Genomic DNA, 72,089 nt, shown 5'->3' with positions numbered 1-72,089 from the left:
AGTAATGTTGTGGTGTTTACTGTGATCAAAGAGCACTGGATTTCTAAGATACCCATGCAAGTGACTCACCATCTCAATCAAGACTCTGGATCACAGTCCTACCTTGGGAATACCACAGTGCCTCCTGCCTACACCAGAACATAATTGTTAAGGCAAAATTATGTGACAGTGTGAATAGAACTTCTACTAAGGTAAGGGTTTTTAGAACTTTATTTTTTATGCATCAAGAATATAAAACATTTTCAGGTGAATGTGGAGACTCTCATGCTAAGTGAAATTAGCCAAACTCAGAAACTCAAAGGTCAAATGTCTTCTCTCATATGCAGAAGCCAGAATAAAATAAAGGAAAGGGGGAGGGAAGAATAGGATAACATAAAGAACCAATCAAATGTAAATTAATAGATGAGCAAAAAGAAGTCAGAGGAGAGAAAAGAGAATAGAGGGGACAGAATACTTGAAGGAAAAGAGGGAGGGAAAAGGGGGATCATGAAGTGAAATCGATTTTCATGTATGTATGAATATGTTGTGATGAACTCAACTACTATGTATAACTATTAAGGCTTAATAAAAAAAGAATATGACACATTTTCAAATTTTACCACAGTGAATACTTTTTAAAATTTGGTCTTCCTCCAATCTCTGATGCCAAAAATACAATCTCCTCTTGAACTCTGAGACTATGAACACTTTGTAATCGCCTGATGTGAACAAAAATCTTACCATCTAAAGCATACACATCTATTTCTTTTCTTTTTATATTTATGATCATATCAAAAGTTTATTTAATGATTGTATTACAATGTCTCATTGGAAATGCATATTTGGAACACAATATATGGGTTTTAATATTTTTAAAAACTTGGAGTCTTATCATATGCTGTCTTTGCCTGTGGTACAACTACAGAAATAACATTTTTAGTGAATGTGCCTTATAAGCAAATCCTTCTGATGTTGAAAAAGTCAACCTCCTTCCCCAGAACTGCTCTAGATTTTGTAAATATTAATTTAGAATATATTTTAAAGGCCCGTGTGTGTATGTGTGTATGTGTGTGTATAATTTTTTAATGTTTGCATAAAAATACCATTCCTGATTCATTCAATCTCACGGAGGCTGATATGGGCACTAAATTGTTATCTATCTTTCACCTCCAGGGAAAGGGCTGTTAGGAAGCTCTTTGTGACCATGAGTGGCTATATAGTTCTATAAGAAATATATTTTAGTATTTATTATAAATACTATTATTTATGAATGTAGAAAATTACCCCCTAAGAGATTGTGCCCATTTAAATACCTACCAAGAATATTTAGAGTTACTGTTTTCCACATCTTTCTCATTAACTATTTATTAAAAGATATTTATTTAAAAAACCACAGTTTTAGTTCGAGAACTGAAAAGATATTTCTTTGGAATTTTAATTTGAACTTACTTTTCAATAAAAATCAAACCTCTTTATGATTCTTTCTAATAAGAAAAGGGTGTCTTTTAAAATTGGCACTTTGTCAATTCTGTATGTGTTCTTTTTTTTTAAGTTGACCTGTGAAATCCACTTAAATTTGAAGCAAATATGCTTTCTTAAGTCAAGAGATTTTTACACATATTTTATTCACTTCATAGTTAACTTTTGTTTTTGACTGTGCCATTATTTGGAGAACATATGTGACAAGGTTCATAGAAAAATTTAATCCTGTATTTTGTACAGTCAAAACAAACAAATGATCACTTTATTTCTATATTTTCTCCCTTGAAGTCAGGAAATGGAATACCTGATAATATCAGTTGTAATTCTATTGCAAGTTTCAGCTGTAACTTGGAGCATTTACTGCTAACATTTCTGAAAATCCTTAGTCATGAACCTGAAATTTGGAAAAATACTCTTATTGATGTATGTTTTCCTCTTTTTCCTTTATTTTAATGTGTCTCCTAGGGTCTAAAAAATATATTTAAATATTCAGAAACATAAAGAATAAAAAAAGAATTTAAGTATATATAACATAATGTTATAAAAAATTGTAGATGCTGAATTTGGACATAAGACATTTCAAGAGGTAAAGAGAGATTGACTTAGTTAAACAACAGATTTAACTAACTCTTGTTGGACTGGATCAACTCTCTTGTTCATTCACAAAATTTTGCTTAATATTTTTATTATTTTCATTTCTCTTTTCTCCTCTTCTATTCTCTCCTCTTCTTTTCTCTTCATGAAGGCAATCTCAAAAGTTTAGGAAGTTATTTATTAATGTTCAGAATATTTTAACAATAAATATACTAAACTGCATTGACAGATTCAAGAAGGTTAAAAGCATAGTGAAGTAAATTCATTATTTCTGTTTCTCTCTTTCCCTCTCTCTCACTCATTGAATATGTGTGTTTGTGTGAAAGAAGTGATCTCAAATGTTTAAACAATCATTACTGAAATGTTCAACATGCTTATTTTATAACTACATTTTAATAGAAGCACCAGCTTCAAATTATGTGAATGTCTATTGAGATAAATCAAGCTTAAGCATTCTTGAGATTTTCAGTGCATCAACCTACTGTTGATAGCTCCTTCCTGAGGACTGATGGAACATATTCATCAGTTTGGAAAGCTATCTACTCACACACCAAGTACCCTAAAGTAATGTGTAATTTGCTTGATGAAGCATTTGCATTTTTATTATATTTTCTAAGTCTTATTTAATCATTGTCATATCCAATCTGGTAAATGCAGTAAGATAGTTTCTAGAAAATTCATGTTATCCAGAAAAAAAATACCCAGAATGAAAAGTGATTGGAACCTATTGGGAGTTCTCACTGAAAGCCCCTCTTGTAAAGTTGTAGTTTAGTGACAAAGAATATGTGTTCTACTTCAAATTTAGTATTTATTTTATAATTTTTCTTTTCTTCTTTGCAGATTGTTTCAAACCTGAGATATCCCCACACCAAATGAAACCATGTGGCAAAATAGTAATGTAACTGAGTTCATAATGCTAGGATTGACCCAGGATCCTTTGAGGAAGAAAATGGTGTTTTTAATCTTCTTAATTTTTTATGTGGGAACTGTAGTGGGGAATACACTTGTTATTGTGACCATCAAATCCAGCAGGACACTTGAAAGCCCCATGTATTATTTCTTATTTTATCTGTCCTTTGCTGATTCCTGCTATTCAACATCCACAGCCCCTAAACTCATTGTGGATGCTCTCTCTACAAAGAAAGTCATATCCTACAATGAGTGCATGACACAAATCTTTGCACTACACTTATTTGGCTGCATGGAGATCTTTGTCCTCATCCTCATGGCCGCTGATCGCTATGTGGCCATCTGTAAGCCTTTGCATTACCCAAGGATCATGAGGAGGCAGGTCTGTCTCATCTTGATTGTCCTTGCATGGATAGGGTCCTTTATGCATTCCATTGCTCAGATTATCCTGGCCTTGAGATTGCCCTTCTGTGGACCCAACTTGATTGACCATTACTGCTGTGATCTGCAGCCCTTGTTTAAAATCGCCTGCACGGACACTTACTTGCTGAATCTGCTGTTGGTGACTAACAGTGGGGTAATTTGCTTAGTCAGTTTAACAATTTTAACCATCTTATACATTGTCATCCTGCATTCTCTGAGAAATCACAGTGCAGAAGGGAGGAAAAAAGCACTATCCACTTGCACGTCTCACATCATTGTTGTTGTATTGTTCTTTGGTCCCTGTATATTCATATATACACGCCCCCCAACCACGTTCCCCATGGACAAGATGGTGACAGTCTTTTATACCATAGGCTCACCCTTCCTCAACCCACTCATCTACACACTGAGGAATGCAGAGATGAAAAACGCCATGAGAAATCTGTGGCATTTTAAAACTACATCAGAAAGCAGGGGATGAGCTGAGAGTCCAACCTCATGTTTATACACTTATGATATGACTGAATCTCTATAAATATTAAATGTGATAATTTGTGATAATTGTGAGAGTAATATGTACTTATATATAAGTTTGTGGGTTCTGAATATTGTTTAGATGATAAGCAGTATGAATTCCATAGTATCTTTTTTACAGAGCTGTTGTGAAATTTAAGTCAGGTAGTTATAGAAAATATTCTGTCTCAACAGGTTATCATCCTTTCCAGCCACTATGGTTCTAGGGCCTGGCCACTTCTATACATTTTAAACTCATGTGCCGGCTTTCTTAGAGTTTTCTGTGTTTTGACCTCCGACTGTTAATGTCCCTGACATCTTTATTCCAACTCTTTCTTTCCCTGAGATTCCATTCTGGTACTTGTGAACATGACCTACAAGTCCGTCAATCTTCACTATGATCTGATGAGAAAATATTTATACCATCAGAGCAGCTGAAATTTATAAGTACACATAAATAAAGTGCAGCCATTTTATTGTGATTATCTCCTCCCTCTGTAAGGGATTCGCAATAGGTAGCAAGTGTCTTCTTGAACATTCACAGACAAAGGAATCTTTGTCTGGTATCTAAAGTGCCCTTGTCATTTATGACTGGATTATCTTTGGAAAGTTCCATATTTTCAAATAAGAGGCTCTTTTCATATAAAGTTATTCTAACCTATATATTTCTAACCAAAACATTGTGAGTTTTTTTTTAAAGCTAATGCTGAAAAGCCTTAATATATTCAGGTTTTCTTACAAAATTAATGTTTACCATTTGTAGCAAAAGACCCTCTAAATCTAAGTTAAATAAAAGTACAATAGTGGGCATTATGAAAGCTAAATAAAACTAGAGATAGAGAGATACAACATGTTTTCTCAGACTGAAGAGCAGAAAGGTAGAAACTGATGTGAACCCCAAAGTGATAGGACCTCTTTTCTTTGAAGTGAATGATGTTGATGAAATTACCATGGACATTCAGAAATACAGCACTTGTGTCTAGAGAGTAGGCTCAGGGAGAACTCACTACTATTGTGCAAAGCCCCTTTCTCTCTCCATTTATACTGCTATGTCCCCTTTCTTTATTTGTTATTTTTCTATGCCTTTGTGTTGTGTGTATAGCTTCACAAATTAAAATTTCCATTGTTTTTCATGCCAAGAATGGGAAAAGGACAGGTGAACAGTTGTACCTTAGAGGTCTAGACTTCGGATTATACCCTGAAATTTAAAAATTCTTTGACTTCAGTGTAGAGAATTGTACCACATTTTTAGTAATGCTTACCAAATTCCATATTATTTTTAATACTGTGCCTTATAATTTATTTATTTATTAATTAAACAATAATCATTTAGTATTTGTAGCCTTTCAATAATTCTTGTTACAGAATCTTCAATTACAGATTTTTCATGCTCTGACCTTAACATACTTTTTGACTTACCCTGAACTTTATTTGCTTTGCTGCTCCTATAGCCAAAATGAATTCCTTATTATTCCTTGAATGTTCTTTTCTTATTTGAATTTGACACAGTTATTCTCCTCCTTAGTTTATACCTAAAGGATTTAAAATTCACACACTACAGTGACAAAGCCACATAACTGTTTACAGCAGCACAATTCACAAAAGCCAAGTTATGAAAGCAACCTAAGTACCCTACAACAGATGAACAGAAAATGAAAAATGTGCTATATATACACAGTGGGATATTACTAAGGAATAAAGAAGAATGAAATTATGGCATTTGCTGGTAAATGGATGGATCTGGAGACTATCATGCTAAATGTATAAACCAGTTCCAAAACATCAAAGGCAGAATGTTCTCTCTGATATTTGGATGCTAACCCATAACAAGGGAGGGGAATAATATAAGTTCATTGGATTAGAAAAAGAGGAACAAAGGGAAGAGTGGGGAGATGGGAACAGGAAAGACAGAAGAATGAATAAAACAACTTTCCTATCCTTATATGTGAATATACCACCAGTGTGACTCCACATTATGTACAACCACAATAGTGGGACCCTAATTGGAACAAGTTATTCTATGTGTGTATAATATATAAAAATGTGGTCTACTGACATGTGTGTCTAGCAAGAACAAAAACTAAAAATAGTACTCTGCCTTATAATTTAATTGAAAATTCTTACCACTATTCACCATATCTTACTGCCACAACTGGTTGTTTTAAAGTTAATTCATGCATAAAGGGAGTAATACACTTTATACTTTATAGACCCTGAAATGAATTGATTCTGTGATAGACTTATCTAATTTACTCATATATAACACAAGCCACACACACACACACACACAAACACACACACCAGAGGATTCATAGAGCTTTGCATTTTAGAAAAATAAATCAAGATCAGAGGTAGATAAAAAAATGAAATATTCTTAAAATGTAGAGGAAAATGAATAGATTATACAACAAGAAATACCTCTATAAGAAAAGAAAATTTAAATAGTTCTATGTGATTCTAAGCACCATAAATATGTATGATTATTATTTTTCATTTAAAAAATAAAAAACAAAAAATCTCTGATAAAATGAAGGAAAATTAACATAATAAATCTAGGATACCATAAACATCCAATGAATAAGTTCACAGTGACCAGTTCACTCATACTAATACACCTAAAACTATGATTTCAAACTATCCTTTCACTTGAAGAATAAGGAGAGGGTCTAATATGTATCAGATTTTTTTTTGTTATTGTTGTTACCACATAATTATGTCACCAAAAATATACAAAGTTATCTATATCTATTAAGGAATTAAAAATGAAAATATAAAGTTTAGAGAAATGAATAAATTTCCTGAGAATTGTCAGAATAATGTTTTATTTTATTAATTTCTTAATTATATTTATGATTGGTTGTTATAATTATGTTTATTATTATTTATATTTTTTTGGATTGAACCCAGGGACACTTACCACTGAGCTACATCCCTACTACTTTTCCTTTTTAATTTTGAGACAAGGTTTCATCAAGTTGCTGAGCATCTTGCTAAGTTGCTGAGACTGACCTCAAACTTGCTAACCACTGGCCTCAGCCTCCCAAGTTGCTGGAATTACAAGTATGCACCACAGTGCCTGGCAGAAGTAGTTTTGACCCTGTTCTTTTAGTCTCACATGTCAGGAATAACTTCCTCTCCCTACTTTATCCCAAAATTGAAACATTGCTGCAAAAGTCCTAAAAAATCTAAAAACTTTATATGAGCTGTGCAATGGTCATAATTTGCATATTTTAACTTCAAGAAGGGAGGGAGAATTCAATGTAAGTCTACAAGTTTTGAAGTTAGACTGCATGAACCCAAATTCTATGCTTTTGTATCTGTGGTGAGAAACTTAATATTGATGTTCTTTTTTTTATTTTTTTAGGGTTTTTTTTTAGGTTTTTATTGATTGATTGTTTAATGAGTACATTATAGTTTTACATATTAGTGGGGACCATTATAACCTAATCATATATACAATGCTCCCCCACTTCCCTCCCCTCTTCCATCTCCCTCATTCCTCTACATCTATACTAACTGTTATTCCTTCTATTCACTTAGTATTTTTTATTTTTTTTTTGTTTTATAGGTATACATAAGGGTGGAATTCACTGGTGCATTCATATATGCTCATAGCATCATTTAGTCAATTTCATTCTACAGTTGCTTTTTTTTTCAATCCTTCCTCCTAACTCCTCAATCCATTGATTACATTACTCATTGATCTTTTTCCTTTTCCATGGGGTTTCCTCTTTATTCATCTTATTTTGCTTATATGAGGGAAATATTTGATCCTTGACTTTTTTCAGTCTAGCTTATTTCACTTAGCATAATGTTCTCCACCCATTTACCTGCAAAAGCCATAATTATAATTCCACACTTCTTTATGACTGAGTAAAACTCCATTATATAGATCTACTTATTTACTTTATCTGTAAACATCTGGAAATAAACAGATTCCTAAATAAATAATATTTAAACAAAAAATAAAATCTCAAGAAAAAAATTTTAATAAACTTAATAAAAATAATAATATAAGAGATCAATATTTGCAGAGCATTGCTAAAACACTGCTGACTAGGAAATTAATGGCAATAAACACGTGCATGAGAAAAGATAAAGTCTGAAATGTATGATTTTTGAATATTATTGAGAAGAATTAGAAAATGAAGCAGAAAGGATCAGTACATTTGAAGAAAAGTCAGTAGAAAATATACAAACTAAATACCAAAGACAAAAGGTTTTTAAAACTGACCCAAGATCCAAAGTAGTAAATGTAAGAATCAAAGATCTAACCTCTATAAAAATGGAGTGTCAGAAAAAATGGAGAGAGAGAGAGAATATGAGGCAAAATTTTTGAGGAGATATATGTAAAATTTCATATTAAATAAAGAACATATAGACACAGAGAGAGAAATATATATGGAAATATGTGTATATACTTCATAAATCCATGAATATATATGGAAATATATAGAAAGAGAGAGATAGAGTAGGCCAGATATTAAAAGTCATTCTACATTATATAAAAATGAAAAATATGAGCAATAATATAATATTATTATTATTATTATTATTATTATTATTATTGCTATTTCTTCCTATTAGAAACTGGGAAGGCTATGATGAAAAAAGAAAGCACCTAAAAGACAAGAGAAAAAAAGAACAACAAAAAAAATCAATGCAAGTGTACCTTTTCCCCCACATCCTTGCGAATGTGTATTGTTGCCTGTATTCTTGATAATTACCATTCTGACAGGAGTGAGATGAAATCTTAGAGAAGTTTTGATTTGCAGAAGAGTAAAATTATGACATTTGCCTTAAATGATAGGAGTTGGACAATATCATGCTAAGCAAAATAAGCCAATCCCACAAAACCAAAGGCCAAATGTTTTCTCTAATATGTGGATACTAATTCACAATAAGGTGGGGGGCACTACGGAAGACTAGCATTACCTTGGATTAGGTAGAGGGAAGTGATGAGTGGGAAGGAGAGGGAATGTGGGGCTAGAAAAGACAGTAGAATGAAACAGACATTATTGCTGTATGTATATATGTGACTATATGACCACTATGATTCTGCAACATGTACACTCAGAAAAATGAGAAATTATATCCCATCTATGTATGATATATCAAAGTGCATAAATGCATCCTACTGTCATGTATAACTAATTAAAACATTATAAAAAAAGAGATCCACAAAAATATATATTAAGTGAATATAGTCTTTTAAAATGTAAGCAACATTATAATATTTTCAGATAATCAAAAGTCAAAATACAAGGCTAAGGTATCATGTTAAAAGGAATATATACCTTGTGGAAATCCAATGTCCAAGGAAGAAACATGACATATGTCACTAAATAAACAATTATGTATAAAGAACAGTTTTTTGTATTTTTTTTAAATTAAGTATAGTCAACATAATAATTACTGAATTATTACTTCTAAAAGACATGTTACCAAAAAATTTATGATGGTAGCACATAGCACAAGAAAGGGGTAACTGGAATCCCACTATCATGAGTCTTACATCACACACAAAGTAGTTTATTCACTTTAAAGTAAAATGCGGTGACTTTATGTAACTACCACATTTAATTATATGATGTTTATTCATTACAATATCTTATTGTAATACCTAACCAAAGAACAATAAGAACAGGTAAAGCTTTCAAGCCAGTAGGAAAGGTAGAATTAAACTTGAAACAAAAACAATCACTCAATTGTTCAAAAGAAAGAAAAGAACAGATGGGAAATAAAGAAAGAAAGAAAGGAAGGGAGGGAGGAAGAAAATTACAATAATGGTAAACTTAGATTAAAATATAATTAAAATTAAATTTAAATAAAATAATAATGTTAACAGCAAACATTGTACATTTTAAAGGCAGAAGATGTGACATTCAACAAAACATTTTTCAGCAAAGAAAGTAATGGATTACTTCTACACACAGCAAACTGATGAGTCTTAAGGGCTAGGCACAGAAGACTCAACACTGTGGTTTAATATACATGAAGTTCTACATGAGGTAAAATGAATATAAGGTGATAAAACTCAGAATTGTAAGTGGTAAGGGTAGTTTTTAACTGAAAAAGAAAAAGCAACAAAGAACACTTTGAGTTACTGGAAACATTTTACATCCTAAATTTGTTAATAGTTACTTGAAAATATTAATTTATCAAAATACCAAATCATATGAGGTCTGCATTTTATTGTATATAAATTTAATTTTAATAAAAATGTATTTTTAAAACTCACCATATATAAATTCAATGGGAAAATGTTTGGCAAATATATTAATAGGCTGCCTTTTCAAAAAAAAAAATGAATGAGTGTTAGTACATGAGTATTAACTGAGATTCATGCTTTATTCAGATCTCCTTATTTTTTAACTCTTGCCCTTTTTCTCTTCAGAATCCTATCAAGATAACACATTGATTTAGTCATCACCTTTTTTTCAGTACATCTTGACAGGGAAAATTTGTTGGGGACTTGTAACTTTTCAGGAATGCAAGTCAGAGTGTTTGAACTAAATCCTGTAACTGTCTGATTGACCTGAGATCATGGATCTGAGGGAGAAATATTGAAGATATAAACTCGTTTTCTTCATACCACTTCAATGGGTATGTGCTACCAGTATGACTTCACCTTTGCTGGGAACTTGCCCACTTAGCTGAGGCAGCCATGGTCACATTCCTTTCTGTAGTTGCTCAGCCCCTATCCCATACTGACTTGTTTGGAAGGGGTCACTAGGCACAGCCCACAAGAAGAGGCATGGGTGTCCTCTAAAACTTTCAGGACACTTTATCTATGTAAATATTTTGAATTTATATTCTTAGAAATTTCTCTACTCTCCTTTAAATTTAGTTATTTGGATTCTTGGATGCATGTGTTATAGTGCAGGTTATATTTCAGTAGGTTTCTTTATGTAGCTGCAACATTTTTCACAGCTTTCACCCCTGTAGGCTCTTTCAGTTGACCCAGTATTCCTGTTCCACATTCCCATCACTGTGAGTGAATGTGTGTTTTACCACACCCTTACTCTCTACCACTGAAAGATGCTCCAATTTCTCTGTTAGCACAGATCTGGAAGCAGATATTCTTTCAAGAAGGAATAATCATTTTCTTGAACAACAGTATTGGAAAGAAAGATCCACATCTTGCAGTTTTGTTTTGTTTTCTAGCCAAAAGTGCTACTTATCACCCTAATTAGTACTTTTTTTTAATTTTTTATTGTTGGCTGTTCAAAACATTACATAGTTCTTGATATATCATATTAGTACTTTTAATTATAAGAATAATTTACCCCTTTATCCCATAATCTGAGATAAATTGAGGATTAAGTTCTTTATCACATTTAACTCATTTTTCTCCTCTTAGGAAGGGACACTTGAGGGAATTTCTTCCCAGGACTCCCATGATTTTCATCATTCATATAAAATGCACCTCCAGGGAAGGCAAGAGGAGAGGAAAGTCCCAGTGAAACTCCTGTGTGTGGGTAGATTTCAGAAAGTGCTGAATGAGTCTGGAGCCATTTAGTTTGCCTTACAGCATACAGGTTAGAGCATAAACTTGTTGGTGAGACCAAAGACATCCTGATTCCAAAATAATCAGGCATTGATTTAGGAAAACTTTTAAAATTCTTATTTGAGTAAGTGGCCTCTATATTACTTTGAAAAGAGGGCAAATGAACATTCTAACCTTGCATTATTTTGTCAAAGTTGGTACGATTGATATTAACTTATTTGTATTTATACTTCCAGAAAATGAATCAGATTAAGGTCACAGTCTGTTTCTAGCACACTCCAGGAATTTGATCATTCCATGCTTGTATTTCCCTATCAAATTTGCAGATGAAATTGTAAAACTACATGGAAAGAAAAAGTAATTATATGTCAAAAAAAATCTAGAGTACATTATTAAAATTCTAATTGAATCAGGAAGCTCTGAGTACCCATTACATAAATGTTCCAGATATGAACTTAATTATTGACCTCAAAATTGCAAGCTTGAATAAATTTTTTCAGGAACAACTCAATATCTGAAGCACCTTGTGTTTAAACTGTTTCATTCATATATGTAACCTACTACTAGCACTCTCAAATACACACACACACTTACAACTCTCTCTTTCATTTAATGTTGCCAATACTTATAACCTCTGGGGGAAAAAATAGCTCCTCCATAAAGATTCCACAGTACATTTTTGTTTTGATGTTTTATTTTTAACATCCCATCTCAACACTTTAAAAGAAACTTTCTATGGTTATTTTTAACCATCTACTCATTTTCTTCTGTCACTGGCTATAGGTCAAGTGTCACTTGTAGAAATTTTTGAAATATTAGAATTATTAAAAGACAGTCTTTCAGTAATGCCCTGAAACTAAAAAAAAAAAAAAAATAACTTGGAAAACTTACTATTTATCGAATTTTACATTTCATCTTTGCCACTTTATTAACAATATCATATACTATATAATTTCCCAAGAGCTTAATACTGCAAGACAGTATTAAGTATATATTAAGTATATACTTTTCTTTCAGAGCCCCAATTTTGAAAAGCTGGGAGCCATTTAGATAGGTTTCTAAATTTTTTTATTTGAAAAAAATAATTTGTTTCTCTCTTTATGTTTGTCTCTTCCTCATTTTCCTAACTAATTATATTTTATGAATTGTTGAAGAATAGGACCTGTAGGGTCTTTTCTAGGAATGTTTTCCAATCAAAAGTGAGAACATGGATTAAAAGCAACAACAATCAAAAAATGGGCACTGTAGTTCCTAATGGAAATGGACACTACTAGGGATGGTTGTTGATAAATGGAGCTTTAGTGGATATATGCAAACAACATCTATTTTGGATGTTCTAGATAATTCTGTTGGTGATGATGTTCCCACTGATATAATTGGAATCCCTTTCCCCTAATTGCAACTAAGTATACACTAGTGTGGAATTCTATTGATTTGCATCCATAAGAAATCTCTTAGTTCTATGGTACTGCTTCATGCAAATGTACACCATACTTACATCTACAAAAAATTATATAAAAACCTATACAATTTTATAGGACACCTACAAATTTGCTCCAAGTTATCATAGGGAAAACCTACAAAAAAAACTAAAAATACATACTATCAAATGCCAGAAATTCAAAGAAATGTCTTCTGTCCTATAGATCAAGGCCAGATTGAAAGACTTAACCTCAAATTGAGTCATGACTCAGTCCAAGAATAAATGCATCTTCTAGGAGAAGAGGTTGACAGACCTCCATACAAACACAGCAAAACACTTAGCAATTTATTGACACAACCTTGTCCTTTTTTCATTATGATGCCTAATCTGTGAATATCTATCTAGTCCTGAGTTCTCAAGTAGGAAGTCAATAGACATTGTTACCTGATCTGCAAAAGAGAGGCAGGGATGTCAATTAAGGACTTCGACCAAGGGGCTGGGTTAAAAGTAATTTCTAGTTGCAACTACTTACTGTGGCATAACCTGCTCCCAAACATTTCAGTTTTTATTGAAGCAGTCTGGTCCCCCTCTTTCCCCTTCATAGATGTATCTTTCAGACCTTTGTTGTCCTTTCATTTTACTAAACCTTGATGAGAAATAGATAAGCCGATAGTCCAGGCATTGCTGACTTGGAGTAGCCAGATGGGAGTGAGCATACCTGAACAATTCATGCAAACTAGTCCAGTCCCACACTTGGGTTCTACAAAGCAAAGTGTTTTGGCCTTTCTCAGTCCAACAGAAGGTCAACTGTGCAAAGACACCCACTTCCAGGGAAAGGACCTTTAAGGCCTTTTTGTGGATTCATTATCTACAACACTTTAGTCTGATGTTCAGCCATATCAACAATTAAATATAATGAATGTCCATTTTCTGCATATGTGTATGAAAAAAACCAGACCACTAGAAAGATCCTTTGCAATGCTTATCCTTTAATTCACTCCTATTCTCTTGTATGTTTTCTGCTTTTCTCTGTTTGTTTGTTTTTGTCTCCACTTATACAGATATTCTGCTAGCAATCTACATTATATAGACTTCCAAATATTCTACAATCAAAATACTGTGATGGCAAAACCAGACCTGGTTGTGAAATGAAATTATAAAAAGCATTATGGTAAAAACCTATGCCCAGAGAAAGGGTAAGGTCTCCTTTGCTCATAGTCTTTTTTCGGGAAGTCTAATTAACCATGGGTCCCTACCTTTTGGATTATAAATAAGTGTCCTAGAATTCTGATTACTACATTTATTTATTTATTTATTGCCAGGTTTTGTTTGTGACTAAAATGCTTAGGGGTCACTCCAGGTAAAATGAGCTAATTGGGCTGCACAAAATAACCACACAAGAGACAGAAATACCTTTTTCTTTTGAGGTCGCTGTGACGGCTCCTCTGGCCTTAAGGGTCCACAGGAAGAGAGAGAGAAAGAGAGCCCACGCATGCTGACCCCTTTTATTGAGGAGAAGCTGTTCAAATGAGACAAGGGGTCAGGTCTAGCTTCATGATGTCTGCTGTCAGCAGGTTGACTGACATCTAGGTAGGCCACACCCAAGAGCACAGTAAGAGAAGGGGACACACAAAAGGTGTTTCCATGGAACATTCTATCCCAAACAGGGAAAGGGTTAATATTACAAAGGAATAGGTGAGCATAGCTCCACCCATGGGGCTGTAGCAAGACACGCCCATGCATGAAGACACATCTTTCAACCCAAGAAGGGTGGGGAAAGTTCTGCCACATTTCTGCAACTGGATGCCTCAGCACTGAGTCGGGGAGTGTGACTCAGTCATGTGCAAGGTTGGTCTCTCACTATTAATTCTAGTTAGGTACATATGACAGCATATTACATTTTGACTCATTGCACACAACTGCAGCACAATTTTAATTACTATAGCTGTACACAATGTAGCGTCACACCATATGTACAGTCATCATACATGTTCCTGGGGTGATTATGTCCATCTCATTCCACCATCTTTCCTGCCCCGTGTCTTCTTCCCTTCCCTTTTTCCCCTTTACCAATCACAGTTCCTCCACTTTTCCCATGCTTCTACCATTATGGATCAACATACACTTGTCAGTGAGAACATTCAGCCTTTGGTTTTTTGAGACTGGCTTACTTCACCTATCATGATATTCTCCAATCCATCCATTTACTTGAAAATGCCACAAATTTATTCTCTTTTAATATTTAGTAATATTGCACTGTGTATATATACCACAGTTTTTTTATCCATTTATCTATTGAAGGGCATATAGGTTGGTCCCACAGTTTAGATATTGTGAATTGAGCTGCTATAAAATTTGATGTGGCTGTGTCACTATAGTCGGCTGATTTTAAATCCTTTGGATATAACCAAGGAGTGGGATATCTGGGTCAAATAGTGGTTCCATTCAAAGTTTTCTAAGGAAGCTCCATACTGCTTTCCAGATTGGTTGTGCCAATTTGCAGTCCCACTAGAAATGTTTGAGGGTGCCTTTTTCCCCACATGTTGAACAGGAGTGGTGAGAGAGAGCATCCCTGTCTTGTTTCAATTTTTAGAGGGAATATTTCTAATTTTTCTTCATTTCGAATGATGTTACCCTTGGGTGTAGCATAGATATCTTGTACAATGTTGAGTTATGTTCCTACTTTCCCTAGTTTTTCTAGTGTTTTGAAAATGAAAATGTGCTATATTTTATCAAATGCTTTCTCTGCATCTATTAATGTAATCATATGATTCTTATACTTAAGTCTATTGATGTGATGAATTACATTTATTTCTGTATGTTAAACCTTGTATCCCTGGAATGAACCTCAATTGATCATGGTGCAGTATTTTTTAAATATGTTTTTGTATATGATTTGCCAGAATTTTTTTTTTTTTGAGAATTTTTGCATCTATGTTCACCATGGATATTGGTCTGAAATTTTTTTTCCTTGATGTGTCTCTGGTTTTGCTATCAGGATAATAGCTTCATAGAATGATTCCATAGAATGGAAGGGTCCCTTCCTTTTCAATTTCATGGAATAATTTGAGGAGTATTGGTATTACTTCTTCTTTGTAGGTCTTGTAGAACTCACCTATGAATCCATCTGATCCTGGGCTTTTCTTGTTTGGTAAGCTTTCAATGGTGTTTTCTATTTCTTTGCTTGAAATTGATGTATTTAATTTGTGTATGTCCTTTTGACTCAGTTTGGTTTGATCATATGCCTCTAGAAATTTGTCAGTGTCTCCAAAGACTTCTATTTTATTGGAGTATAAATTTTCAAAATAGTTTCTAATTGTCTTCTATATTTCAATAATGTCTGTTGTGGTATTTCCTTTTTCATCATGAATTTTAGTAAGTTGAGTTTAACCTCTCCTACTTTTCATCAGGGTGGCTAGGTGTTTTCCTGAGAAGAAAACGGAGCGGGGGGTGGCGGGGAGCGGTACCAGGGATTAAACTTTAAACTAAGGGACACTCAACCACTGAGCCACATCCCCATCCCTATTTTGTAGGGGTTTAGAGACAGGGTCTCACTGAGTTTCTTAGTGCCTCACTATTGCTGAGGCTAGCTTTCAACTCTCAATAAATCCTGCCTCAGCCTCCCTCCTGAGGCTCTTGGAAGCAGGTTTGTGCCCCTGAGCCCAGCCCCCATCGAAATTTTGAATTACAATTTACAATGTGTTCTTGATAGTAATCAGTATTTACTTAATAGTATCATCATTGATTTTTTCATTAGCATTTTTATCTTAAAGGTTGCTTCTTTCATTTATTTATTTATTTATTTTTTGCTAAGGATTGAACTCAGAGGGCATTGAACCCAGGGCCTTGTGCATGGGAGGCAAGCACTCTACCATCTGAGCTATATCCCCAGCCCTCCCTTTGTTTTTTCTTTTTAACTACCACTGAAAGGGCTGCAGTATTAGGCTTGTTACCTCTGCTTTGTTGGATTTGCTTATCAGCTCTAAAATGATTCTTTGTGCCTGACTGGCTGTGTCTAAGGGAAAGGAATCTCTGGATCAATGTCTTTGTACGGTTGTGAGACTACAAGCTTTGAGATCACTAGGAGCTTGCAAGCCCTTGAACCCACCAAAGATAGGTGTAACTGTCTATTTCTCACAAATTTCTACATATCTTTTGTTTAAAAGACAGTTATCAAAGTACTGCTTTATTTATTTGATATAGGTGCAAAGGATATCCAACTGGAATTTTAATTTGAATGTATGAACTCTGAATGAAATGGAGCATTTGTTCATATGCTTAATCTTTTTAATAAAGATGAGATTCTGTTTGGTAATATATTCTTTGCCCTCTGTTAAATTTTTAAGACAGATCTATGATCCACTTGTATTTGAAAAATTATGGTTTTATATACTAAATGTGATATACACACACACACACATAAACACACATTTGCTTGAGGAAGCTCTTGCTTTTTATTAGTTTGCTATTTCCTTATTTTCAAATATAATTGGTAAATGCATTAAATAAATTGTAAATGCATTAAAAAATTATAGACATTCAATTTTATTCAGAAAAATATATAAAAATGTAAATGATAATCCCTTTGAAAGTTTCAACTTCATGTTTGATAATTAATATTTAAAGCCATGTTTAGTATTCATTTTACATTTTCTTCTTTTCTTCTTTGCAGATAGGGGGTTTCCAAATTGTGATGCCCCCATATCAACTGAGATGATTCAGCAAAAGAACAATGTGACTGAGTTTGTATTGCTAGGATTGACCCAGGATCCTCTGAGGCAGAAAATGGTGTTTTTAATCTTCTTAATTTTCTATATGGGGACTGTAGTGGGGAATATGCTCATTATTGTGACCATCAAGTGCAGCCGGGCGCTTGGAAGCCCCATGTACTTCTTCCTGTTTTATCTGTCCTTTGCTGATTATTGCTTTTCCACTTCCACAGCCCCTAGATTAATTGTGGATGCTCTGTCTGCAAAGAAAGTCATATCCTACAATGAGTGCATGACACAGGTCTTTGCACTGCATTTATTTGGCTGCATGGAGATCTTTGTCCTCATCCTCATGGCTGCTGATCGCTATGTGGCCATCTGTAAGCCTTTGCATTACCCAAGGATCATGAGGAGGCAGGTCTGTCACATCTTGATTGTCCTTGCCTGGATAGGGTCCTTTATACATTCCATTGCTCAGATTATCCTGTCCTTGAGATTGCCCTTCTATGGACCCAACTTGATTGACCATTACTGCTATGATCTGCAGCCCTTGTTAAAACTTGCCTGCATGGACACATATATGACCAATCTGCTGTTGGTTACTAACAGTGGGGCAATTTGTTCCAGCAGCTTTGTTATTTTGATGATCTCATATGTTGTCATCTTGCATTCTCTGAGAAACCACAGTGCAGAAGGGAGGAAAAAAGTACTGTCCACTTGCACATCTCACATAATTGTTGTTGTCTTGTTCTTTGGTCCCTGTATATTCATATATACACGCCCCCCAACCACGTTCCCCATGGACAAGATGGTGGCAGTGTTTTATACCATTGGAACACCCTTCCTCAACCCACTGATCTACACGCTGAGGAATGCAGAGGTGAAAAATGCCATGAGAAAGCTTTGGCATGTTAAAACTGCATCAGAAAACAAGGCGTGAACTGAGGGCCACGTCTTATACTTATTCAGTTATCATTTGATGAATAAGTACAGACACTGAATTCAATCATGTCTGAATATTGTGGATGTATCTTACTTTCATTGCATATGTTGTGGGGTTCTTAGTTTTTTTAGTTAGTTGACCATATTAAGTCATTTTTGTGTGTGTCAGTGCTAGATAGAGTATTCAAATTATCATGTTCCAATAGACTTTTTAAAAGTCTTTTGTTTTCCACCTTCCTGACTACCCCTTTGAACTCTAATATCATTACATTTGATTTCCTTGCTGATGAATTGTTCTCCTGACCAACAGACAGGAGCTTCCCCAAAATACCAATTCTGGCTCATAATTTTTCTGAGAGCTCAATTCTGGCTGCCTGTGAGCTACATCTCACAACACTGTCTGCATACAGGTTTGGTAAGAAGGAAGACATTTATAAAACTCCCACCTGTTCAAACTTGTGAACATCTACCAACAATGTACAGTTATTTGTATTTAATTTCTTTTATAACAGATTTACAACAAAATATTGGGCTTCCTCATGAACATTTTAAGGCAAAGGAATGGATTCAGTGTATAAGGACTTCACATTTCATTTCATGGCTAGTTTCTATTTGAAAAGTTATGTTCTTTTTAATCAGAGGCTTTCCTTTTACATTTTCGTTTATTTTAATTTTTTATTTCCTTTCACTATTAAGATAAAACACTATTTGTGAGATTCCTAAATGTGCTAGTGAAAATCCTTGAGATATTCAGCTACTTAACTCATTAGGGCATTGAAGGTATAATAACAAAACTGAGTGACTCAAGAAATAGGAAAATAAAATAATAGATGTTGCAAACTAAAAGTTCTTTTTTTAACTACACTGAAGATACAATGTATTTTTAGAGACTGAAGACAAAGATATAGAATACAGTTTGAAGATAAAAATGATATGATCTGCAAAGTTGATAATGTCAAAGAAACAAGTGAAAAGACTATAGGCATTCAGAAAATCCTCATACTGCTTGTCTCTCTTCAGTGAGATTGGGGCGAGCACACCACTGCTCTGAACTCAGGGGTGCTTCACTTCTGAGTCATATCCCCAGCCCTCTTTAGTTTTTCTTTTGACAGGGTCTTTCTAAGTTGCTTAGGGCCTTTCTAATTTGCTGAGGCTGTCTGTGAACCAGCAATCCTCCTGCCTGGGACTCTCAAACTGCTGGGATTATAAGTATGTACCACCAGTTTATTTGTGCTGTCTACAAAGGGCTTGTATAGATTATTCACAAGTTATAATTGTTAATGGAATTGTCATGCCCAAGTATGAGGAGCATATTAACAGCTCCATGGTAGTTTTGCAAGCCCTGGGCTGTATTATGAAGGGTCAATACTCCTTAGCTTCAGTGTATTATAATGACCCCAGCCTCAGGATTATTAAATGAGAAAATATGGTCATTTCAGACCATGTCTTCTGTAAGAGATGATTATTTAACCCATTCAGTTCCTTAAATGCAGAGATAATTAAAATTCATAGTTTCCCTTTAGATCAATCATGTTTGAGAGTGGGTAGTCACTCTGAAATTGTGATTTAGATGGATATGGTGTAACAGAACTTTAAAAAATTATTTTCCTTCACTTCCACAGTTTTGGTTTGTTTGTGTGTTTTTTCATTTTTTATTTGTTTAAATTAGTTATACATGATAGTAGAATGCACTTTGACATATTTATACATAAATGGAGTATAACTTCCCATTCTGGTTGTACATGATGTAGAATCACACTAGTCATTTAATTATATATGCACATAAGTTAATAATGTCCAATTCATTCTACTATCCTCCCTACCCCTATAACCCCCTACTCCCCTCTGCCTAATCCAAAGTAACAATTCTTCCCTAGACCCTGCCTCCTTCTTATGCATTAACATCAACATATCAGTGAAAACATTCAGCTTTTAGTTTGGGGGATTAGCTTATTTTGCTTAGCATTATATTCTCCTGCTCCATCCATTGGTCAGCAAATGCCATCATTTCATTCTTCTTTATTGAAGAGTAGTATTCCATTGTGTATATACCATGTTTGCTTTCTCCATTCATCTGTTGAAGGACATCTAAGTTGGTTCCCTAGTTCAGCTATTGTGTGTTGAGCTGCTATAAATATTGATGTGGCTGTGTCACTGTAGTATTCTGTTTGTTTATTTTTTTAAGACAGGGTCTTTCTGTGTTGCCCAAGCTGGCCTGGAACTCCTGATCCAAGTAGTTATTTCATTTCATCTTCAGATGACCATGGCCTGAATCAAATGACACTATGCCTGGCTTATTTCTTCAGTTTTAATTTGACTACTAATGTTTTTGATATATAAAAGCATCTTCCATTTTTCCCTATGTAGCTTCTTCATATTCTGTTTTTATATCCATTTTTTTTTTGTTATTTGTTTCCTGAAACCTAATAAAACCCAGTGCTCACATTGGTGTCCCACAATTGACAAATCAGGCATAATGAGGGTCTTATAATTAATCGACCGTGGAAATATGAGTCCATCATAGATTTGTTCAATCTTTTCATTGCATAACACCAACACGTGCACACACACACACATACACACACACACCAACACATGCACAAGAATATACACTCCTATAACCCAACAGAGGATTTTTCAACCATGTCTCCTGTCAAAGATGGTTTTCAACAAATTAATTTCCTAAAATGCAGGGACAATTAGAATTAATAATTTCTCTTTCGATTAGTCGTGTTGAAGGGTGGGTAGTCACTTCAATATCCCTCTTTGGCTAGAGATTGGTGTCATCCTACATTTTAAAGGTGATTGGCTTTTCTAATATCTCAAATTGTTTCTCAGATGAACTCACCCAATATCATAATTTAAATTGCTATTTTAAATTAATTATTACCAAAACAAGCTCTATAGCCTTGTCTAGAAATTCAGACTTTTAAAAAAATCCTTCCTCTGTCTTCATCTGTCAACTGAAACTTTTCCATTTGCATACCCCATGGATACCTGAATTTCAACATTAACTCACTATGGATTTTAAGCTCCACAACCTGAGGCAACATAATTCAGCCAATAGAAATGTGTTTTTATAGCTTTCTAGGTTTCTTTAACTGGTGTAGAAAAATATATGGAAATATTAAAAACCATGAAATAAGACTATCATTAGTGCAGATCTTGTTAATGAATTTACTAAATATGTAAGCTGAACAAGCTACTTAACTTCTATGAGCTTCACTTTTCTCTCATGAACTATTGTTGATTTATACCTCATGGAATTTGTATGTGACTTGAAACTACAACTAATGCAAAGAGACAAATACAGAAATATTTGGGAAATAAAATTATTTCAACACAAATGTCTTTGTTAAGAAGTGTCGTTTTACTCACATGAGTTAGCAAACCAAGTGGAAATTAATTTGAAAATTATTTTGCAATCCATGTTTAATGTAATTATTAATCCTCAGAATATATTCTATGAATCTGTTGTTTTGTAGTGGGGGGCATCCGAACCCCCCGGGATGGAACCTGTGATTTCAGAATGCTGCACTGATTGCCCTAGATTGTACTTGCAAATTAATTACAAGACCTAGAGAACTTGTCTTCTACAGCAAGATGAGGCAACATAGGGCATTGGGTAGGAGTAGAGTTGTGTCCTAATTATCCACTTCTATTTTCACTAGTATCACTTTGGTTTTCTTTTATTCCCCCTCTTTACTTTCTGCTTCCTTATCTATGGGTGTTTTTTCTCTTTTACCCTGGACCTTTGCTCAACCTGGAGTACTTAACATGTCAAAACCCTTGTTTGTATTTCATTAATTATTGTGAGAAGGATCAGCTTGCTATTCTTATAGTCAAAGTAGGAAACCAAAACTTAAGTGCATCACAATTAACATGCTGATGAGCAGCAAAGTAGGAGAAGCCTTAGGGATAATACTCTCTTAGATACTAATGCCTTACATCATTATGTCTTAAAATAACCTCCCTGGAATATAGAGAGGACCTTAATTTCTAGTTTTCTATAAAAAGGGTACTTTCAAAACAGGATGAGCACACCTGACATTAATTCAGAGAGTCCTCTAACAGGTAAGCAATATATTATTTCTGTCTTTGTGGACAGAGAGGCATCATTATAGAGTAATCCAGTATAACTTTCAAATTTAATTCTATAGGTCTCCGGATCATACTACTGACATATACTCTGAGAAAGAAAGATTTTTGTTTTTAAAGAACAATTCAAATGGCTTCTTTTATATTAATGTTAATATAGAGTATAGATGAATAAAAACAAGTATTGAGAGAAAAAATTATCCTTTGTGCTCAACTGAAAATGTATGAGCTCCCAGGCATGTGAAAGCCATGTTTATGTGGGGGGAGAGGGAGGACTTCAGTATTTAAGATGTACCACAATTTCTTCAAGTGGGAGAATTAAAAAAAAAAGTCTATTCATGTTTTTTTAATTAGATTGCTTGGCAGAATACATCCTCAGTAGGTGGTTGGTACAAAAAATTAGCAGAGATTATGAACTGCTCAGAACTGAGAGAAAAGGACATTGCAAATAATGACTTTGACAAGCTACAAAAGAATGACAGATTCTGCATCTCCAAGTGAGAGTCTGGAATGCATGTTGTTTATCACAGTATACGGTTTGTGTTCCTTGCATGTTTCCTAAATGGTATCATAAGAACATAATTTGTAGTTGACACATTTCTGAGACTTATAAGTAGAATCATTATTGTTCATAATAAACATTATAATGCTTCATAGGCTAAACACTGTGTAATGAAGGTGAAAGATAGATAGATAGATGATAGATAGATAGATAGATAGATAGATAGATAGATAGATAGATAAGGCACAGGAGGGAGTTCCTGAAAATACTTTGGATAAAGAGCTTTCCATTTTCTTCAATATTTGTTCTTGTTCAGACTTCTTCAATGTGTTGTCCAATCTACTCTTGCTTCTCCACAATACTCCTGCTCTCTCTCATAACATTTAAAAGAGGAATAACTAACTGTACATTGATTTCATGATATTTGGGGCAGCTAGATACACAATGCATGGGCATTGGTACTGAATTCCATGATGAGCTCTGGACCATACACCAGGCTGTTCTCCAGGGCATGTCTTGGTCAATGAGCAGGATTCATGAAGCTCCAGGAGAGTAGATTATATTACTCCCAAATTTGGGTTATGGGCAATAATACATCATGGGAGCACATCAGTTTTCCCACAAAGAATGGGAAATTCTGAATAGAAATAAAGTCAATGCAGATATTTTCCTGATGTATTAGACTGAATCTGGGAGGGTTGTGTAGTCCTAGAGAGATTCCTGAAGGAGCAGAAGAGCTCCTCGCAGCAATCTCCCTATGTAGCATAGGATCATAGGAGACCCCGGCGCTGTATTCCACGCTCCTCTGTTGTCCACATAACGCTTTTTACCTTGCTTCCAGCACTTCTGGTACGCACCATGCCAACAGGTTATCTGTTCATTAACATCATTTTGAGAAATTTTTCCATTCTAAATTTGGCTGGTTTTGTCTGAAGATTCAAGGTGAGTACATTAATTCATAGGTGATGTATTTTTGATGCTTATTTTTATTTTTTTTGGTAGTAGGGATTGAAGGCAGAAGTATTCTACATCTGAGCTACACTTAATTTTTTTAATGAAATCTTTCCCTAAATTGCCCAAGATACCCTCATAATTTGCAACTTACCTGTTTCTGCCTCCCAAGTAGCTGGGATAAAAGGTGTGCACCATTCACTGTTCCAGGCATTACAGGATGTGCCTAGTTCTAGTGACATTTTGTCTCCAAACCATTATGTGTATATAAACACACATACACACATGAAAATATGAATTACTATCAAGAGGACATGTAAATCCTCTTCCTTTATCCTTAAGGTGAAAGGATTCATGAGAAACAAACATAAAAACAACACAAACACTTTAAAATGATCATTTTATGAGTTTTACATCCCCAATATCATGCATCACAACATGGTGTTTTTTAAAGTTAAAATTTTTCCAATTCAGGTTGTGGAGTGAATTTGCAAAATTATTTAAAATCAATCTTAGGTGTTGTTTTATTTTGTTCCTGGATTTATAAATTAGGAGCATGTTTATGTCTCTACATACAGGATAGATAGAAAGCCCCAGTAAATTAATGATGTTAATGTGCTTGGTAATCATGGTACTACAACAGTGATAAATGCTATTGCATTTCAGAAGTGGTAAAGAATGAGTGATTCAAAAACATTTAGAGGATACCTACATTGTACAGGTGTTGGTTTCGAACTTGGAGAATATTATCCTGAGAACACATATTTTTCCAATGCTCTTATTCTAGGAAGGAAGCTTGTGTGCTAAAGAGTAATATATGATGTTATTTACAAGCTGTAAAGAAAGCTTGTAGGGAACAAGAATGATAATTTTCTTAATCATAATACTATCATCAAAATCTGCCTTAGAGATCTTCCTCAAAAGATAAGTCCTGAAGTTTAACCAGATGGAAATTAAAAGGCTCTTCTGGAAAGGAAAGAGCAAGATCAGCTTGAATACTCTACTCTGCTTTAACTTCTGGATTCTTCACTTCCTCATGATACAGATCCCATAGGATGTACATATTAACCTTCAGTATGTCTACAAGGCAGCTGAACCTAACATGAGATAACATACTCCAGTAAATATTTGGTGATGCGAGCACTATGTTCCCTAATATCTTGATTCCAGGGTATTGTATATTACAAAATAAACTGTGTTTGAAAAAAATCCTTGAAATGTACTTGGGGGTATAGAAAAGCATTTTCAAAGATATCAAGAAATACATGATGAATGTACAATGGTTTATCTAGAACATAAAATGATTGAAGTGGGCTTTGTGGCTACAGAAGTTGCTGGGAACTTTATGTCATTCTGATTCTATTGGTTACATATTTGAAAAGGACTAAAAATCATTAAAACGTTAAATAAGTCATATGTATTTATGATGCATAATTTATCTTAAAATATATACATAAGTATAAAAAAAGAGCTTTTCCTGAAAATTGGTAGGCTATGGGAATGATGTTATATACATGTATATATAATTATATGTATAATTCTATAGTATAATTACATATATACATGAATAAATATATGTAATAGTTATATATATATATATATATATATATATATATATATATATATATAAACACTCCCTTATACAAATACTAGTGAAAACTTTATTTTTAAAGTGACATTTGAAAAGTGACTAAACATTGAGTATGAAAGGAATGGAAATAAATTGAATGAAATTGGTTACTGATTACTCTGTGTCTTTTAAAACCACATCCCCTGTAATTTCTCACCTTTTAATGTGAGGTTTGAGACACTATGATCCTGATCTGGTCCTAACCAACCAACTGGTAGTAACCATGATACACAACCAATTCAGGTCTAAATTAAGTTAAAAACATAAACCATGAAAATGTTTAACTATCAAGTAGGATAACTCCTCCTTTAAATTAATGTCTTTTGGGACTGTGAAGGCTCTAAGATTGCTTTTCAGAAAAGGGAACAATAAAAATAAAGTTGGGATTTTTTGAGCTATAACAAACCATAAAAGACCATTCATTTAAGTGCCTTTTTAAATGTCAAATACTGAATGTCATAAAGATACTTGAAGGTTAAACAGAATCATAGAAAAGAGCAAATGGTTCTTACTCCTCTTTTCAAGCTGGCATGTATGTTGATAAATATGCAGAGAATTAGAATTATTTATGTAGCTATAAATCATTTATTTTTATAATGAAGTTTCATAAATATGTAATCTATTACAAGTATAAATAACTGTATGAGTTTGAGGGTAGTATGTGATTTTATGGTTTTATCATGAAGCTCCAAAGGCAATCAAATATGTCTTTAATGCAAAGTATTCACCATGCAAATACACTGTCAAGAATTTTTAATATGAAAAAAAGAATTAAAAACAATTCGTATGTACAATTCGTAGATCTAAGTTGCAAAATCAATCAAAATCATGCCAAAGTTAAGGAGAGTTGTTTTTGAAGAATTGTGTAGGAAAGAATCACATTCGATATCCTTATTTTAAAATGATATCCCGACTAAATGGTCACTAAAAATTGGGGAATCAAGTTGTGATATGAATAATTAAAATATCATAGCAGGAAGGTACATAGATAGTAATATTATATTTGTTTTAAATATTCCATAATCACACAGAGCACCATGAACTATTTTTTTTTCAAATATTTCATAACTTAACAGAATACACCATAAATTAAATCCATTCTTTTTTGCAGATAAATCATCTCACACTCACCCCTTCCTCTCATTCATGGAATCATGCAGCTGAACAATAATGTGACTGAGTTCATCTTACTTGGGTTGACACAAGATCCATTTAGGAAGAAAATAGTATTTGTTACATTTTTGCTTTTCTATTTGGGGACGTTGCTGGGTAACTTGCTGATTATCACCACCATCAAGACCAGTCGGGCACTTGGCAGTCCAATGTACTTCTTCCTTTTCTATTTATCCTTATTTGACACCTGCTTCTCTACTTCCATAGCCCCTAGAACAATTGTGGATGTCCTTTGGAAGAAGGGCACTATTTCTTTCAGTGAGTGCATAATCCAAGTCTTTTCATTACATTTCTTTGGCTGCCTGGAGATCTTCATCCTCATCCTCATGGCCATTGACCACTATGTGGCCATCTGTAAGCCCCTGCACTACATGACCATCATGAGCCGCCGGGTCTGCAGTGTATTGGTGGCTGTGGCCTGGGTGGGGTCCTGTGTGCATTCTTTAGTTCAGATTTTTCTTGCCTTGCGTTTGCCTTTCTGTGGTCCCAATGAGATTGACCACTACTTCTGTGACTTGGAACCCTTGTTGAAGCTCGCCTGCACAGACATATATGTGACCAACCTCCTCCTGGTGTCCAACAGTGGGGCCATTTGTACAGTGAGTTTTGTTGTGCTCATGTTCTCCTATGTCATCATCTTGCATTCGCTGAGAAACCACAGTGCAGAGGGGAGGAGAAAGGCCCTCTCCACCTGCATCTCCCACATCACTGTGGTCATCTTGTTCTTTGGACCATGCATATTTATATATACATGGCCTGCGACCACCTTCCCCATGGATAAGATGATAGCTGTGTTTTACACCATCGGAACACCTTTGCTCAACCCTCTGATTTACACACTGAGGAATGCCGAAGTGCAAAATGCCATGAGGAAGTTGTGGAGCAAGAAATTTGCCTCTGATGACATGAGATGAATGGAGGTTTTGAATTCTTCTTAGTTTGGATTAAACTAGAAGAAGTAAATAGAAATTTTTAACTTCAAATAGCAGGTTTTATAGAATATTCCCTAGGGGAATGAGAGTTCCTTTAGGAAATGACATGCATACATGTATACTGGTTAGTTTGAATTGACTATATGTAGAAAATGAGACTAGCTGAGGTGCCAACAGATATATAAGGGTTACTGCCTTAAATATTTTTTCCCTTCTGTGTCATTCTCTTATTTGCCTATGATCTTTTGTGAAATTTATCTAGTGTTTGTCTGGCCTTTTTTTCAAATTGGTGTTCTCTGCTTATCAATATTGTTTCACATTCTCAAATACACAGACTGGCAGGTTCTCTCTCATAGCCTTATTTGTTAGACATTTCAACTTCTTATATCTGATTATGTACCTCAACTTATTTGTTCCTCCTAACTCAGCAGAATGTACCATATGCAATGATTTTAAAGTGTCCTGTTATTGTGAACATTATGGATAATCTAGGTGATCCCCAAACCAATACTTGAAGGAATATACGTTGGACTCTTACCTTATGTTTACAAAGAACCTTCCAGAACAGGCAGATTATGGGCAGAAATTTCACCCTTCCAAAGGAGTCCTTTGATCTTACACAGACTTTGTGGTTTTATTTTCTTTTTCTAATAAAGTCATTCTTTTCCTAAAATATACTTTATGGTCCTAATTTGTTGCTTCTAATTTGAAGGAGTGACCTTAGGTTCCTTAAAAAATTACAGTTATTGAAAATTGTTCATAATAGAGCCTTATTATGATTGTGGCATAGATGACACAAATGAAAAATGATACATTTATATGGATTAGAAGGCAAGAATACAAGCAGTTGAGTCAGATATATTGGTGCACCCCTGTAATCCCAGTGACAGGGGGCTGAGAGAGGAGGATCACAAGTTCAAGTCCAGCTCCTCAATTTAGCAAGACCCTGTCTCAGAATTTTAAAAAGTACTATGAATATAGCTCAGTGATAGAGCACCCATAATTCAATCCTCAGTACTGCAAAGTAAAAATATATATATAACCTGTTGATGTTGAAGACTTTAAAAAATATGAATGATTTTAACAAAGTTTGAAATACCAAAAAGAGAATTTGAGCTTTGTAACAAATATTTACTATAGTGTATGAATTATAAATTTTCCTCCTTGAAAAGGGAGAACTGAAGACAGTAACAAAACAATAAGTGGTATTCAGGGATTCAGGAAAAGAAGAAAAACCAAGAATAAATGGAGCACAGAACATTTTCAGGACATTGAAACTATTCTGTACGATGCATGTATAATAGATACATGACAACAAATTTATCATAAAATTCTACAATACAAAGAATAAACAATAACATAATCTGTGAATTTCAGTAATAATTTATTAATACTGGTTCAAAATTATAACAAATGTTTAACACCAATGCAAGGGGCCACAACAGGGCCTTGCACAACTATAAGGGGCAGAATGCCATTATTAAGGTATTCTCTGTACTTTCTGTGTGATTTTCATGTAAACCTAAAACTGCCCTAAAAAGAAAACATATTTCTAAGTTATGCTAACAACAGAAAACCCAACTTTCCATTCTCAGTTTTTAAAATGTATTATTGGAAATTTTTTACAAAATTTTGGTATTTCTTCTATTAACATCTTGGTGCCCTTAACCCAAAATGTTTCCTAGTGTGCAACACAAATGGCACAGATGCCATTATTAAATGCACAATATTATAATTTCTGTGTGCCAGTTTTTAAATATTGAGAAGTATTAAGTATTAATAAACATTAATTTGAATGCTGGTACAAATCATGAGTAATTTGCATTAATGACTTTAACTACATTCCCTAGAAAGATTTTAGTATGTTCAAATTTAGAGATCTAAAAAGTGTCTCTACTCCCAGAACCACCCACAACAGCCTCTGAGGTGCCCAGGTACACAGCAGGCCTGGTCCACCCCTTTCTGGGGGGAGCGGGCAGATACTCACCAGAGCCAATCCTATGGTGCAGGACCACCATTTCTGGCCAGTGGACTACCGGGAAGGGCAAGCCCAGCAGCTCAGATCCACCCACTCCAACTTACTCAGGACCCAGACCCAGGATGCAGTAGCATTCATTGAGGGACACCAGCAGGGTCTGGAAGGGTCTCTTGCTGGTTTTTAGATGTCCATCCTCTTCCCATGTCCTCTATGACAAGAGCAGAGAGGGAGGGAATAAAGGCCCCTTTGTCTCTTGTTGTCAGGGCACTAATTCCATGCATGAGGACTCTGCCTTCACAATTGAATTACCTCCTTAAGTCTCCATCTCCTAATGGCATCTCAGTTGGGGTTAGGATTCAACATGTGAGTTGTGAATTCATGACATTCAGTCCATGCCAAGGCTCTCATAGATAAAGTACAGAGACTGTAATAACAGATGGGAATTGTAAGCAGGAATTGGCAGGCCCCACATCTAGGTCCATGAATTTTTTCTTGAATCCAGGACCCACTGAGATGGATCTCTTGATTATGTGCAGGGTGGATGGACTTCAGCCTGTGTCCACAGGGGCCAGTCTAATCCACAGGGGATTCTAGGAACTAGACTAGGCCTTGTTCTTCCACCATTTTGATGAACCTGTACCTTCAATTCCTAGGGCTTTCTCCGGGAACCACATTTCCAGATGAGACTGTGGGTCTATGGTAACTGGTTTGGAGCCTGAGTCTATAGGGGTGACCCTAGAATTTCAGTTCATGTGAAATATCCTAGCATTGGGGTCTGCTGGGTTGAAATTTGATGCTAGGTCTTCTGGAGAAGGCATGGATCCTAAATATTGAAGAATCTTGGACCACACAGACCATCCTGGAGCCTGAAACTGGCCTTATGCTGATGTAGGCATGGAGATTGGGTACACATAGCCTAGGGTCAGCCTGTTGCTGGCCTGTAACACACAACTTTGAAGATTGGCCTGAAGCCTGAGCCCACTACGGCTAGCCTGCATGTCGGGTATGTGGATGCTGATCTAGAAGCTAGATCCATCTGGGAAAAGATGAAACTTGGGCCAACAAGAATGGTCCAGGGGACTGAGATTGTGGGAGCTGGTCCAGCAATGGAAACTACTAGGAAAAGACTGGCCCTTAATTTGCTTTTGGTGTAACTGAAGGGGCTGGCCTTGAGTGTGAGGCCACAGTGACTAGAATGCTGCTAATTGGACAAGGAGCCTGTATCCACAGAACCAGTCTGTGCCTGAGGTCAGGGGGGCTATCCTGGAACAGAAATGGGCCCGGAACCTGGGATTGTAGGATCCTGTTTGGCATGAGGGAGGGCTTGAAAGTTCAGTCTATGGGTACCATTCTGGAGTCTGTGTCTGCAGGCTTTGTCCTGGATTCTGATTAAATGGTGATGGCCTAATGAATAGGGTCACAGCAGCCAGCCTGGTGATGGATGGGGCCTGAATCCTTGTCCTGTGGGACAGGCTTAGATCTGGGGCTATAGAATCTTGCCTGGCAGTAGGGCGTACTTGGGAGTTCAGTTCATGGTTGCCAGCTTGGAGTTTATATCCCAAAGATTTCCTTAAAGTCTGAGTTTGTGGGTACCAGCCTGATGACTAGGGTCTGGATCATTCTGGTGCCTGGGGCCAAGATCCGTCCTTTGGTGGGATTGGTCTAAAGTCGAGGGCTACTCAAGTTGGGCTAGTGGTGAGTCAGGCCCCAAGAACTTCCAGGCAGGCTTCGAGTCTGGGCCTCTGGTGCTGTGGTGAGCAAGAGGCTCAGTCCACAGGTACTGGGACTAGAATCTGGTGCTCTAAGAGTCTGCACAGCACTAGATTTCACTGAGGCAGGCCTGCTTAGCGGTCTAGGGCAAAGTGCAGTGCTCCCTTCCCTCTTCTTTTCTGACAGGGAGAGTCTCTTCATGCCTGGGGATGTGAAAAAGGGTGAAACCCATAAAGTAAAACTGTTCTTCCTACCTCTTTAAATTCATTTTTTCTAATGTCTGTGTTACACACTCAGGTGCTATAAACACTCACTTGGTTTCTTAACTCTTGTGAAAGGATATTTGTACATTGACAGTTGTTCAAAATGATATTTCTATGGGAGGGGGAATGTGATAGAAATTTCTATTTCATCAATTTGATGGTGGCATTGCCCCAATTTGAAACTCATGATTAGTAAATTACACCATCAACAGGTTATTAAGGATCACTTAACAATAACTTCCATCAATTACAATGTAAATAGGAAAACTACTTTGCATTACACTATTTTCAAACCTTAATTTGATACAGATCTAAAACACAACAGATATATTTTTTAATATTTCTTCACTTTTTAATTGCAATGGAAACCTCAGTAAAAAAAAGTTCTCAATTCTCTGTATCTATAACAGATGTCTCAGTTGAAATACCTGTTTCCTAAGACAGGGCACAAGTTTTAAAAAATAGTTGCCTACCAGCTGTATTTTTAGAGTATTTACCCATGGATAAAAATGTTCTTGAAAAACAGGAAAATAAGCATATTTGATGTTATTGTTATTCAAAATGATGACTTTTACGTAGACTTTGGCATGAATACAAAGCAGAGAAAGATGTAAAAATGAGACAAATATAATAAAAACTCCACATTTGTTTTCATTCAATTCTGATCAGCCTTTGAAGCAATATCTTTGTTCTTGAAATCATGAAAACAAATGAAAAAAGTCTAAATTCTAACCCAAAATAAGAAGTAGATATCTTAAGCAGAAACACAGTGAAAAAATCCTCATGCTTTGTATGTAGCTTTCGAATTATATTTAAATATATTATATTTAAATATATATATATATATATATATATATATATATATATACACATACATACACATATATATTAAAAATTTACTCTATGGGTATTAAACATGAGAATGAGAAGTACATCACAATACTGCAAGAGAAAAATCAGATGCATATGGGCCTTTCACTCTTTCTTCCTTCCATGCAATAATGAGCATCCAAAACCAGTTCCCTAAGTGCATGGAGTATAGAGGCTCCTGAAGTAAATGCACGTAGAGTTGGGAGAAGATTTAAGGGCACTGGAGGTACCTGGGTGCAAGCCTAATGGCAATCCCTATGGCAGTTCTTGGACAAATCTAACAATATGTAACTCTCATAACTTTAGTTGTTCAGTTTTTCTAACATAATTTTAAAATTATTTTAAATAGCTTTAAATATATAATTTTAAATTTCAGAATAAATTTCAAGGTTTAGCAACCAAAAATTTTAAAATATTCATAAGATTGTTTATGCAGAAAATAAATATGTATTCATCATAAGTATTAATAATCCTCCTCTCCGCTATCAAGGCTGATCATATATTAATAGTGAAATAATTTTTCTTTTTTTTTAACACAGTTAAGGTCAAACTTAAATTTCCCCATTTCCATAAGGTTTTTCCTTTTTCATTGCATTCCCTAAAACCTTATTCCATACCTTATTTATTTCATTGCACTGCCAATGACTAACTTCTCCAGATCACTTGATTGGTCTTTCACAGTTAAATTTTGTGCTTTGTTTTAATTAAACTGCTCTTCTTATACTTTTTCTAATGACTATTAATTGAATGACATTAGGATCTATTCTTTCTTGACTTTTATCTATTCATTTCAAACATTCTGTAAAATATTCTAGAAATTGTAAAAAGCACTATAAAATTATTTTTAATTTTTTTTTTAATTTTTATGTAGTGATGAGAATTGAACCCTGTGCCTCACATGTGCTAAGCAAGTTCTCTACCACTGAGTCACAACCCCAGCCCTTATAAAATTATTTTTAATTTAATACACATATTTTAATTTCATGCATGATATAGCATTATTAATACTTTCACAGAAGCACAAGGAGAAAATTTGGCAAATTGACACATGTAAAATGCTGCACAAATACTACAATAACTGTGAACATATAGGAAGTATTTATGAATTTCCAGTATAAAATAAGATAATAAAATAGTGAGCTGACTATTTCAAAGTCAAGTTTAAATTTTGAATTATATAAGTAGGATTCAAGTAGAATCAAGACTTTCAAATATGGTTTGCTGATATCAAAGATATAAGTTACATATTTTCTCCAAATCATACAATCTATTCATAGTGGAAATTCATCAGCAAAGAAAAAACATTTCTAAGAAAATCTTCATCATTTTAAATGATGATGGCCAAAAGACCCTATTTAAAAGATTAATTTTTTTCTTCAGCTATGTGTACAACTATATTTAACTGAGAACAAAATGAGCTTTGAAGATGATTCTTTTTCATTTAATTTGTATTGCTGCATACTAATTATACTGAAGAGTGGATTATATTGTGACATACCTGCATATAAGGTAATTTGATTAATTTATTATCCAGCACCATCCCCTTTCCCCCTCTCCTGCCCCCTTCCTCTGATCTCCTTTCTTTACTATCTTGATCTCCCTTTTACTTTCATAAGATTACTTGTTTTCCCTCTGACTTCCACTTGTTATGGTTATAATATGAGGTGTCTTCCAAACCTTATGTGTGAGAAAATGCAAGAAAGTGAAATATTTGAGTTATAAGCCTTAATCCAATCAGTGCATTAATCTCCTGATAGGAATTAACTGGTAGTCACTATAGGCATGTAACAGGATGTAATATGTGGCTAGAGGTGGTGGTTCATTGGGTGTTTTCCTTTAAGGTATATATTTTGTCCCTAGCAAGGTGGAGTCTCTCTCTCTCTCCTCCCTTTTCTGTCTTTCTGCCTCTCTAGCTATCTCTCTCTCTGCTTCCTATTGTCATATCCCCCATTGCTTTCCTCTGCCACACTCTTCCACCATGATGTTCTGCCCCACCTTGAACTTCAAGGAATGGAGTCTGCAGCCTATGGACCAAAACCTCTGAAACCGTGAGCCCCAAAATAAACTGTCTAAGAAGTTGTCTACATTTTCCCCATGTCCTGACACTCTCGGTGAGGCTGAATTTAAAGGTTATGGACTTAATCAGGCGGAAAAAGAATCTAGGAAACAGTATTCAGGCAGTGGCAAGGATATTGCTGGCAGCTTTTAGCCAAATAATGTGATGTTCAGGAGTAGAAAGCAAAGCAGAAAAATCTGAAAGACTTGCACTTTGGCCAGAAAACTGCAAGTAAAAATGGGTTAATGAATATGTGGTTGTTAAAGAAACTAAAGAAACACTAAAGACTTTGCCCAGAGACAGTAAGAAAGATGACTTGAGATCATCTCAGGAATTGGCAAGACCACACCCATCTCAAACTCAAGGATGCAAAAGTGAAAATTCCCCTGACCAGAGACAATCAGGACACTCTGCTTTCACACAGTGGATCTAGAAAGTTGTTTCACCATGCTCAGCCACCCAGGCACTTGAAGGTTACTGCAGCCATGGTCCCTGGAAGTTGGTTACTGCAGACATTGGCATCAACTATGTGATGCTGGTCTTCAGGATTGCTGATTCTTCCTCTAATAAACCTGACTCAACATTAATTAGCGTCTGTATGTGCAGTGCCTCCTTTCCAGAAGGAACTTAACCCACAGGAGATAAGTTTTTAGTATATTAACCAAACGATAAAAATAATATTATTTTTACCTCTTCCAGGTCAACACAAAATATGATGGCATTCATCTCCTGTCATCAGAGACCAATTTCTTGCTCCACAACTTCCTCATGGCATTTTGCACTTCGGCATTCCTCAGTGTGTAAATCAGAGGGTTGAGCAAAGGTGTTCCGATGGTGTAAAACACAGCTATCATCTTATCCATGGGGAAGGTGGTCGCAGGCCGTGTATATATAAATATGCATGGTCCAAAGAACAAGATGACCACAGTGATGTGGGAGATGCAGGTGGAGAGGGCCTTTCTCCTCCCCTCTGCACTGTGGTTTCTCAGCGAATGCAAGATGATGACATAGGAGAACATGAGCACAACAAAACTCACTGTACAAATGGCCCCACTGTTGGACACCAGGAGGAGGTTGGTCACATATATGTCTGTGCAGGCGAGCTTCAACAAGGGTTCCAAGTCACAGAAGTAGTGATCGATCACATTGGGACCACAGAAAGGCAAACGCAAGGCAAGAAAAATCTGAACTAAAGAATGCACACAGGACCCCACTCAGGACACAGCCACCAGCATTCTACAGACTTGGGTGGCTCATGATGGTCATGTAGTGCAGGGGTTTACAGATGGCCACATATTGGTCAATGGCCATGAGGATGAGGATGAAGATATCCAAGCAGCCAAAGAAATGCAATGAAAAGACTTGGATTATGCACTCACTGAAAGAAATAGTGATCTTCTTCCAAAGGGCATCCACAATTGTTCTAGGAGCTATGGAAGAAGCAGGTGTTAGATAAGTATAAATATAATAGGAAGAAGTACATTGGACTGCCAAGTGCCCAACTGGTCTTGATGTGGTGATAATCAGCAAGTTACCCATCAACATCCCCATATAGAAAAACAAAAATGTGACAAATACCATTCCAAATACTATTTCCTTCCTAAATGGATCATGTGTCAAGATCCACATTATAGTTTAGCTGCATTATTTCATGAATGAGGAGAATGGGTGTGTGTGAGATGGTTTATTTGCAAAAATAAAGGAATTAATTAACAATATGCTATGTTATGTTATGAAATATTTTAAGCAAAATTTATATTTCTCATCAGGGACCCCAGTCTATGTTTACATTTTTTCTTTCTTCCTCCCTTCCTTTCTTTTTTACTTTCTTTCATTTTTCCACTGAGCTACATCCTACGGTTTTTTGTTTGTTTTTTGAGACATAGTTTCATTAAATTGTTGACTGTCTAAGTTGCTGAGGCTGTCCTAACTTGTCATCCTTCTGCTTCAGCCTTCAGAGTCTCTGGGATTACAGGCATGCACTCCCATGCCATGCCATCTGTCTACAGTTTCTTAAAAAATCACGTCAGGGGCTGGGGATGTGGCTCAAGCGGTAGCGTGCTCGCCTGGCATGCGTGTGGCCTGGGTTCGATCCTCAGCACCACATACAAACAAAGATGTTGTGTCCGCCAAAAACCAAAAAATAAAAAATAAATATTAAAATTCTCTCTCTCTCTCTCTCTCTCTCTCTCTCTCTCTCTCTCTCTCTCTCTCTCTCTCTCTCTCTCTCTCTCTCTCTTTCTCTCTCTCTCTCTCTCTCTCTCTTTCTCTCTCTCTCTCTCTCTCTCTCTCTCTCTAAAAAAAATCACATCAACAAACATTCCTCAATTTTAATGACCAATTCATTGTATTATGAGTCTCAAATATTCTTATGTATGTAATTATTTTCCATACTTTCCTTCAAATACAAATCCTGTTTAATTTTTACATGATTCTGATAATTTCTTTACCAATTCAATTAATGTGAAATTAAAAGATATGGATCAATTTAATAATAACTTCAGTTTTTTCATAGTAAATATAAGCAACCATGTTTTACAAATACATGACAATATTTATAGTATATCTGTGTGCCTTGGAGTTTCATGATATAAATAAGAAACTAAATGCCACCACTACCCTATAAAGAGCATTTGTAGTCTCTTGGTTACATTTAAATGAAATGGTAGTATATATGACTACTCCATTATTCATATTGCTCTCATTCAAGTTTTTATCATATGAAGTTTGGAACTGGAGTTATATGGAGGGACATCACCTGGCAGCTATCATAGGATCAGATCATGATTTTATTTCCAAGAAGAGTTTTTATTATCCAATCTGAAAAGTCCATGAAACAGAGCAGAAATCGAGAAAAGGGAACAATATGTTGTTTTAGAGTTGAGGGATAGATACTACTTGAATTCTTCATTTTGTTTATGTCCTGAAAAATTCAATGATTATTCAATTTTGAAATGGTACTTCTTTCAATGAAGATTTATTTTAATGTGCACAATAATATTATCATGGGTTTCACTTTCAAAAGCAAAACATTTTTCCTAGAACTTTCTTGTCAAGATGAGACTCATATAGGGAAGTAAAAACATAAATTAAAGTGTAAGTTACTTAAATGCAATCTGGAAGACATATCTGGCCCATTATGTTCCCATTCATATTGTCAATATATTGTATTGAGAGTCGTGAGTTAGCCAAATCATGGGATATGACAGACAAAATAGACACAAAATTACTTTTACTTGTTTCTCCTTTTCTCTTGGTAAATTTTCTTCTTCTCAATAGGGTTGAAGTGTTGAAAATTAAATCAAAAAGTCATTCACTTTTAAGGGTTTTTTAATGATCTTAAACTATAAAGAATCTGAGTTGAACATCTTCTTGTGTTAATCATCACAAGAAGCTAATTTTTTACACATCCCATGTGTGATTATCCAAAACATATTTATCCAATATTGTATCAGTGAACAAACATTTTTAAACATGTCTCCTTGGAATGCAATTGATAGCTTGCCAGATGTGCCAACATTCAGCTTTCCAGGATAAAATACATTTCCACAGACTAGGAATGTAATCATGTACCCAAAAAGAAAGAGAGAGAGACAGAAACAGAATGAAAGAGAATATTTGTGAAACAATTTTGTAACTTCCACACTATGAGAAGAGGATTAACTTGAAAAATCATCTATTTTTATTTTAATAACATACATGAATAAATCAGTAACCCATAAAAATCTTGAGCTTATATTTTTAATGTCAATTTTTAACTGTCAGTTGATATGTATCATATTTAGTAGAAAATATCTGAACACTAAAATAGATGTCCTTTTTTGTGTCATTACCCTTATGTATTAAATAACATTAAAATATATGAGATAGAAATTTAGATTTTGGGTTTATGATTATCCTATTACTGACAAGCATACTCATAAGAAACTTCCTTCCACTCCTATATATTTACATTCATGAAAGATGACTTGCAGAGGTTATCAGAAACATAGCATTGAAAAATTTTAAAATACCATATGAGAACTTAGTGTTCTTTCTTTCCTGAGCAAAGCTTGGAATCAAAAGTCTAACCAAATAGAATTAGTTCTCCCATTTGGAAAATGATTTGTTATGCAACTAAAAAAAATAGATGAACTTTCAGAACTTGAGTCTTACCTGCTACCTTCTAATGGAGGACTCTGTATGCAGATATTTTTGACTTAAAATGAATATTCACAGTGATTTTCTAATCAAAGATTTATCTTCATCCTATTTCATAATTTATAAAACCAAAATGATTAATTTTCCGATATATAGAGGCTTTCAGGCATATGTCAAGTGTTTCTCTAGGGTGTAATTTCTTAGGGATATGAGCTATTCTGAGGGCATGACAATGATCCATTCTTTAGATCAGCCTGCTTACAGATCCCTTGAAACCAGCTTCGACTGCTGGATTGAGAAGCTGGGAAGGGAAAGGAGCATTCCCTGAGGGATATGGGAAGCTGTGGTCAATAGCTCCTTCCAACACAGTCCCTTGGTCTCCAAGGCTGATACAATGCTTTAATTATTCAGAATATTTGCTGCCAAAACTATTTCTACACTAACAGGCACAGCTGTTTTTCAGTTCCCCAGTGATAACTTCTAGCAGCCAACAGCTTTTGGCAAGAAGCTTTGGAGTTGAATCCTACTATTCACTAGTGAAAATGACTCTTGCTAGCAGACTCCAATTCCTTCAACACAGGAAAAGATTCTCTGAAGTCATTAAATCAGTGACCTAGGATGGTGTTTCTGTCTCCAGAGTCTGATCTCTTCAAGAACTGTCACCAGGACTTCTTTCCATTCTCCCTGACCATGTCAATTCTCTGCCTCTGCAAGAGTGTCTTCCTGAGATGACTCTTATCCCTTCTCCTTATATCTCCATCATCACTCAAGACTTGCATTTCCCTTGGAATTTCCATTGTTTATATATGTGGCAGCAGACAACTTCATAATGAGTATGAAATTGTTTTTCAAATCTTGGTGAAGGTTTTTACATAGTGATGCTCTGAAGTTCCATTTCATCTTTGTTTCCAATGTATCACTTACACCTCAATATTTGGCAGGCTGAAGAGCTAAATGCTCACATGAGGTTTACTTCTGTTTTCTCTCCCCTGCAGTAATACAACTGCTTAGGTTACCATCAGATCCAAACTGCATAATGTCAGTATTTCTACTAGTCATGGATATAAGATGCATTGGAACTGCTTTATAGCCCCGGAAGGAGAAGGGACTAAAGTGGGTGGGAATCTCCTGCTAGGCGGAAAGCAGTAGCAGGATTCTTAGAATGGGAGGTTGAGCTCAGATACCCCATGCTTCAGCCCCTCATCTCCTCCCAACTCTATTGGGTTGGCTCCCATCTGCAAGCAACTCCCTTGACATAGACAGATGTGTGTGTTCAAATGGCCCACATGGAAGAGCTTGTTCAAGTACATGAGTCACTCCCATCCTACTGTTTTGCTTTTGGGAATCTTGCTCACTCCTTAGTATTTTACCTAAGTTACTAATGCAAGAAGGAGGGAAAAAGAAAGAAGGCAGGCTCTTAAGGTCTTTAGTGCAGTGAGTGTTTGTAAAGACTTTGAAGAGAAATAACTTAAAGAGTTGAGGCTGTTGATGGATTGCCTATAGCTTGGGGAATGTGTCCCAGCCCTGGCACAGAGGAAGCATACTTGTTCCCTAGTACTGGTTCAGTAACTAGGTTAACTGTTTGAAAAGCTAAGCAAATGCAAAAGCCAAGACTGATAAAAGAGAGGTACCACAAATACTTCATATGTGAACCTCAATATCTATGATTTAGTCTAAGTAGTTAGTGAAAAATTCATTATTTTGCTAGACTCCCTCATGCCTATTTTATGGTTTAGAAATATTTTTTTACTTTCATTCCCATCACTAAAGTGGTAAGAGGTGAAGCACCGCAAACTTTTAGAATGTCTAGACTTTGCAACCTGCCTAGAGAAGCTTTGCCAATCTCATAACCTAGTATATCCAGGGACCTTGTCAAATAATTAAATGACAGGGAAATGGGAGGGAAATATAATGCTCTTTTTACCAGGTTCTAGCTCAAATAGGCCTTTTAGTTATGTTGGTTTTAAATATAATTTTACAAGAACTGAAGAAACTTAGCTGTGTCCATCCTTATATGTACAGAGATATAGATGTAGATATTTGGTTACTCAGAGGGACAGAGTGTTTAGAAGGTACTTGCTGGCTGTTTGAAGAGCAAAGAATACATCACTGATGATCTAAGGAATTGATATTTTATTCCTACATCAAGGAGTCTACAATTAGAAAAGTCAGAGATAATCTTGAAAAAGTTTATGAAAAGGCCCCCAAGGGAAGCAAAATATAAATCTTTCAACATCTGCCAGTTTCAGAAACAGTGAGCCAGTGTGTTAAGATTCAACGTCAAGTAGGGCTTTTTTCTCCCTTGTCCCCCAGACTGAGCTGTCTGCCTTTCCAATTTTAGGGTCCCAGGCCTAAAATTGAATTGGGGTATTTTTGGAGTGGAGTGGAGAGTGGGGGGATTTTTGACAGTTTGGTTAATGTAATGCACTCAGCATTTTAATTTTCAGCCTTGCCTAACACCCAGGGGAATCTGGTCTCTGTGTTATGTTACAGTGAGAAGAAAAGAGTAAGAAGAAAGGTTTGTGAAATTTCATTCAGACAGATAAAAAAAACCTCTCCCCTGTATTAAGTTTGAAGGAGTAACAACAGACAAGAATCAAATTTTTATTTCAATTATGCCTTGCTTACATAAGATCCAACACTTTAAACTACATAGGACTAGATTCCAATGCTTTAAGAATAAATTGTGACCCACAAAATAAAGAGAATTGTGAATACTTATCTGAAGGGAGTGTAAACAAATGTGTCACTTGTGAATAGCACTGACAGCTTTGATAATGTCCTCTTTGGCATGTGAATTTTTACTCCACCACATCTGTTTCACAGGTATTTGAAATCTTTGATTCAAAATCTTTGAGGTATTTGGTGCAGTATTGTGACATTTTGTATTTAGTCAATGGAGATGCTCATGCACATAACAAAGTACATCATTTTCTTCCATTATCTTGGTGTCAATGTAACTGAAATCATGATATTATGATTTTCAGACTGGTTAATGTATTTTATATAGATAGATAAAGATATATAGATAGATAGATATAGGTGAGTATATAGTATAATATATAATGTATAATATTATATATATATATATATATATATATATGAATAATTATTTTCAAGTGAAAATGATGATATAAAACATTTTCCTATAAAACTAAAAGTCCAAAGTTAGGAAATGCTAGACCTGGATTTTCAATTCTTGCATGTTCCCAAGAAATATGATATCTTTACAGTCCATGCAATAAAAACTAAACTGAAAGTATGTATATTTTATAATACACATAACATTTATCAATTTAAGACATACTTTACAGTCCATGCAATAAAAACTAAACTGAAAGTATGTATATTTTATAATACACATAACATTTATCAATTTAAGACATACTTTGCTGCGCCATAATTTTGTCATGGCATTTTTCACTTCTGTGTTCCTCAGTGTATAGATCAAAGGATTCAATAAAGATTGCCAATTGTATAAAACACAGCCAGCATCTTGTGTACTGGAAAGGTGGTTGATGGATGAGTGTATATAAATATAAATGGACCAAAAATATGACAACAATAATAAACAATAAATTGGGAGGTAAATGTGTAAAGGGCTTTGTACCTTCCTTCTGCACTGTGGTTTCTCAGAAAGTACAGGATAACTATATAGGAGATAAGAAAGACTGTGAAACTCACCATGCGTATGGCCCCACTGTTAAACACTATGAGCAGATTGATGACATGAGTGTGCAGGCAAGTTTCAACGAAAGTTGCAAAACACAGAAATAGTGATAAATCACATTGAGGCCACAGAAAGGAAATCTCAAAGCCTGGGAAATCTGCTGAAGAATGGATGCAAGACCCACCCGAGGCAAAATTACTATGCATGACAGACACGCTGGCTCATGATGGTTGTATATCACAAGGGCTTACAAATGGCCACATAGCGATCAAAGGCCATGAGGATGAGCACAAATACCTATGCAGCCAAAGAAATGGTCTGCAAAAACTTGAGTCATGCACTCATTGTGGGAAATAATCTTCTTCTGAGAAAGGGCATCCACAGGCAGTCTGGGGGCTGTAGTTGTAGAGAAGCAAGCATCTGCAAAAGACAGGTAGAAGAGGAAAAACTACATGGGACTCATAAGGATCTGGATTGTTTTAATGGTCACCACAATGAGAAAGTGCCCCAACAGAGTAATGAGGTAAAGAATCAAGAAATCCCAAATAGCAATTTCTGCTTGCCAGCGTCTTGTGTCAACCCAAACAGAATAAATTCAGTCACTCTGTCAGAGGCTGTAGGCAGCATGCAGTTGACAAATGTTTAATGTACAGATGAAAGAAATTACATCTTGAGGATATTATGGTTTTACTTCTGAATTCTGGGTTCTGTACTATGTTGTGCTATCTCCAACTGCCTTTGGGGTGAAGCAAGATCCCCTATGAATCTTTGTTAGCTGATATCCAGACCTCTGCAACATTTATCTATTGACTCAGAAACACACTGGATTGAACCAAAGCTTTTGTATCTTTGGAATAAAAATAAATTCCCTTCAAATATTTTATTCTGACCTAGATTGAGAACTGTAGAACTTGTTTTTTTTTTTTCCCTTGGGTAAGTGACTTAAATGCTTTGAAGCCCAGTAATTGTGAACCAAAACAGAGTGCAAATAGTTGCTCAATGCTTTCTGAACTTTCAGAAGAACTGAAAAGTGTTTATGCACACATGAGCACATACATATATCATGTACTAATGAATTGTATCCCTGTATTCTGAAATTTGAAGAAAAAAAACACTATTTCAATACAAGTAAGCACTAATAATGTTGGAAAATCCCACGTGATAAGAATCCTTTCAGTTCAGTTCACTCTTTTTTGTGTTTATTATCTCTCGCCTCCTTAATATCTTGTATGAAATATGCTTTATGAAGAATCTATTTTGACAACCATTTACCTATTTCCCTTGTGTCTAATGCATCAGTTCACTAATGGTCATAATAAACAAAGTCTGGATAATTCCTTGAAGTCAAAAAAATTGAAGGAAACTATACTCTCTTTCTCTTCGCAAACATTTTCCATTGGCTTCTTTGCCTATAAATTAGTCATGGAATAGAATTTCTAATAATTTTTTTTTTTATTTTTTTAGTTGTTGGTGGATCTTTATTTTATTCATTTATTTATAGGTGGTACTGAGAATTAAACCCAGTGTTTCACATATGAGAGGCAAGCACTCTACCACTGAGCCACAACCCCAGCCCAAATTTCTAATACTTTTATAACCTAAGCAGTGTGCTTTTTTGTCTATGCTCTGAATTCCCAAGAATACTTTCTCTGAAAGCATTATCTGTAATTTTAAAAAATCCATAATTCCAATATACGATTTATGATCCTTATTCACAGCATATATAGTTAATATGATTGAAATTATCATGCCATGCCATTTTATATCATTATTTTGACTAAGAATTATTATAATAAATCTTCTTGTTTTAATTTTAAGATTAATTGCTAATTTAATAGTATAAATCATTATAAGAAGTATTAGTTTAGGCAGTTGGAGATAGCACAACATGAAATAGAACACAAAATTCAGAAGTAAGACCATAATCTCTTTAATCATTTGTTCATTGGAATATTTATGCTATTTCAAATTTTCACTCTCATTAATGGGTCTACAAATAACTTTAGAATAATTTACCAATTGATATATTATTACTCAAATGTAAGTGACTATCAGTGTTATTGATAACTATTCAAAATTATTTTCAAAATTTTGTGTTCCACTATTAACTATATAATTATTATAGAATAATATATATTTATCATAGAAAAATTATTATAGAATAATGATCATGGTAAAACAGAGTAAACAGAAAAATGTAAGAAGAAAATTAACATCTCTTTTTAGATTATTTGAATCTACTTTTCTACTCTCTAGAAATAACCAATCTTATCTTGTAAAAGCACATCCTAAAACATTTATAGACATATCTGTATGTGTGTATCCCTTTATATTCTTTTTTCTCATATACAAGTATGGCTGCCCCATGTATAAAGCTTGATAATTTTTCCAGAAAAGTTGAGGCATTTGCAAAATAAATGTTATGATGTTACTTTATTATTATAAAAAATTATCTTATGAAATATAAATTATATCATGTTTATAAAATTACATCTTATTCATATGTTACAAACCAATTTTTACATTTTTTATAGATTTTTTTCTGAAATTATGCCCTTCTCATCATATGTCATTTTATGACAAATCATCTTTAGCAATCTTGACATTTTAGTAAGATGCATATTAAAGCCAGCCTCAGCAAATTAACAGAGCTCTAAGCAACTTAGCAAGACACTGTCTCAAAAGAAAAAAAGAAAGGGGCTGGATATAGGACTCAGTGGACAAGCATCCATGGGTTCAAACACTGGTACCAAAAATAAACAAATAAATGTGTGTTTGTGTGTATGTGTGCCTACATGTGTATGTGTACATATACACATATTTGTGTGTGCATTTGAAAATATGATGATTCATAAACATGATGGAATATTTCTACAGTTCTCAAATGCACTGGTTGAGATGCTCACCATGACATTGAAAGCTCCCTGTACCATCTGCCTTTTCTACTAGAGCTTGAACTCATCTATGTTCCAATTTAACAACTGCTGAATACTTTCCCTGATCACTCCCTGTCTCACACCATCAACCCTTCATCTGCTCTCACCTCCACTCTCCATTTCTACTGTGGCCACAGCACCAGTTTAAAAACATGAGCTTCTCAGAAAAGCCATTTCAGATTGCACCAAGCAGGTAACTTACTTGCTAATGTTCTCAATTATTAATCTGTGTGCATATTAATTGAATCATACAATATTTAAGGTATCATTCTCTCATTTTTACTTCAACATTATTCATTTAATATATTTTATAATATATTCAAACCACTGTGCACAGCTCATGTTAAAGTGAGTAGTAGAGTTTTGTAGGGAGCAATCAGAGGTCCAGGATGAAAACCTGAGTTTTCAAACTTCATGAAATGACTGTCTAATACACAACCCCATACGCCACACAAAACTCACACTCCAAGGATCCAGGTGGAGCCAATATAAATCTGAGAATCCATAGAGAAATAAGGGAAGAAACCACTGGACTTTTCATGTGTTCTGATTACACTAATGGATGCAATCTTCAGGATGAGTCAAAAAGAATGTTAGTTTATACATATATTTAAAAAATAATGGTGAGAAAAATATTTAAATGATGAGAGGACAAGGGGAGGTGTCAGAGTCAAAAGGAAAATGGTATTTTTACTAAGAGCCACAGAAGAAAGATAATCTGGGAATCAGAAAGAATAATAACCACAGTGCAAGAGTGAGCCACAATCCATAGTAGACAAAGCATAGTTTAGGAGGGAAAACCTAAATAAGACATTGAACAAAGTCAAGAATGTATCTGACCTATGATTTCACAAAATGTCATTTCTGAATAACATTTTAAAATTAGGATCTTGTTCTATATGTATTGTCTTCTCTCAGATATCCAGAGACATTTTTCTAAATTATCACTTTTACATTATCATAATGTGTTTCAGAAAACTCTTGGAATAACGACAAAAACTGTAACAGGTTAAATTATAATTAGCATAACAGTTAAATAGACTAAAAGCTGAAAATATTGGAATGAGCTTCACCATGCCTAAAGTATTCAGCATAGAAAATAAAATGGAAAACCAAAGCAACCATGGTTTGGGAGAGAATTTTGAATCACTGTTGTTCAATAAACTAGTGAAAATGAAACTTTTGGCTAGATGTCTTTCAGTATTTGTTTATCTCCCTACTGAATGTTAGCGGATTTTCTCCTTATATATAACGACACAATCCATGATGAAAATGTTGGCCATTAAAAAAAAATTGAGTTTGAATTTGAGCATATGAGGGAGCAGACATGAATTGGTGTTGGTCAGTGCAATCTTGCCAAAACAGTGTTGTACCCTACAGCTACATTTTAAATCTTGGCTTCACAGGTACATAATGCAATGGAGCCAATGTAGCAGCTTCTTCAGCTAGTTCCTAGTGATAATGAAGTAAAGTATGAGGACCTTGGAAGGCAGAGGGCATGAAGAAGCTACTCCTGCTTTGAGAACAGGCAGGTGTGAAGAAAGGAAAGGCCAAGGAGAAGCATAGTCTCATGTCTGAGCCTTGTCACACTCTTGGTCTCCTGTAGGACACCCACATTGTTCAGGTGAGGTTTTTGACTAACAATGTAATACTTGAAGTACATTTTCAGGGGTGATCAATGAAATTACTAGTATCATTTGCATGTCTATTATGAGAAAGACTACTTATAAACTCTTTTACTTTGGGGGTGGCATGAAAAATTGAGGAGAGGGAAAAAAGAGATGATTTACTATTTTTTTCTGTAATACTCAACTGGCATGTCAGCAATGGTTTTTGTTGCTGTGCTTGTTGTTGTTTTGTTTTATTTTTTCCTAGGAAAAAATAAATATTTAACTCAATAAATTTATCACCCATAACACTTGACAACCCGAGACTAAAAAATCATAGTAATGACACGAAATATGTTTATAAATTGAAATGATCTATTTATTGATAATTGCCCAAATAAGTTATTTGAACTCAGGAAAATGAAAATCATCAAGTCATCTTTAGTTAATCCTCTTTTGAAAATTTACATTTACATCTGGTTCTTCTGTGTTCTATTCCCTCAGTTGGGGTGTGGGGAAAGTGTGCCCGTACACCTGTACCTTTGGTCTGATATGGCTAATTTTGTGGTGTCTCAGGAGTTACCTTTCATTGTAAGAGAATAAAAGACATCATTGCTGACTCCCTGTTGAAGAGCTCCAACTTCTTTGCAGTAGCTGATTGGTATAAGGTGGTCACATGACCCAGGAGACCATTACCATAGGCAGAATTGGACCAATCAGATTTTAATCACTCATATTCAAGAAGTGAATCAACTTTAGAAGATGATACTGGATTCACAATTTAAATGAAGTGATATGATGCAGGTGCCTTAAAAGTTCTTCTCTTTGATGTTCTTAAATCCTGATATTCTACATGAGAATCATTGACTTCAGTATCAGAACATTTTTTTCACTTGAAATGTTCTAATTTCTCATATTTTCTTCCATAAGAATTTTTCTACAATTGAAAGTGTAATATGAATGGAAATAATTCTTATAAGTTAAATTCCCTCCAATTTTTAATAAATTTATGAAAGAATAAAATCAAACTATCTTTAATTTTCATATGACAGCATTGAGTAGGCAACACTGAGTGAAATTGTGATCTCATATTGAAAATCTTAATTTTAAATCTCCCACTCAGTATCATGTCTTCTTAGAATTAAGTAATCACTTTCCATATAAGGAACAAGGCCAAAAAATGTTTGTCTAACTAAATAATAACATATATATATTATATATATATATTACATTATATTTTTATAATGTAAATATATATATATATATATATATTTACATTATATTACATATATATATATATATATATATATATATATATTACATTATATTTTTTGTGCTGTAATTATTTTTTATCAGAGATCACCAAGTCTCTTCCACAATTTCCTCATGGCATTTTTCACTTCCTTGTTCCGCAGTGTGTAAACCAAAGGACTGAGCAAGGGAGTGAAGACAGTGTAAAACATTTCCACTTCTTTATCAAAAGATAATATAGATGGAGGTCGTGCATATATAAATATGCAGGGGACAAAGAACAAAACCACAACAATAATGTGAGATCCACAGGTGGACAGGGCTTTCCTCCGCCCCTCAGCACTGTGTTTTCTCAGGGAGAACAAGATGACACCATAGGAGACCAGCAACAAGGAGAAGTTGATGATGCAGATAAACCCACTGTTGGCAATCACCAGAAGGCCTAGGACATTAGTGTCAGTGCAGGCCAGCTTTAGTAATGGGTACAGGTCACACATGAAATGATCAATGACATTTGGGCCACAAAAGGGAAGGTTGAAAGTGGACAGAACCAATGTGATAGAATGCAAGAAGCCCCCTGATCAGGACACCCCCACCAGAACCCCACAGCGCCTCTGGTTCATGATGGCAGAGCAGTGCAAAGGCTTGCAAATGGCCACATAGCGGTCATAGGCCATGGCTGAGAGAATGATCACCTCTGTCCCACCAAATAAGTGTTCAGCAAAAAGTTGAATCATGCATCCTTTATAAGAGATGGTTTTCCTTTCATGAATGGAGTCCACAACCATCTTTGGTGTGATGGCAGAGGAGTAGCAGGCATCCAGGAAGGACAGGACAGCCAAGAAGAAGTACATGGGGGAGCCCAGCAGTGCAGGGCTATAGATGATGGTCATTACAATTAGCATATTGCCTATAATAGTTGCAATGTAGACCAACAAAAACAAAACAAATAATATTTTCTGAACATTAAGATTCTGTGAAAGCCCCATGAAGACAAATTCAGTTATGAAGCTTTGGTTTCTCATAATCTTAAGAAATGGTTAATATAAAACTGATGATGTGGTTCTGCAAGTAGAATAAAAATTGCATCAAACTAATTTTAATAGTAATAGTCACACCAAAAAGCTGTTATATACTTATGATTTTTTTGTACCAGTAATTAAACCTTGTGTTTTATAACCACTAAGACACATCTCCAGCCCTTTTTTAGTTTTTCAACACAAAGTCTCAGGAATGTCTTGCTGAGTTGCTGAGATGAATGTCAAACTTCCAATCTTCCTGCCTCAGCCTTCAGAGCCTCTGGGATTACAGGAGTATACCCACATGCCAGACTAATTATAAGCATTTATTATTATTTTTATGAGTACTACTTATTGAGATATTATCACTGAAAAAAATGAAAAATTTGTTGACTGTAGTTATCAGAGGTCAGAAAACTTTTGGTAGGGATGAACTGTAGAATACTTCAAAAATCCAGAGTTTTAAAAGGGGAAAAAGAAAGCATGCACACATGTTAAAGAAGAATAGATTTTGTTTTGTTTTGTTTTGTTTTCAAGTTATATTGAAAATTTATCATTGATTTCCAAGGCAAATGAATACAAACCATTCTGACACTGCAGAAGGACAGTGATTTATTCACCATGCCTGCCATGGAGAGCAGCATGCCAATTGTTAGTGGAGACTGTCTTATCTACAAAAAGAAGTAGAAAAACATGCACTTTAAGAGGTACTTGAAAATGTTTCTTTAAAAATCCAAGATGAATTGGCCTTCAAATAAATTAACTCGTGCTTTTTTTAAAAAAAGGAGAATTCATGGGAAAGTTTCTAATTCTAAAATATTCATGAAACATATATAGGTTTTGTTGATTTTGTTATTAATTATAATTAGTTCTGAGGGTTATCTTGATCCCTGAGTGAATTCAAGGCCAGCTCCAGCTCAGAACTCATTGTCTAGAAGCCAGTCTGTGTTAGGTGTTATCATCCCATTCTACCAATTAGAAACTCAACCTTAAAGACCTTATGTTCAAGTAAACAACAGATGCTTGAACTTTCTCCTGGATCAACAGGAAATGGGTGGGAATTTTTCTTTTCCAGCAAGGACTTCACTGCAGGCTGATCTTTCTAGAATTTCTGTCCACTTATGAACCTTGAAGCCTCTAATTCCTTGTTCATGTTAGGATGAGGCAATTTGGTGAAGGAAACCCAACAAGTGATGAGGAATGGCCATTCCCCTAGACATGCAAATCAGCAATAACCACCTAGGTAAGGAAGAGAAGAGGTTAGCTGTCAGCCAAAGTCTAGAGGCTTCATTCATCCTTTGCCAGTGCTTACTGCAACATGATCCATTCTCATCAGATATAACTCAAGATAAATGTTTCAAATTGATGAGACTATCTCATCAGTCAGAGATGTTCATTTATCTCACCTCCCAGGGTTATCATGAGGGTCAAATTGTGGAAATGTTGCTTATGATGACAGGCCTTTACCAGTTGCAGCCTTGCCTGCAAAAAAAACTCCTCAAAAAATCATCCAAGCAATTACCTAAACTCTTGACATCAGTTCACAAACACAGCTTCAAAGAATGAATGAAAATATTCTCACTTAAATATGTAACTAAAATGTATCATTCAAATAGCATATGAATGTGTCCATTTAAATTTTTCTACATTTCTAGGTATATATGTTTATTTAAAAAGATGAAGTTTGGTGGGTTTTATGTAAGAATAAAAACTCAACTGTGTTTATGATTCCCATTTAGAGTAAACAGAAACAATTTAAAGTTCTTACAATGAATTAATATATATTGTGCAAATTAATACTTATTTGTTTGCTTTCTTTAAAACCATTTTAATTGTGTTCTCAGGTCATTCCTGCCCAACATCTGTACTTTCAATTTCATAGCCACTTAAAAGAAAACAATATAAAACAAAGTCTGAATGTAATTGGATCCATTGGAAACCACTTATTATAGAATAAAGAATAGCAATGCATAAACCAGCAGTGTTCATCTTACTCTAGGACCAAAGCAGGAAAGACAGAGAAAAGAAATGAGTAAGCATATCTGTGCCAGATTGTGTAAACCTAGATTCAAATCCAGATCCTTCTGTTTATTCTGAGGCCAGATCAGGTTATGTAAAATTCTTAAAATTCTTTTAGGCTCAAGTTATTTTTCTTCTATTTATGAGTTTTCTATAAATAGGTTTCTTATGGAAATCAGATAAATGCATAAACATAAAAACACGAGTGTTCATTAGCAGGAAGAAATAATATTTTGAAATGTACTGCACTTTTGAATGTTTCTAGTAGCCCCTCATTATGTTATTGTGGACTCAGACCCACCTGTATCCACGCCTCCTTCAGATTGCTTCACCATGAAAGAAAACCAAACAGAGTAGGAAATTGAAGAAAACAACATAAAACAAACTCTGTGAATTGTCTAATAATTATAGACATCTTATCTCTCCACTTCTGCTTTCTAGGTAGTCTAAGAGCAATACCACTGCTTAATTGAAATGTTGTTGAATGTAAACAAACAATCCCTTTTTTTCCCAAAGGAAAATAATTCTGAATATTAGTGGTAAATATCTGACATGGAGAATATGTTGTCCCTCATGGTTTATGATCACAAGGTTTAGAGTTTTAAATCATTAAATGCTCATTTTCTTAAATAAAAGTCATTGTCTTGGATTGAATCTTGATATATCAAAATGGCAATAGTGGCAAAATTAGTGAAATATGAATGAAATCTGGTTTTATTTATAAAAATATATCTATGTTCATGTCACAGATTGACAAATACACTCATAATAATGTAAGCTAATAATATTAAGGCAAATTGTCTCTTCTGCAGGAATTTTGCAGGAAATGTATGCACCTTTGTGGTTTATCTAAAATTACTCCAAATGAAAAGTTAATAGAAAGAAAAGCATGATCAATTTCTGCTGTCAAATAGCTACAATTCCAGCCTCAATGTCTAACAGCAATGTGCCATTAAACAAAGCCCTATGCTTTAAGCTGCCTGACCACAGGGCCAAATACAGAGAAATTATGAACATGGGGTTCACAATAGAAGTCAAAATGAATACAATAATACTGACTTCACCATTTTTAAGCAGCACAATCATACACAAAGTGAATTAAAGGACTGAATGAATCACAAGAATAGCAATCTAAAAAAAAATTTAAATGTACTCCTTTTGAAAATATATTGGCAAATACTTCTATAATCTAATGATGTTTGTATTCTTTCTCCTAATTATTCAAACTCTAAAAACATCATGAGGATGTTTTAGAATGGAAAATGCTGCAGTAACATAAGAAACAAAAACACAGCTCAAATATTCAATGAGAAACATGTCTGTTTACATCAGACCTTTGCATTCATATCACATGATGTAATGAATAAAACCATAATCAATGATGTAAGGAAATAGAAGGGAAAACATTTTGCAACATGTTAAGGAAGAAATAAAAACATTATACTCATTCTCCTCCATTTGTATGGATAATTTAAATAGAGTTTTGTTATCCAGGAGATCAAAAATTGCAATGATAAAGTCTTTTCATTTGCAATAAATGTTTGGTTACTGTGATGAGAATATTTATAATTGAACATAATTAGCAAAAACCACACAAGACTCTCCATCATCAGAACAGCTCACAGAATGGATGTGAGGTTTAAGGACAATTCACTTACAAAGGTGGAAGCAACACACTACCATAACAGGGAATCTAAAGTTAAAATTGTGACCTGGGGTGAATCTTCCATTATTGGCGCTACCAGAGGCCCAGCCCTCCTCACCCTTTATGCATTTACTGATATCAGTTTGAAATTCACATTTTACAACAGAAGTTTAATGTGTCTGCATTTGTCCTAGAACATCCTGTGGTTTTCCCTTTCTCAGTAACCATATCCTCAAATATGTTGGATCTGCATCTGAGATTGCTGAGGGTCCCTCACAGCATTAACTGCATGAACTATGGGTGCTGCACCCCTCCTGGGGTGGTCACATTGAGAAGTGTTCATCCCTTTGCACAACTCTGCACACTGACAGCTGCTTACTTTCTATTCTCAGCAAGAGCTTCTATTCATTGAACTATTCATATTCTGTGTCAACTATGTACTGTTTGTTCCACATGTATTATTTTATTGATTCCACATCCCTTGAGCTTGCTAGTTTTGTAATCCTCATTCAACATGAAAATTCTGAGGCTGTAAAGGTCACACAGTTATACCAAGTGCACAATTGCTGACAGACACATTCTGTGCACAGACCTAGGCACTGCTACACGACCCACCCTTTTAAGCACTGCATCACAATTTGAAATCAACTATGAAAATTCAAACTGTAAACTATAAATCTCACTGTGTGTCAGTTCCTTGAAATTACTAGTGATGGCCTCTGCAGTTCTCAGGAGAAATCTTCACTTGTGCTCTCCAAACTGTGATGTCTATACCCAATATTTTCTCAACCCCTGAGACAGAGAAGAAGAGCCTCTCTGACAGTCAACCATCCCCACTGCTCTTCCAGAGCAGTCTAAGGAACAAAGAAACAAAAAGGAGCAAAAGTTTCTCTTGGATTTCCATCTGGACTTTAAAGAGGCTTCCATCATAGGTCATTCACCTGTAGAATTACTGTTTGGTTCCCCCAAGGGAGAAATTATTCATCAGCATATGTGCCAAGACATAACTTTGTGTGGTTTTTTCAATTGCTCAAGAATTATGTCCCAAGCAATTAGAGGTTTTGTTTGTTTCTCTGTTTTCTTGTCTTCATGCCCTTGTGTTTCTATCTGTACAAGCTTTCATTTCCCATGATACTCAGGAATAGAGAAGTGGGTATTTGGGAACAGAACATACTGTCTCTTGCAGGAGTCAGACCAAATGCTTGTGCATAGGAAATGTAAAAACAGAGTTCTGTGATAAACCATCATCCACCTGTCCATATGGAAAATGTACTACAGCAAGGAGTACTTATTAAAGAAAAATATTTCATATAAAATATGTGTATAGGATGCATTACTTGAAATGTTACATTTCTCTCAGAAACTGAACTTATAAAACAATAATTTTAAAAACAAAAACAAATTTAAAGAGGAGATTGGAGGAAATTTCCTCTTTTCATTTATTTGAAAGATATTATACCAGACCTAATTAATGTCAAAGAACATAGGATTTAAAATGATATTTAGGGAAAACTTGGACATAGCTTCTTAAACACCCTCACAAGGACCCTCATAAACAATTTTCTATATTTTCAGTATCTAAATTCTGTATCGTGTCTAATTTTATGTCTATTCACCCTCCATAAAAAGTGCTAATTTTATGGATTCATAAGAAAGGGTGAGACACTAAAGGACTGTCATATCCACAGTCTATGGACTTAATCACTGAATTCGAAAATGTGATATTTGTTGAATGTCCACAGTCCCACAGCCACATACTGTAATCAGTAGGAGGAGAGAGTGGCCAGGCAATTTAAACCTTGCAAACATCAATCCAGATAATCAAATTCTCAACTAGATTCTTAAACACATATGTGTAACCAGATTGTAAAGTGTGTTATCTCAGTAATCAGCATTGAAATTCTGAAGCCACACTGCCTCCTGTCAAACCACACCACACTGCCCACCAGGGATCTGACATTCATCCAGTCCCTTGGTCTTCCCCTGTAGAACATAAATGATTCTAAAACCTATCTTATCAGCACTGGCTTCCCAAGAGGTAAATTCCATTATTCAACTGTTCATTTACCTATAATTTACCTATAATGCAGATGCCTGCATAACTGCTTTAAAACACAGAGTTCCTTTGCTGAGTGACATATGTTGATACCACAGATCATCCTAGACTTTTTCACATAGATGAGAAGGTATGAATGACAGATCAAAAAAAACTTTAGTAAATATAAACAAACAAAATGAGTTTAAAGTGCATGGCATCTTGAATATTGATGTTAATAAAAATAACAATAAAATAGATCTTAGGTTGTGAAAAGGCTCATAACTAGAGATATGAAAAATCAGAGGAGTGAGGACATTTGGGATAAGAAAAATAAATGGAAATAAGAAAGAAAGCACTTTTGGGAACAAAAAGATCAATGTAAAATTTCCAGTTAGCCAGATTCCAATGTCAAACGAAAAATCAATAACAAAACCTGAAAACCAGTTATTCAGATAGACCATGAATGTATGGTTATGAAATTTGGATAATTTATTTATTAAGTAAGTATAAAATTTGGAGGCATAAAAATATGATAGAGCTTTTCAATTAAGCCACACCAAAGAATAAATGTCACTCAAAAAATTTTAATTGAATTTTATCTCTCTCTCTTTTTTTTAAACCTAAGTTACACACAATTGGACTTGGAAATCATCCATAATGAAGATCCTACCCCTTTTCTGATGCCAGACACCCATTGAATATATCCATCTTTCTATTCCCTGCATTTAGTAACTCAGGGCAAAATATACAACCTGACTCATGGTGGTCCCCATATAACAAAGACTAGAATGAGGACTTCCCAAGTACCATCTATAGGTGGTTGTGGACTTGCCAATTTGTTTCTTCTGGAAGGCTCAGAAGACTTACTATGTACTGTTATCTGTGGGTACAAAAGTACTAAACATATTTCCTCAGCTTTAAGAGGATCATTTTATATTATCAGACATAGGAAACAAGTTTTATACAGTATTTGTTACTCATATATTCTATAAAAATGTGGTATACAGTTTAATAGCAGACAAAAATCTTTCTCCCTTTGGGTGAGTTATTCTTGGTTTTCATTGTGAAAATCATTGGAGCTTGCAGACCAAAAATTGAGGCTGAGATGACATGAATCCCAATGTGATAATGGCCAACCCTACAATCCTTCAGGTCAATCCTCACAGGCTTTTATTGAGATGCTTATTTTATTTCTGTAGAGAAGGAGAAAATTCAGGTAGTACAAATTCTCATCACTCTTCCAACTACTCCCAGCTTTTTACTTCCTTTCTATCACTTGAGAAGTAAAACAGGGCAGTTAATATATGATTCCTAAACATAACAAAATAATTACTTCAGATTTCAGATGCACTGTTTGAGATGCTCACCATGACTTTTAAAGATGCCTGTACCACTATCTCCCTTTGCACTTGTCCTCCTGGGCTTGAGCTCATCCATGTTTCAGACTAACAACAGCTGTCCCTCCTGAATACATTCCCTGATTGCTCCTTGTCTCACCACCATCAACCCTTCCTCTGCTCTCACCTCCACTCTCCATTTCTACTGTGGACACAGCACCAGTTTAAACATGAGCTGCTCAGAAAAAACTGTTCTGGATTGCACCAAGCAGGTAACTTACTTGCTAATGTCGCCAAGTATTAAAATGTGTGCATATTTATTGAATCATATAATATTTAATGTATCATTCTCTCATTTTTACTTCAACATTATTCATTTAAATATTTTACAATATATTAAAACCACTGTGCACAGCTCATGCTAAAGTGAGAAGTAGAGTTTTGTAGCGAGCAATCAGAGATCCAGGAGGAGAACCCAAGTTTTCAAACTCCCTGAAATGACTCTCCTGATACACCTCCCCTCATGCCACACAAAGCCCACATTCTAACCATCCAGGAAGAGCCAATATAAATCCAAGAAGCCACAGACAGGTAAGAAAACACTGGCCTTTTCAAGTGTTCTGACTACACTAATGGATGCAATCTTCAGGAAGAATCAAAAAGAATGTCAATTTATACACATATTGAAAAACAATAGTGAGAAAAATATTTAAATGATTAGAGGACAAGGGGAGGAGTCAGAGCAAAAAGGAAAATGGCATTTTACTAAGAGCCACAGAAGAAAGATAATCTGAAAGTCGGACAAAGTAATACCCACAGTGCAAAAGTGAGCCACGATCCATGGTAGACAGAGCATAGTTTAGGGGGGAAAACCTAAATAAGACATTGAACAAAGTCAAGAATGTATCTGACTTATGATTTCACAAGATGTCATTTCTGAATAAAGTTTTAAAATTAGGATCTTGTTCTAGGTGTATTTTCTTCTCTCAGATATCCAGAGACATTTTTCTAAATTCATATTTTTACATTAATATAATGTGTTTCTGAAAACTCTTTGAATAACTACAGAAACTATAACAGGTTAAATTATAATTAGCATAACAGTGAAATAGAATAAAAGCTGAAAATATTGGAAAGAGCTTCACCATGCCTAAAGTAATCAGCATAGAAAATAAAATGGAAAAGCAAAGCAACCATGGTTTGGGGGAGAATTTTGAATTACTGTTGTTCAATAAACTAGTGGAAGTGAAAAAGGTTGCGTAGATGTCTTTCAGTATTTGTTTACTCCCCTGCTGAATATTGGTGGATTTTCTCATTGTACATAAAAACAGAGTTCACAATGCAATGTTGGGCATTAAAATAATTTTAAAATAAATGTTGAATTTGAGTGTATGGTACATCAAACATGAATTGGTGTTGGTCAGTGCTATCTGGCCAGAATAGTTTTATTTTATAGCTATATTTCTAATTTTAGTGTTACAGATACATAAAGCAATAGCGCCAATCTAGCAGATCCATACTTCTTGAACTAGTTCCTAGTGAAAATGAAGTAAAATATGAGGATCTTGGAAGGCAGAGGGCATGAAGAAGCTACTCCTGCTTTGAGGACAGGCAGATGTGAAGAAAGGAAAAGGCCAAGGAGAAGCATACTCTCATGTCTGAGCCTTGTCACACTCTTGGTCTCCTGAAGGACACCCACATTGTCCCAGGTGAGGTTTTAGACTTAACAATGTAATACTTGAACTACATTTTCAGGGGTGAGCAATGAAATTACAGGTATCGTTTGCATGTCTATTATGAGAAAGACTACTAAAATGCTGTTTTACTTTGAGGGTCACATGAAAAATTGAGGAGAGGAAAAAAATAGATGATTTACTATTTTTGTCCATAATACTCTACTGGCATGTCAGCAGGGATTATTTTGTTTTGTTTTGTTTTGTTTTTGCTTTTTGTTGTTGTTACTTTGTTTTTTGCTAGAGAAAAAATTAAGTATTTAACTCTCAATAAATTTATCACCCGTGACACTTGACAATCTGAGGCTAGCAAAACATAGTAATGACACCAAATATGTTTAAAAATTGTAATTATCTATTGATAATTGTACAAATGAGTTATTTGCACCTAGGTACATGAACTGAGGAAAATGAAAATCATCGAGTCAAATCTAGCTAATCCTCTTTTGAAAATTTGCTTTTATATCTGGTTCTACTGTGTTCTATTCTCTCAGTTAGGGTGTGGGGAAACTGCGCTCACTATACCTGTAGTTTTGACCTGATAGGGTTAGTAGTGTGGTGTCATAGGGGTTACCTTTGATTGTAATAGGATAAATGACTTCAATGCTGAACTCCAAATTCTCTGCAGTAACTTTAGGTACCACTACCATAGGCAGAATTGGAACAATCAGATTTTTATCTCTCAAATTCAAGAAGTAACTCAACTCTAGCAGATGATACTGGATCCACATTTAAGATGAAATGCAAAGATGCAGGTGCTTAAAAGATCTTCTCTCTGATGTTCTTAAATCCTGATATTCTACATCAGAAACACTGACTTCACTATCAGAGAGAACATTAACATTCTTTTCACTTGGAATGTTCCAATTTCTACTATTTTCTTCAAAAAAAGTTTTTTCTATTCTTGAAAGCATAATATTAATGAAAATTATTCTTAAATTCCTTCTTCTTTTTAATAAATTTCAGAAAGTATAAAATTGAACTATCTTTAATTTTCATATGGCAGAATTGAGTAGGCAACTCTGAGTGAAATCATGATCTCATATTGAAAATATTACTTTTAAATACCACACTCAGTATAATGCTTCTTAGAATTATGTAATCTCTTTCCATATAAGGAACATGCCAAAAAATATTTATTTTACTAAATATTATCTTCTTTATATTTACATTCTATTTTTTGTACTGAATTATTTATATTTTATTAGAGATCACCAAGTCTCTTCCACAATTTCCTCATGGCATTTTTCACTTCCTTGTTTCGCAGTGTGTAAACCAAAGGATTGAGCAAGGGAGTTAAGACAGTGTAAAACATTTCCACTTCTTTATCAAAAGAGAATATAGATGGAGGTCGTGCATATATAAATATGCATGGGACAAAAAACAAAACCACAACAGTAATGTGAGATCCACAGGTGGACAGAGCTTTCCTCCGCCCCTCAGCACTGTGTTTTCTCAGGGAGAACAAGATGATGCCATAGGAGACCAGCAACAAGGAGAAGTTGATGATGCAGATTAACCCACTGCTGGCGATCACCAGAAGACCTAGTATGCGAGTGTCGGTGCAGGCCAGCTTCAATAATGGGGACAAGTTACACATGAAATGATCAATGACATTAGGGCCACAAAAGGGCAGCTGGAAAGTAAAGAGAATCTGAATGATGGAATGCAAGAAGCCCCCTGTCCAGGCCACCCCCACCAGAATGCCACAGAGCCTCCAGTTCATGATGGAAGGGTAGTGCAAGGGCTTGCAAATGGCCACATAGCGGTCGTAGGCCATGGCTGTGAGGATTATCATCTCTGCCCCACCAAATAAGTGTTCAGTAAAATGTTGAATCATGCATCCTTCAAATGTGATGGTTTTCCTTTCATGAATGGAGTCCACAACCATCTTTGGTGTAATGGCACACATCCAGGAAGGACAGGACAACCAAAAAGAAGTACATGGGGGAACCCAGCAGTGCAGGGCTACAGAGGATGGTCACTACAATCAGCATGTTGCCTCCAATAGTCGCAATGTAGACCAACAAAAACACAACAAATAATATTTTCTGAATAGTAGAATTCTGTGAAAGCCCCATGAAGACAAATTCAGTTATGAAGCTTTGGTTCTTCATGATTTTACAAAGTGGTTAACATAAAACTGATGATGTGGTTCTGCAAGTAGAACAAAAAATTACATCACACTAGTTTTAATAGTAATCATCACACCAACAAGCTTTTATATACTTATGATTTTTTTCTTGTACAAGTCACTGAACCTTGCCATGCATAACCACTTAGATACATCCCAAAACCTTTTTAAAATTTTTAATTTTGAGAAATTCTCACTAAATGACTTAGGGTCTTGCTAAGGTTCTGAGACCAGCTTTGAACTTCCAATCCTTCTGCCTTCACCTTCTGAGCCTCTGGGATTATAGGAGTATAAACACATGCCAGACTACTTATTGCCAGGGTCCAGCCCCTGGTGGGGAACCCAGGGATCCTGAAGGAGGAGTGGTGTCAGCGAAAGAAGAAGAGTCGGGACAACAGGTTGCAAGTTATGAGCAGCCCCCAGAAAAAATCTGCTGCCCCTAGAGGGGCCTTTATTTTCATACCTTTTTTGCAGGTGTTTTTTCAGGTATTTAATGGATAGCTTCAAAGGGTGAAACGTCTTTGGTTTACATAATTTTCATGAGTTACGATATTTTCTGACATACATTGATTACCTGAGATGTTGAGCATATTGTTTAAAATATGTTCCTGTAACCTTTGCCAATCACAATAAAGCTTTTACATTTTTACCTCAATCACTAGGTGCTAGGCTATGCAACTTGACTACATGTCTCCTGACCTATAATTCACTTTTAACTTTAAAGCATACCAATAATTATTTCATTAACCTTTAACATTAAAGCATGCTTATGATTACTGGTAAGCTTTCTTACTTCTAAACTAAAATCCCAGTGAAACACACTTAAAATAGTAGTATATTTCTTAAAAAGCCTATTACTCTGAAGGTTTCTAAAATATATCTATGTTAATTTTACATTATTTTATTTTTAATTTCCAAGTTAATTTCCTTTTTTCATATGACCTATTTTACTGCTTTCCTTCAGAATTTCTTTGATCCTTGGTCAAAGTACACCAAGTCTTATGTCTTTGTATTCTGTAATTAAAGGGCAGGCTCTGCACCTCAAACTATTTGTCATTTATATTAACTATATGTTTTCCATTTTCATCATAAATTTCTGTGTAAGGCAAAGGAGGGTGTATTGATGGGGGGCATGTATTTTTATTAGCCTCTTTTCCTCGAGGGGGATATCATAAGCAACATACGGGGGTCCTTGTACTGTTGGCACAGCAATTGCTTTCTGAAGCTAGGCTCTTGTACATGTTGTGGTTTTAGGGCTGAGTTGGGGGAATCTATTGTAAATTGTTAACCATGGGATAAATATTTCTTGTTTAGGCTTGAGGAATAACACTATTGTTTATATCCTGAGAGATATTGAAATGCACCTCATGACATGTCTCTATTGTATCCTTAGTCTCATTCTGGGAATTTTCCTGAAATCTCAGTCAATATATACTTCTATTATTGCCCTGTTATCCATATCATGAGGATCAAAAACAAAACACTTAACATTCCCCAAGGTTCCGGTTTCCAGATGGTGCAGCCCTGCTGCAGCATCCCCCACGCTGTGACCCTGTCAGACAACGGGTGCAGGAATGCCTTCACCAACTTATAAGTATTGTATTATTATTATGAATACTTGCTTATTGAGTTATTATCACTGAGAACAAAAATGAGAAATTTGTTTTATGTAGTTATCAGAGGTCAGAAAAACTGAGGTGGAGTGAACTATAGAATACTTTAAAATGTCAGAGTTTTAATAAGGGGGAAAGAAAGCATGCACATATGTTAAAGAAGAAGAATAGTTTTTGCTTTATTTTAAGTGACATTGATAATTTATCAGTGATTTCCACAGCAAATAATTAGGAATCATTCTGAAACTATAGAAGGACAGTGATTTATAAATCATGCCTCCCACAGGCATGAAACAGTGGATAGCAGTATGCCAGTTGTTATTAGAACACTCTTATCGGTAACAAGAAGCACAAAAATAAGTACTTTAAGAGGTCCTCAAAAATGATGACGATTGTTGCTATGTTTTTTTTAAATGTCCATATTGAATTGGCTTTTAAATGAATTAACTCGTTATTTAAAAAAAAAAAAAGAATTCATGGAAAATTTTCTAGCTCTAAAATATCCATGAAACATATATAGGCTTTATTGGTTTTGTTATTTGTTAAGTTTACTCCTGAGGGTTATCATTTTCCCTGAGTGAATTCAAGTTAAAGCTCATGACTCATTGTCTAGAAGCCAGACTGTGTTGGGTGTTATTATCCCATTCTATAAATTGGAAACTCAAGCTTAAAGACCTTATGTTCAAGTGAACAACAGATACTTGATATGGGATGTCACACACAGCACCTCTGTCCCCATGCCCAAGTCCTTTCCCCTGGATCAACAGGAAAAGGATGGGAAATTTTCTTTTCTAGCAAGGACTTCACTGCAGGCTGATATTTCTAGAATTTCTGTCCACTTGTGAACCTTGAAGCCTCTAATTCCTTGTTCGTGTTAGAATGAGGCAACTTGATGAAGGAAACCCAAAAAGGGATGAGGAATTGGCCATTCCCCTAGACATGCAAATCAGCAACAGCCACCTAGGTAAGGAAGACAATAGGTTAGCTGTCAGCCAAAGTCTAGAAGCTTCATTCTTTCTTTGTCAATACTTACTACAACATGATCCATTATCATCAGGTATAACTCAAGATAAATGTTTCAAGTTTATGAAACTACCTTGTCAGGCAGAGATGTACATTTTTCTCACCTCCCAGAGTTATCATGAGGTCAAATTTGAAAGTGTGGAAATGTTGCTTATGATGAGTGGCCTTTACCAGTTTGTAGTTACTATGTGCTCACATAAAGAAGCCAGCAGCCTTGCCTGCAGAAAGCTCCTCCACAAATCCTCCAGGTAATTACCTGAACTCTTGACATCAGTCCACAGACAAACACAGCTTCAAAGAATGATTGAAAATGTCCTCACCTGTACATATAACTGAAATATATCAGTGAAAGAGCATATGAATTGTGTCCATATAAACTTTTCTACATTTATATGTATATATGTTTATTTCAAAATATATATAATGGGTTTTTAGTAAAAATAAAAACTCAACTGTGTTTATGACTCCCATTTAGAGTAAGCAGAAACAATTTAAAGTTTATACAATGAACTAATATGCATTGTGTAAATTAACACTTATTTGTTTGCTTTCTTTAAAAGCATTTTAATTGTGTTCTCAGGACATTCGTGACCAACATCTGTACTTTCAACTTCATAGCCACTTAAAAAAATACGTAAAACAAACTCTGAATGTACATTAGATCCATTGGAAACCACTATTATAGAATAAAGAATAGCAGTACATCATCCAGCAGTGGTCATCTTACTCTAGGACCAAAGCAGGAAAGACAGAGAAAGAAAATGAGTAAGAAAATCTGTGCCAGATTGTGTAACCATGGGTTCAAATCCACATCCTTCTATTTGTTCTATGGCACAGATCAGGCTACTTAGAATCACTAAAATTATTTAAGGCTCTGTTTGTACTTCTTCTACTTATGGGTTTTATTTCTATAAATAAGATTTTTATGAAAAATAAGAGTCTTCAGTGGCAGGAAGAAATAATATTTTGAAATGCACTGCACATTTGAAGGTCCCTAATAGCCCCTGATTATGTTATTGTGGACTCAGACCCATCTGTATTCATGTCTCCTTCAGGCAGCCTCACTGTGAAAGAAAACCAAATGGAGTAGGAAGTTGAAGAAAACAATATAAAACAAACTATGAAAGTCATTTGATAATTCCAGACATCTTATCTCTCCACTTCTATTTTCTAGGTAGTCTAAGAGCAATACCACTGCATAATTAAAATGTCATTGAATGTAAACAAATCAACCCCTTTTCTTTCTTTTTTTTTTGCATGGATGTTATTTTTATTAGTATTTTGATCATAGTTACTATGTGCCTACACACTTTATTTATTTTTTAACTATGAATTTGTGTTTTTTTTTAATTTTTATTGTTGGTTATTCAAAACATTACATAGTTCTTGATATATCATATTTCACACTTTGATTCAAGTGGGTTATGAACTCCCATTTTTACCCCGTATACAGATTGCAGAATCACATCAGTTACACATCCATTGATTTACATATTGCCATACTAGTGTCTGTTGTATTCTGCTGCCTTTCCTATCCTCTACTATCCCCCCTCCCCTCCCCTCCCCTCCCCTCTTCTCTCTCTATACCCCCTCTACTGTCATTCATTTCTTCCCCTTGTATTATTTTTCCCTTTCCCCTTTTTGTTCTTAAAGGAAAGTAAATCTCAATATTAGTGTTAAAAAACTGACATGGAGAATATGTTGTCCCTCATGGTTTATGATCACAAGGTTTAGAGTTTCAAATCATTAAATGCTCATTATCTTAAATAAAAGTCATTGTCTTGGATTGAATCTTGATATATTGAAAGGGCAATAGTGGCAAAATTAGTGAAATAGGAATAAAATCTGTTTTTTTATTTATATATATGTATCTATGTTCATTTCATAGATTGACAAATGCACCCATAAAAATGTAAGGTAATAATATTAAGGCAAATTGTCTCTTCTACAGGAATATTGCAGAAAATGTATGCACCTTTGTGGTTTATCTAAAATTACTCCAAATGAAAAGTTAATAGAAAGAAAAGCATGATCAATTTCTGCTGTCAAATAGCTACAATTCCAGCCTCAATGTCTAACAGCAATGTGCCATTAAACAAAGCCCTATGCTTTAAGCTGCCTGACCACAGGGCCAAATACAGAGAAATTATGAACATGGGGTTCACAATAGAAGTCAAAATGAATACAATAATACTGACTTCACCATTTTTAAGCAGCACAATCATACACAAAGTGAATTAAAGGACTGAATGAATCACAAGAATAGCAATCTAAAAAAAAATTTAAATGTACTCCTTTTGAAAATATATTGGCAAATACTTCTATAATCTAATGATGTTTGTATTCTTTCTCCTAATTATTCAAACCCTAAAACATATAATGAAACCAAAATGACATGAGGGTGTTTTAGAATGGAAAATGCTGCAGTAACATAAGAAACAAAAACACAGCTCAAATATTCAGTGAGAAACATGTCTGTTTACATCAGACCTTTGCATTCATATCACATGATGTAATGAATAAAACCATACTCAATGATGTAAGGAAATAGAAGGGAAAACATTTTGCAACATGTTAAGGAATAAATAAAACATATACTCATTCCCCTCCATTAGTGTGGATAATTTAAATAGAGTTTTGTCATCCAGAAGATCAAAAATTGCAATGATAAAGTCTTTTCATTTGCAATAAATGTTTGGTTACTATAATGAGAATATTTATAATTGAACATAATTAGCAAAAATCACACAAGACTCTCCATCATCAGAACAGCTCACTGAAAGGATGTGAGGTTTAAGGACAATTCATTTACAAAGGTGGAAGCAACACACTACCATAATAGAGAATCTAAAGTTAAAATTGTAACCTTGGGTGAATTTCCCATTAATGGCACTACCAGAGGCTCAGCTCTCCTCACCCTTTATGCATTTACTGATACCAGTTTTAAATTCACATTTTATGACAGAAGTTTAATGTGTCTGCATTTGTCCCAGAACATCCTTTGGTTTTCCCTTTCTCAGAAACCATATCCTCAAATATGCTGGAGCTGCATCTAAGATTGCTGAGGGCCCCTCACAGCATGAACTGCATGAACCATGGGTGCTGCACCCCTCCTGGGGTGGTCACATTGAGAAGTGTTCATCCCTTTGCACAACTCTGCACACTGACAGCTGCTTTCTTTCTCTTATCAGCAAGAGCTGCTATTCATTGAACTATTCATATTCTGTGTCAACTGTGTACTGTTTGTTCCACATGTATTATTTTATTGACTTCCACATCCCTTGAGCTTGCTAATCTTATAATCCTCATTCAACATGAAAATTCTGATGTTGTAAAGGTCACACAGTTATACCAAGTGCACAGTTGCTGACAGACACCTTCTGTGTATACCCATCAGCATCGCCACTCAACACACCATTTTAAGCACTGCATCACAATTTGAAATCAACCATGAAAATTCAAAACAGTAGAATTAAACAGACATTATTACTTTATGTATATATGTGAATGCATGACCAATATGATTCTACAACATGTACACTCAGAAAAATCTCACCATGTGTCAGTTCCTTGAAATTTCTAGTGATGGCCTCTCCTGTTCTCTATGAAGAAATCTTTATTCGTGCTCCCCAAAATGTTGTCTATATCAAATATTTGCTCAACACCTAAGACAGAGAGGAGGAGCTTCTCTGATACTCAACTGTCCCCAGTGCTTCTGCAGAGCAAATACAGGAACAAAGAAACAAAGAGGAGTGAAAGTTCCTCTTGGATTTCTGTCTGGACTATAAAGAAGCTTCCATAGCAGGTCATGCACCTGTGGAATTAATGTTTGGTTCCCCTGAGGGATAAATTATTCATCAGCATGATGTGCCAAGACTCAATTTTGTGTGGTTTTTCAATTGCTCAAGTATTTGAAAAACTTTCGTCCCAAGCAATTGGAGGTTTTGTTTTTCCATTTCTTGTCTTCCTGCTCTTGGATTTCTATCTGCAGATGCTTTGATTTCCCATGATACTCCAGAATAGAGCAATGGGTATTGGGGACAGAACATACTATCTCTTGCAGGATTCAGATCTAGTAAATATAAAAACAGAGTTCTATGATAAACTATTCATCCACCATTCCATATGGAAAACATGTACTATGGCAAGAAGTAGTTATTAAAAAATATATATTTTATATAAAATATGTGAAGAGGTATGTATTATTTGAAATGTTACATTTCTTTCATAGGTAAAGAAGAACTGAAACTATCACTATTTGATGATGATATAATTCTATATCTAGAAGACCCAAAAAATTCTACCAGAAAACTTCTAGAACTAATAAATGAATTCAGCAAAGTAGCAGTATATAAAAAAACACCCATAAATCAAATGCTTTTCTATACATCAGTGATGAATCCACTGAAAGAGAAATTAGAAAATTATCCCATTGACATTAGCCACCAAAAAAAAAAAAAAAAAACAAAACTCCCTGGGAACAATCTAAAAATATACATGAGAGAACTCTACAATGAAAATTACAGAACATTACAGAAAGAAATTGAAATAAACCTCAGAACATGAAAAGATCTCCCATGCTCCTGAATAGGCAGAATTAATATTGTTTAAATGGCCATATTACCCAAAGTGTTATACAGATTTAATGCCCTAAGCATGAAAGAGAATGAAGTGAAACCAATGAGAACATTGGCTCCAGACTCATGCAGTCCTGGGTGCAAATCCACAATCTTTTACTTGCTTTATGGTGTGGAGCATGTTTCTTAAAATTCTTAAAATACTATAAGCCTCAGGTCAAACTTCTGCATCTGGGTTTAGTTAGAATGTCTATCAGTAGGACTCCTGTGAGGATTTGATTAGACTCTACAGGTAGAAACGATTGTGCAGTTAATAGCACAGGGGAAGGGAATGTGTGGGAGAACGAGCTGCCACAGCCCCTGACCCAGACAGAAATGAAAACTGGCTTATTCCTAATTCCTGCCTCACCATGATTAAGGCTGATAAGTGTGTTACATATCTTCAAATGTGCATGAAAATGTAACTTATTTTTTAGATGCAGTGAAAAATATGTTTTTAAGTAAACAATACTTTTAAATGTCCCTGATGGCCCCTGTATGCATTATTATGTTCTCAGAGCCACATGTATTCTTCCTGTTTTACTGACTCAATGTACAAAGAAAACCAAAAACACAAATTAAGTGGAAGTCTTAAAGGAAGACAGGGTCATATGTTAAACTAATAAGTAAATAAGTCTTATCTATTCACTTTCTTCTGTCAGGGTTTTCTAAAAGCAATACTATTTAATTTTTTTAAATCATTAATTATAAACAAAATAGCTCCTACTTTTATCAAATAAAGTGATTTCCAAAATTAGTCTTAAAACATTGACAAGGGATAATATAGTGTTTATGATCACAGTTTATGATTTTAAATTTTTGTAGGGTATTTGTCTGGAATGCAACGTGTTATCCTGCATTGAATCTTACAACAGAAAAAGGACAGAAGTAGAAAAAATAATTAAATATCATCATATTGTTATGCTCGAATTCGGGACCCCCAAAAGACCACCAGAGACCCAAGATCGATGTAAACAGCAAAGAGGTGTTTATTGCGAGCTAGCTCGGTCCTCTGCTCGCTCACACAGCAACTGGTGATGCTGACAGGCCCTGAGCCCAGGGTTTGCAGCAGTTTTATACATTCTTTGGAGAAGGCAGGGACCCCCACATATGTCATAGCATCTCTTAGCAAATTATCACACACCGTGGGAAAATCAAATAACAACTCTAAAACATGATTAGCACATTCACTGGCAGGAACAAGTTGGGTAGGGGTGATTGGTTACTACAAAAGGGGTATTCATTTGAACTGATTGGTTTAAGCCAAGAGGGGTGTTCATGCTGAACTACATAGTTTCCCAACACCATAAACTACTGGGAGGGTCATCTGGCATCCCAGGTATTTCCCTGTCTCATGCTGATTGGTGGCTGCTAGGGTGTTGCTATGGGTCCCCACCTAACCTGACTGAGTCAGGGACACCTGGCACAGCAGATCTCATTTGTAGATAAACAACTTAGCAGGGTGGGAATGTGCCTAGGAGTGTTCTGTGGGTCTTTCCAGGGACAAAGGTCATGTCCTTTCCTTGGACAGGCTTTGCTCTGAGGTAGAGGCTGGTTTTTCAATATGTTAAGAGCAATATATCCACTATTCTTACATATTCTTAATAAATATTCCTTTTGTCATTTAAAATTAAAATATTATTCTTGGTAAATTTTCTGTTAATCTAAACTTATAATAAATTAATTTTAAAAGTCATTCCATGTATGCCATCAAAAACCATAATCCCAGCAAACTTTTCAGCTTCTAAATGTAGCCCTCCTTGCTCTAAGCTTTATTAAAACAAAAACAAAAAAATTATCTCTTCTCCCCATCCCCACCCTAACAAGAGTAGGGAGACAGTACTATCTTTTCTTCCCCTAGTTAACTGCCCTTGGACACACCTACTACAGGAAGGAGATGCCTGCTGAGGATCTGGGAAGTGAATATCTTCCAAATTAACATGTGAATCCTAACAAGGGAACAGGGCACCCTGGGACATCCTACTGGAATGTAACACCTGAAAAATTTCTTTAGCCCCCCAACTCCCCCAGTTCTTCCTGATCTGGAGAGTCACAGCTTTTGAGACAGTAGTCCCTGTGTTTCTCTTTTGCTAGCAAAGCAATAAAACTTCTTTTTCCTTTTTCTCAAAACAGTGTCCTCATTATTAAATTTGGCATTAATTGGCATTGGGGACAGGGACCAAGCTTTCTGTTACAATACTGTGACATTAAACAAAACACAATACTTCTAACTCTTCAGCTATAAAGCAGCTAATACTTGTCATGTTGCCTAAACTATAAGAATCAAACAGTTATTATTAGCATGTGTTTCAAAGTAAAATCAAAAGGATTGTAAGGATCCCGCGAAATGTCGGAGAAAGAGACCACCAAGTGACCACTCATGCAATTGGCAGAAGGGAGGATTTATTGAACCAGCATGCTGGGGCTCCGTGCCCACTCAAGAAGGGAAAGCAGCCCAGAGCCCCAAGCAGGGGCTGAGGATTGCTTAAGTACACTTTTTGGGGAGGGCGGAGGGCTTTGTATACATCAGAACAAATCATCATTAGGCGCGGGAAAATTGAATAACAACTCCTAAACATGATTGGTTCATTCATTGGTGGGAACAGGTCAGGCTGGAGTGATAGGTCATTCCTAAGGAGGGGGTTACATTTACACTGATTGGTCCAGGCCCTGCAATGCCTATGTGCGACCACACAGAGCCCTTATTCAATTTCTTTTACCCTTACAGGATGATATAAAATATAGATGTCAGCATTATTTTAAGCAATTTCTATATACACAAAGTGAGACAGAAGTTGAATCACTCATAACAAAATTTATCTTTAAAAAATCATGTTGTTTTAAATTTTATCTATATTTTACATTAGATAAAAGTACAGTGAATGAAACTTGTTCACTCATCTATTTCTTTTTTCTTTTTGGAAAACATCAGTAAATAATTTTATGATCATAATTATGTTTGCATTTTAAACTGGTGACCTCAATACTAAAAATATGCTCTAGAAGTAAAGCAAGATAAGGGAGCTTTACAATGGAAGATGGTATGGAATCATGTACAATAGGGAAATGTCGAAATATTTAAGTGTTCTGTACTTTAATGATGTATAATGTAAATGAGGCTGTTACCACATCACATGATAGGATCAATAAAACACTGAAATATGAGGAGTTAGCCCATTTGAATTTGTAAAATTTGAAAAACAACAACAACAAAAGAAAGAACTTTTATTTCCATCTTTGCTTATCCTAATTGATGCATGAACTTGTCTCATTTCTGATGTCTCTTTTTTAAAGGGAGAGACCAAACCTTGACAACTAGCAGACAACCTGCAGTAAAACAGTTCAAAACTTCAGTCTCCATAGTTCTCTTGAACAATTTTGAGACAGCAATCTGATGCTCTGCCTGGAATCAAATGAACTCAAGGAAAATCAAGAGTACATAGCTAAATCAGAAGACTTGAGTCACTTTTTCTTACCTTTAATGTCATTCCTTGTGGTATTGGTGAGTGTGAAGTATAAAAATAGTAAATGCTATATTCTCTACCAATAAGTATGAGAGTCTGCCAGCATATGTATTTACCATATTCCAACAATGGTATGCCTCAAGAATTTCGCTTTATAATCAAAAACATCATCATGGGGAGAATATTGAGGTTAAATGATAAATAAGCACATGTTCTGAAAGAAGAAATAAAATCCTATTTGGAAGCCAAGTAAAAAATGTGCACTTGTTCTATTTCTAATTTATTTTATCTATCTTAACTTGATATAGAAATCTAAATACACTCATAATTTGAGTAATTTGCATAAGTATATAGCTTTGGACAGGCCTAGGCACTGCATTAAATTGGTGCCCTGACCACAACACCCACAGTTTTAATCACAACAATACAATTTGAAATACTTAATGCAAAACTGTGAATTATAAAACTCACCATCTACCACTTCCTTGAAATTGCTAGTGACAGCTGACAGCTGTTATCTATTCTCCATGGAGAAATGCCTATTCCATGGTGGCCAAAGTGTGAAGGTAATTTCCAAGTGTTTCTTCTATACCTAAGGGAGAGAGAGGAAAAGCATCCTGGGGAATCAGGATGGTATTGTTTCCACTACATCACACATATTGCCATTGACATAGTCAAAGGAAAAAAGAAAATGAGGCATCATTAATTCCCTATTGATTTCCAACCGCAATTTAAAGGGGATTCTCTGACAGGTTATGAACCTATAGAATTGCTTCTCAGTTTCCCCCAGGACATGGAAATTTTCCATCAGCATAATTTGCCAAGACATTTTTTGTAGTTTTTCACTTATACCAGTGTTTATGAAACTATTATATACCTAACAATTGAATAATTTTGTTCCTTTTCTTATAACTTCTCCTAGGTTTCTACTTAAGGATGTGTTCATTCCTCCAACATGTTAGAAATAGGACAACATTGACATGGAGCTAGAAGATAGTGTCTGCTTGGAGAAGTAGAACAAGATCCAGTGCACTTACCAAGTGTAAGAGATGAGTTCTGCAATAAGGCAACAGTAGTACATAGGACAGCACATTGTATTATGAGACTGTGGCAGAAAAAAGTTCTTATTTTTAAAAATGCATGTTAATAGTGTAATTTTTCATCTCATAAATTGATTTTAAGGTTCTATAACTTTAA

General features: G+C 35.1%; 3 protein-coding genes and 4 pseudogenes across 3 annotated transcripts; 3 read left to right on the top strand and 4 right to left on the bottom strand.

Annotated features, from left to right (window-relative positions):
* The first annotated feature begins 2,935 nt into the window (after nucleotides 1-2,935).
* LOC124109245 (olfactory receptor 4C11-like) lies at nucleotides 2,936-3,868 on the top strand. Its single transcript, XM_046467769.1, has one exon. It carries the CDS (start codon nucleotides 2,936-2,938, stop codon nucleotides 3,866-3,868), a length of 933 nt encoding a protein of 310 aa, XP_046323725.1.
* Nucleotides 3,869-17,546: 13,678 nt separating this feature from the next.
* Nucleotides 17,547-18,482, top strand: LOC124109230 (olfactory receptor 4C11). Its single transcript, XM_046467759.1, has one exon. The coding sequence runs from the start codon at nucleotides 17,547-17,549 to the stop codon at nucleotides 18,480-18,482; it is 936 nt and encodes a 311-aa protein (XP_046323715.1).
* An 8,337-nt stretch (nucleotides 18,483-26,819) lies between these two features.
* LOC124109244 (olfactory receptor 4C16-like) lies at nucleotides 26,820-27,752 on the top strand. Its single transcript, XM_046467768.1, has one exon. It carries the CDS (start codon nucleotides 26,820-26,822, stop codon nucleotides 27,750-27,752), a length of 933 nt encoding a protein of 310 aa, XP_046323724.1.
* Nucleotides 27,753-35,369: 7,617 nt separating this feature from the next.
* Nucleotides 35,370-36,276, bottom strand: LOC124109229 (olfactory receptor 4C16-like; annotated as a pseudogene).
* A 4,655-nt stretch (nucleotides 36,277-40,931) lies between these two features.
* Nucleotides 40,932-43,084, bottom strand: LOC124109228 (olfactory receptor 4C11-like; annotated as a pseudogene).
* A 5,268-nt stretch (nucleotides 43,085-48,352) lies between these two features.
* LOC124109237 (olfactory receptor 4C15-like) lies at nucleotides 48,353-49,279 on the bottom strand (annotated as a pseudogene).
* A 9,967-nt stretch (nucleotides 49,280-59,246) lies between these two features.
* Nucleotides 59,247-60,159, bottom strand: LOC124109227 (olfactory receptor 4C15-like; annotated as a pseudogene).
* Between the last annotated feature and the right edge of the window lie 11,930 nt (nucleotides 60,160-72,089).

This window comes from Marmota monax, unplaced genomic scaffold (assembly GCF_021218885.2).
Source record: "Marmota monax isolate L192 unplaced genomic scaffold, Marmota_monax_Labrador192_F-V1.1 WCK01_AAM20220418_F8-fsc00588, whole genome shotgun sequence".
NCBI lineage: Eukaryota > Metazoa > Chordata > Mammalia > Rodentia > Sciuridae > Marmota > Marmota monax.
Note: the sequence above shows the minus strand (reverse complement) of the source record. Positions and strands in the feature narration are given on the sequence as shown.

What these genes read in the sequence shown, in the direction of transcription:
- LOC124109245 (XM_046467769.1), top strand. Translation starts at nt 2,936, where the DNA reads ATGTGGCAAAATAGTAATGTAACTGAGTTCATAATGCTAGGATTGACC.
- LOC124109230 (XM_046467759.1), top strand. Translation starts at nt 17,547, where the DNA reads ATGATTCAGCAAAAGAACAATGTGACTGAGTTTGTATTGCTAGGATTG.
- LOC124109244 (XM_046467768.1), top strand. Translation starts at nt 26,820, where the DNA reads ATGCAGCTGAACAATAATGTGACTGAGTTCATCTTACTTGGGTTGACA.